This window comes from Enhydra lutris, unplaced genomic scaffold, assembly GCF_002288905.1.
Source record: "Enhydra lutris kenyoni isolate GAN:26980312 unplaced genomic scaffold, ASM228890v2 scaffoldscaffold43, whole genome shotgun sequence".
Taxonomy (NCBI): domain Eukaryota; kingdom Metazoa; phylum Chordata; class Mammalia; order Carnivora; family Mustelidae; genus Enhydra; species Enhydra lutris.
In genome coordinates this window covers 14,313,663-14,375,051 of record NW_019154127.1, presented here as the reverse complement: position 1 = coordinate 14,375,051, position 61,389 = coordinate 14,313,663, and the positions used below count along the sequence as shown (strand labels likewise).

The following is a 61,389-nucleotide window of genomic DNA, read 5'->3' as shown; positions in this document are numbered from 1 at the left end:
GGCAGGGGGAGCACCAGAGTCAGAGGGAGAAGCAGACTCCCCACGGAGCAGGGGATCCTGGGATCGTGACCTGAGCAGAAGGCAGAGGCTTGACCAGTGGCCCTGAAACTTTTCTTTTTTAAGGTTTAAGGTGTGTAAATCTTTGCACGGCAGACCACAAAATACGAAGCTTGCTTACTTTCTTAATCGTTCAGAATGGGGTTCTGAGAAGCAGGACTGGGTCAGCACATCACAGTGGGCCCACTGGGAACAGACCACCATAATATTAAGACTCATTTACCCCAGTGCACATTACACAACGGTGGGGGAGCCAGAGGGGTGGGGGGTGGGGAGGGGTGGTTGGAAGGCGCTCGTCCCTCCGGAGCCAGCAGCCGGTTGGGCAGCGGGCGGGTCACGCAGCTTTGCTCTCTCAGACCTCCCTGGCGCCCTGCCCTCCGCGTGCCCGCGGTGATGGGGAGCCCCACGCTGTCGCGGGGGAGAACCACCGCAGTCCGCGACCTCTCAGACCCACAGCCCCCGAAGCTCTCCGCTGATTGCATTTGGGCCCCAAAGTCACCCTGAAACGGCCTTTGCCACGCGTGCTTGGCCCTGCAGGTGCGGTCTTCGGTCCCCAACCGCCTCCACAGGGTCACATTTACAAGGACCCCCGCCCGATGCGATCTCCGCCAGCAGCCGCCCGCCCTGCCCCCGCCCCTGTCCCCGTCCCCGTCCGCGACCGCCGGGCTCCATGTCCGCCTTTCATCCAGGGTCCTGTCCCGGTCCCGTCCAGGCCGCCGTCCTCCGTCCCCGGTCCCGCCCCCGCGCGGTCCCCCGAGCGGACCTTCCCGAGGCCCGGCCAGTGTGATGCAACAGGCGGCCGACACACCGTCTCCGGGCGCCGCGGCTCCGGGTTTTCCGGGACACCCGGCCGACGGGAGGCGGATCGCCGCACGCGACCCGGACCCCCAGAGCGGCCGAGGCCCTGACGGTAGATGGGGACCCGGGACCCCGACGCCCGGACGTCCCCGACGCCGCACCTGCGCCGCTGCCCTCGGCAACCTCGCCACTGCGCAGGCGCCCCCCGCGCCCCGGAAGGGTTTCCGGCCCCGGCGGCGACCCGGAAGCAGCCCGCGGCGGGCGGGAGGGGACCTGCGCTTAGGAGGCGAGGCGGACGGCACGGCTGTTGCCGGGACGATGGCGGGGACGGCGCTCAAGAGGCTGATGGCCGAGTACAAACGTGAGTGAGGGGCCCGCGCGCCTTCTCCCGCCCTCACCCCTGGCCCCGCACCCCTCGTCCGTGGACCCCGCGTCCCGCGCCCCCGACTCCCGCCCTCACCCCTGACCCCGCGCCCCCTCCTCCCTCCCTCACCCCTGACCCCGCGCCCCTCCCCCCCTCCTCCCTCCCACATCCGCGGCCCTGCGTCCCCTCCTCCGGCCCCGGTTCCCGGCTGTGGCCCGACGGGCTGGGCGCGGGCGGAGCTGGGGGCGACCGGGAGGTACTGGATTGCTGAACCCCTGAGTCATGCCGCCCTTTGGCCACCGGGAGCGGGGAGTTCCGTTCCCGCAAGTCGTGGGCGGTGGCCGAGTCTCCGCGCGTCCTGTGCCGGCGCCGCCGGCTGCGCACGGTGAGCATCGCTGCAAGAGTGCAGTTGGGGGGCTGCGTCCGTGTCTGCGTCCATGTCTGTGTCCCTGTCTGCATGTGTCCGTGTCTACGTGCGTCCGTGTCTGCGTGTGTCCGTGTCTACGTGTGTCTGTGTCCCTGTCTGCATGTGTCCGTGTCCATGTCTACGTGCGTCCGTGTCTGCGTGTGTCCGTGTACGTGTGTCTGTGTCTGCGTCCGTGTCTGCATCCATGTCTGCGTCCATGTCTGTGTCCGTGTCTGCGTGTGTCTGTGTCTGCATCCGCGTCCGTGTCTGCGGGTGTCCGTGTCTGCATGTGCCCATGTCCGTGTCTGCGTCCGTGTCTCCGTCCGTGTTTGCGTGTCCGTGTCTGCGTGTATCTGTGTCTTCGTGTGTCTGTGTCCGTGTCTGTGTCCATGTCTGTGTCTGTGTCCATGTCTTCCTGTGTCTGTGTCTGCGTCCGTGTCTCTGTCTGCGTCAGTGTCTGTGTCCGTGTCTGCGTCTGTGTCTGCGTCTGGCTCCTGTCATGTGGAGCCCTGCACCCACGCCACGGGGGAGCCCGTGGGGAAGTGGGGAAACCGACGGGGCGCCCATAGGTTGAGACCAAAGCTGCAGCCGGAGGAAAAGCGCCTTGTGATGTTTTGGCAGCGGCAGGTCAGATTTGGGCTTTGTTCTGAGGGAGCGGTGTGTCGTTCTTCCGGGGGTGCTCGGAGACCCGGGCGCTTGCTGAGCCGGGGAAGTGTCTGATGTCTGGGAGAGCAAAGCGGAACCAAGAAGCGGGAACATTCCGTGTCCTGCCTCTTTCCAGCGGAGCGCTCCCGCGGAAGAGCTGGCAGAAGTCACGGCCCCAGCAGGTGTGTGGAACGTGTCCTCAGCTGCTGCTGGACACAGGCCACAGCCCGCCTGGGGCGGAGAGCAGGGCCTCCACAGCCACCGTCAGGGGGTGCACCTGCTGCTGCTTAGCAGCTCGTGGCCCAGCGTGGCCTTCACCTCTGCCTCGGCTGCTCTGGGAGGATTCGTTGGGTGGCTCTCGGTTCTCCAGGCTGTTGCTGCGATGACCCGGAGGACGCCTTCAGAAGGTTGGAAATGAGCCAGAGTAACTGGTGAATGTGCGGGGAGCCCAGTGCCCTAACCAGCTGGCCCTGCGCAGGGAGAGCCCGCGTGTGGCTGCCCCAGGCCAGCGGGGGGGGCAGAGGTGGGCTCATTAGGATACGGGTTTCCTTACTGCTGCCGGCCCTGTCCTCTGCTGTGGGAGCGTGCTCGGGGGACAGAGTGGGAACAGAGGGTTGGGTGGGAGCGGGACGCTGCTGCCTCTGCCTCCTCGTGGGCAGCCCGGCTGGGGTGGTGCGCGCAGGGACGCCTGTCGTTCTTGCCGTGCTGGTCGGTGTTTCTCAATTTGCTTTAGTCCGCTCAGTCCCAGTTCTGGGCTGCAACGAGCATCACTGTCTCCGGTCTGTAGGAAGGGATCGGTGGAGCCTGTGCGGGGGGTGAGGTTCAGGCTGCTGCTCTGACCCCGTCTCTGCACTGTTGAGCTTGTATTTGCTGAGGATAGTTGCATTAGGAAAGATTATTTTTGCTTTTACTGGGTTTACAAAAACCTCATCCGTTATTTCAACACTCCCGTCATTTGCAGTAATGAAATGCAAGTAACACTTGACTTCCAAAGTTGTACCACATGTGTTTTTCTGTGTTCATGTGACGTCTCGGGGTAGTTGTGGAAGCCGGAACCCCGCCGGCGTCTCCGTAGGCTCCCTTGCCCTGCTCCACCCGCCAGACCCAAGTCTAGCTCTGCGGGGGGCACTCTGGAGGTGTGGCTTGGAGGTTACCGAGTAGCCTACTTACAGGTCGGGAGATTAACCTGGATTATTGGGGTACAACCCAATAATCCCCCAAAACTGTAGAGGAAGGAGGAGGGGTGAGGCGGGAGGGGAGGTTCGGGAAATTCAAAGCAGGAAGAGGACTCCCCCTGCCGTGGCTGGCGTGGAAGATGCGCGGGAGGCCAGGAACCGAGGAACGGGGGTGGCCCTTAGGACCTAGGACTGATCCCTGGGGACCCTCTGTCCTACAGCCGCAGGGACCTGAGTTCTCCTAAGAACCTGAGTGTATTTGGGGTGGCACCCTGCCAGGTAGCCCTACCTTGACGCTGTCCCGTGAGACTCTAAGCAGAGAACCACCTGTCCCTTGTGACACACACAAACTGGGATGTCATCCGTAGGTGGTTTGCTGTTTTTTATTTTTTTAAGGTTTTTATTTATTTATTTGAGAGAGAGAGCAAGAGTGGGGTCGGGGCGAGGGGGGAGGGGCAGAGGGAGAGGGAGAAGCATACTCCCCCCCAGAACAGGGAGCCCGAGTGGGACTTGATCCCGGGACCCTGAGACCATGACCTGAGCCGAATTCACTGATTCAGCCACTCAGGCGCCCCGAGTGAGTGCTGTTCTAAGCCATTGAGTTTGTGGTGACATCGGAGGAAAACGAATACAGTATGTCACCGAGGGGAGTTCTGTTGTTGCTGTATCTAGAAACATCATAAAATTCCAGTTAGCCTCATCTTTTGTGGATTAGCGTCTCGTTTGTCTCACCACACTTGAGGGTGGCGCGTCCGTCGTGCGAGTGGACTTTGTAGAACCAGCCTCTCTGTGACGTGAGGTTTCAGAAGGTGATTGTGAGAGGGCTCAGGCGTACTTTTTCGTATTTGGGAATAGTCCCAGAGCTGCAGAAATCTGTGGGCTGTAGAACCTTGGATGGGGTTCTGTTCGGCCCCCAGTTTTCCCATCATGCAGGAAATTGAATCAGAGGCAGAATGCTTTGCCTCGGTGCTTACAACCAGAAAAAGGAGAGTCAGAAAAAGAACCCAGATTTTTTTCTTTTGTATTTTTAAAATTTGTTTTATTTTTATTTTTAAAGTAAGCTCCACACCCAGCCTGACGAAGACTCGAGCTGAGATCACGGGGTAGACACTCAGCTTACGGAGCCACCAGGTGCCCCAGATCCCATGTGGATCTTTTTTATGTTTTATTGTCACACTTCCAGCCTTCCTGACGAGTGTGAGAAGTGGACTCAGGTATTGTGTTTTGGGGTCTCCTTAGCAAAGTAGCGCTGGCCGAGTGCCTTCACGAAGCAGGAATTCGTTCTGCGGCTCTTCTGGAGGCCCGAAGGCCCAGACCAAGGTGTCGGCAGGGTCACGCTCTGCAGGCGTTAGGGGGTCCTTCCCGGCCTCCGGCAGCTTCTGGTGGCTGCCAGGAGCCCTTGCTGCTCCTTGCTGTGGCAGCGTAACTCCCATCTCTGCCTGTCTTCGCGTGGCTGTCTTCCCTCTTAGGGAGCTGCCAGGCATCGGCTTAGGAACCCCCTCATCCAGTGGGACCCTCCCTCAGCAGGATCACCATCACACAAGGTCGCAGTCACAGACTCTGGGGGATGTGCTTCGCCTGGGACGTACTGAATAAGAACTGCAAACTTGAACGTGGAGAACTGAACGCCTGCCCTGGCCGCACCAGTCCCCCTGTGTCGGGCCGGCAGCCCCCTTCTTCCATGTTTTTTGGGCCCAAAACCTTAGATTCACCCTTAATGACTCCTTTTGTTTTCTTTTCCCGTGGAACCTGTTGTCCGACCTTCAGGCTTTATCTGGGGTCCCACGCTGGGCCCAGCCGCTCAACTGTGGCCTGCGTTACAGCCAGGATAGTCCTGAAGGGTCTTCTCTTCTGCCCTTGCCCTGCTTTGTTCTCCACACAGCGGGAGGAGAGCCCCTTCCAGCTTGTCAGCTCACGTCCCTCTGCCCAGCGCCTTCTGTTGCTGTGAGAACCAAAGGCCTTGCAGTGAGCCCTGCCTCTCTGACCTTTTCTGACCCTGGTGTCCTTACTCCGCCGGCCGCCTCTTGGGCACCCCTCTCCCCTGGGCATCAGCACTTCCTTCCCCTGGATACCCTGCTCCCCTGCAGAAGCCTTCCCTGAACCCCCAGACTCCCATCTGTCCCTCCGGTCACTGTCCTTTCTCCCTGGCAGTATCCCTTTTGAACTTTTCAAAAACACTTCTGTGTTGTGAAGTGTATTGTACATGTGAAGGTAAATGGGTCTGTTCAGATGGAAAATGAAACGGACATCTGCACACAGGGCACCCACCCTAAGAAGCAGCGTTAGCGGCAACTGGAAATCTTTGTGCTGCCGCCCCCCCCCACCCCTGCAGGTTACTGCCGAAGTCTAGTAACGGGCTCCTTTCCTTTTCTTTGTAGTTTACTGCTTAATGGGCTTCCAGGCAACATGCTGTCCGTTTTTGCCTGCTGTTGTTTTAATAATTGAGATGGAATCGTGCAGTGTGTGTTCTAAGCACGGATTCTGAGAGTTAGGCCTGTCCTAGCCTACAGCTGTGGTTCCTTTTCACTGCCGGGTGGTGGTCTAGGTCGTGAAGAAGCCGGAATTCACGCCGTCCTTTATGGGTGCGCGTTTGGGTTGTTTCCAGTTTTCATTTATATGTGTGTGTGTGTGTGTGTATGTGTATACATGTGTCTATATGTATATGTGCGTATATGTGTATGTGTGTATATGATGCTGGTGTGGCCATGGCCGATGCGTTTGTGCAAAGTCTGTATCCGGGGCATAAGACAGCCATGGAGCTCGTAATCCACGTAATCCGCGTTCCTGGCTCGTGCCAGCCTGGTTCCCTGTGTGCTTGTCACTGTGCACATTGCCTTGAATGCTCCCTGACGCCTTGGTGAGACGTGGTCTGCGGTGGGCACGGCCGTGTCTAAGGACATGGTCCCTTGTGGTTTTGTGTGCTGTGATGAAAGTTGAGCATCCTGTCACGTTTGTAGGTGGCTTATGTGTTTTCCTTTGTGAAATGTCCATTTTGTCTTTTACCAAATTCCCACAGAGTGGTTTGTCGTTTTCTTATTGATTCGTAGGTGTTCTTCGCATGTTCTCTATTCCTTTACCTGTCCCTGGCCCGTTGTTGGTTACGTATGTTGTAAGTGTTTTATCCGTTTGTTCTTTGTCTTCATTCAGCCTTTGTGGTGTCTTTCTCCCCAGCCGTCTTTTTTTTCTTTTTAAAGCTGTTTCATTAAGGTTTAACTTACACACAACACATTAATATACTCAAAGTTTAAAGTGCGATGAGTTTTGGGGACGCACACACCGCTGAAGCCCTGGCCACAGTCAGGATGAGGGGCATGCCCACTGCCCCAGAAGTGTCGTCCTGCTTCTGGATCCAGCTCTCCTGTGCCTTCCTGTGTCCCCAGGCCCCGGACCGCGGGTAACGACCGACGCATCTGCTCTGAGTCACTGTAGATTGTCTTGTCTTTTCTTTCGTTGGGATGTTTTCATCCAGAGCAACTCTGTAGCCATCCGTCCTCCGAGTTGTGGCCTTTCCGCTGCAGGGTGACCGTCCTCTGTCTGCATGGACCAGAGCGTGTTCCTGCATTCGGTGGACCTTTGGGCGCTTTCTAGTTCTTGGTTAATATAAATAATCCTCCAGCAGCACTGGTGTCTTTCCGTGGACAGACACGTTCATCTCTTGGGCAAATGCGTGGCTCACCTGTGAGGTTAATGTTTGATTTTTAAAGAAACAGCTAAACTGTTTTCCCGAGTGCTTGTACAGTTTTACATTTCTGCCGTCAGTGTATCAAAGAGTTCTGGTGGCTCCACTGCCTTGTCCATGCTTGGTGTGATGGGGTTTTAAATGTTTAGTCATTCTGTTCAGTGTGTACTGGTCTCTCCTTGTAGTTTTACATTTTTTTAATTTTTAAGACATCTTAACGTATTCTACCACTTTCTGTGCTTGTTTTTTAAATTAAGTTTTAAATTCAATTTATTAAAAAAAAAAAAAAAAAAAGAACCCCAAACCAGAACAATTCACTCATTTCCGCCGCGCCCCCCAGCTCCTCTGCCTCTGGCAACCACCCGTCTGTACTTTGTATCTATGACCTTTTTTCTTGTACACATTGTAGCCTCCACGTGTGGGAGATGCTGGGTGTTCTTACTTCACTTAGCTTGATGTCCTCCAGGTCTGTCCGTGTTGCTGAAAATTGCAACAGTTTTTCCCCCCCTCCCCAAATACTCCATTGCATACAAGCTTACCTTGGCGATCTTGTGGGTTGAGTTTCAGACCACAGGAAAGTGAGTATTACAGGCAAGCTGGCCACGTGGATTTTTTGGTTTCCTGGTACATGTAAAAGTTGTGTTTACACTATGTGATTGCGTAACAGCATTGTGTCTGAAAAGTGTACTCACCTGTGTTTTCCCCATTGTGTATTCTTGGCTCCTTTGTTCTAAGTTAATAGACCATATGTGTGGATTTATTTCTGGGTTATTTTGTTCCACTAATCTAAGTATCTGCTTTTATGCCAGTTCTCAGTGTTTTAACTACTGTAGCTTTGTGATATAGTTTGGAATCAAAGAGCGTCATGCTTCCAGCTTTGTTCTTTCTCAAGTTTGCTTTGGCTACTCTGGGTCTTTGGTGGTTCCATACAATTTTAGGCATGCTCTATTTTTTGAAAAGTGCCATTGTAATTTTGATAGAGATTGCACTGAATCTGTATGTTGCTTTGTGTAGTATGGATATTTTAATAATTTAATTATTCCAATCCATGAGCATAGGCTATCTTTCCATTTCAGTCTTTCGTTAATGTCTTGTAGTTTTTTTTTTTTTTTTTAAAGATTTTATTTTTATTTATTTGTCACAGAGAGAGAGAGCGCACAAGCAGGGGGGAATGGCAGGCAGAGGCAGAGGGAGAGGGAGAAGTGGGCTCCCCACGGATCAAGGAGCCTGATGCGGGACTCAACCCCAGGACCCCAGGATCGTGACCTGAGCTAAAGGCAGATGCTTAACCAATTGAGCCACCCAGGTGCCCCAGTGTGTTGTAGTTTTCAATATACAGGTCTTTCACCTCCTTGGTTAAGTTTATTCCTAGGTATTTTATTCATTTTTATGCAGTTATAAATGGGATTCTTAATTCCTTTTTTTGATAGTTCACTATTAATGTATAGAAACACAACGGATTTTTGTGTTTTGATTTGTTTGTATCCTGCAAGTTTACCGAATTTGTTTATTCTAACAGTTTTTTGATGGAGTCTCTATTTTATGTATAATGTCATGTACGCTGTAGATAGTGACAGTTTTAATTCTTCCTTTCCAATTTGGATGTGTTTTCTTTCTTTTTCTTGCCTAAAGGGCAAGGATTTTGACTACTGTGTTGAATAAGAGTGGTAAGAAGAGGTATCCTTATCTTGTTCCTGATCTTAGAGGAAAACCTTCCAGTTTTTCACCATCGAGTCCGGTGTTGGCTGTGGGATTTCATATATGGCTTTCGTTATGTTGAGTTGTGTTCCATTTCCACCTGCTTTGCTGAGAGTTATACACGGATGTTGAAGTTTATCAGATGCTTTTCTGCACCTGATGAGATAATCATATAATTTTTATCCTTCATTTTGTTAATGTGGTCTGTCATATTGACTCATTTGCAGATGTTGAACCATTCTTGCCTTCCTGGAATAAATGTCATTTGATCATGCTCTATGATCCTCTTACTATATGTTGAATTTGGTTTGCTAATATTTTCTTGGGGATTTTTGCATCTGTGTTCACCAGGGATATTGGCCTATAGTTTTCTTGTGACATTCTTGTCTGGTTTTGGTATTATGGTGAAACTGGCTTTGTAAAATGTTCCCTCCACATCTATTTTTTGTTTGTTTGTTTGTTTGCTTTGTTTTTGTTTTGGAAGAGTTTGAGAGAAGAACTGGTATTAATTAATTCTTTGAATGTTGGGGTAGAATTCACCAGTGAAACCATCTGGTCCTGGACTTGGGTGTGTTGGGAGGTTTCTGATTACTGATTCAGTCTCCTGACCAGTCATCCGTGTGTTCGGATTTTCTCTTTCATCATGCTTCACTCTTGGGAGGTTGTGTATTCCTAAGAATTCATCCATCTCTTCTAGGTGCAGTTTGTTGGCCGGCAGTCGTCCGTGGTAGTCTCTTGTGATCCCTTGTATTTCTGTGGTGTCAGCTGGAAGGTTTTCCTCTAAGATCAGGAACAAGATAAGGATACCTCTTCTTACCACTCTTATTCAACACAGTAGTCAAAATCCTTGCCCTTTAGGCAAGAAAAAGAAAGAAAACACATCCAAATTGGAAAGGAAGAATTAAAACTGTCACTATCTACAGCGTACATGACATTATACATAAAATAGAGACTCCATCAAAAAACTGTTAGAATAAACAGATTCGGTAAAGTTGCAGGATACAAACAAATCAATACACAAAAATCTGTTGTGTTTCTATAGATTAATACATACATCTCTTTCATTTCTACTTTTATGGTTTGAGTCTTCTCTTCATTTAATGAGGTGAGTCTAGCTAGAGGTGTGTCGATTTTATCTTTTGAAGAACCAGCTCTTAGTTTCATCATTTCTGTTGTCTTCTTACTGTATTTCATTTATTTCTATTCTAATGTTTGTTCCTTCCTTCCTTCTGCTAACTTTGGGCTTCACTTGTTCTTTTTCTGGTTTCTTGAGGTGTAAAGTAGGTGCTTTATTTGAGATTTTTCCTGTTTCTTGACATAGGAATTTTCACTATGAACTTCTCTTTTAGAACTGCTTTTGCTGCATCTCATTAATTTTATTATATTTCATTTTCTTTGTTTTAATTTTATGTCTCCAGGTATCTTTTAAAATTTTTCTTTTGATTTCTTTATTGACTCGTTGGTTTTTCAGTAGCATGTTGTGAATATCCCAGTGTTCTTCATGTAACTAATCTCTGGTTTCACATAATTGTGATCAGAAAAGATGCTTCATATGATTTCACTCCTCTTAAATTTGTTAAGACTTATTCTGTGGCCTAACATGTAAATTGTCCTGGAGAATGTTCCCCTTGCACGTAAGAAGAATGTGTCTTCTGCTGCTTTTGAATGGAATGCTCTGTAAATACCTGTCGAGCCCATCTGATCTAATGTGTTTTTTTTTTTAATTTTATTTATTTATTTCACAGAGAGAGATCACAAGTAGGCAGAGAGGCAGGCAGAGAGAGAGATAGAGGAGGAAGCAGGTTCTCCGCCGAGCAGAGAGCCCGATGCAGGACTCGATCCCAGGACTCTGAGATCATGACCCGAGCCGAAGGCAGAGGCTTAACCCACTGAGCCACCCAGGCGCCCTTGATCTAATGTGTTATTTAAGGCCAGTGTTTTCTTACTGATTTTCTGTATGTAAGTGGGGTATTAAAATCCCCTGCTACTAGTGTATTACTGTCTGTCTCTCATTAGGTCTCTTAAAATTTGCTTTATATATTCAGGGGCTCCTGTGTTGGGTGCTTAAATATTTACAAATACTACATTTTCTTGTGGATCGACTCCTTTATCGTTATGTAATTCCTTTCTTTATCTCTTGTTACGGTCTCTGTTTTAAAGTCTGTTTTGTCTGGTAGAAGTATAGCTGCTCCAGATTTCTTTTGGTTTCCATTTGCATGGAATGTCTTTTTTTATCCCTTCACTTGTAGTGTGTGCGTCCTGACATCTCAAGCGCGTCTCTTGTAAGCAGTATAGGGATGGGTCTTGAATTTTTTTTTTTTTAAAGATTTTATTTATTTATGTGACAGAGACAGACACAGTAAGAGAGGGAACACAAGCAAGGGGAGTGGGAGAGGGAGAAGCAGGCTTCCCGTCGAGCAGAGAGCCCGATGTGGGGCTCGATCCCAGGACCCTGGGATCATAGACCCGAGCCAAAGGCAGATGCTTAAGGACTGAGCCACCCAGGAGCCCCGGCTCTTGAATTTTACCCGTTCAGCCGCTCCTGTCTTTTGATTGGAGAGTTTAGTCCACTTACATTTGAAGTAATTACTGAGAGGGCATGTGATTGTTGCCATTTTTGTTGTTTTCTGACAGGTTTTTTTTTTTTTTTTTTAATTTTATTTATTTGACGGAGAGCAAGCACAAGCAGGGAAGCAGCAGGCAGAGGGGGAAGCAGGCTCCCCACTGAGCGGGGAGCCCGATGCGGGGCTCGATCCCAGGACCCTGGGATGATGACCTGAGCCGAAGGCAGACACTTAACCCATTGAGCCACCCAGGCGCCCCTTCTCACATTTCTTGTAGCTCCTCTCTGTTCCTTTCTTCTTCTCTGCTTTCTTCTTTGTGGTTTGATGACTTTCTCAGGCGGTGTGCTGTATTTCTTTATCTTTTGTAGGTTTGCCCCAGGTTTTTGCTTTGTGGCTAGCTACCATGAGGCTTACGTATAACAACTTATGTTTGTAACAGTCTATTTTAAGTTGATAATAATTTAAGTTCCTAAAGCTCAACATTTTTACTCTCCCTCACCCCCACATTTGATGTTTTGATGTCCCACTGTACATTCTTTTATCTGTGTTCTTTAATTATTATAATCATAGTTATTTTTTACTTCCTATGTCTTTTAACCTTCATCCTAGCTTTTTAAGTGCTTAACCCACTACTTTTACTATATATTCAACTTTCCAGTGAGATTTTTTCTTTCACATGTGCTCTTGTGACACCCTTTCTTTTCAGCTTAAAGAAGAGCATTCCTTGAAGGCCGTGTTAGTGGTGATGAACTCTTTGAGCTTTTGTTTCTCTGGAAAACACTTTACATCTTCACTTCTGAATGATCGCTTTGCCAGGTAAAGTTATCTTGGTTGGAGGTTTTCCTTTCAGCACTGAGTACATCGTGCCACTCTCTCTGGCCTGCAGAGTTTCTGCTGAAAAATCCACTGACAGACTTAGGGGGTTTCCTTGTATGTAGTAAGCTGTTTTTCTCTAGCTGCTGATTTATTCTCCTTCCATGGCCTACCCTCCCCTCATCTGCTGCTTTTAAGATTCGCTCCTGGTCTTTAGTTTTTGACTTGTAATCGTAATGTGTCTTGGTGTGGGTCCCTTTGGGTTCCTCTTATTTGAAACTCTCTGGGCTTCTTGGATCTGGATGTCTGTTTCCTTCCCCAGATTAGGGAAGTTTTCAGCCATTACTTTTTTTTTTTTCCCCCAGCTGTTACTTCTTCAAGGAGATTTCTGAACTTTACTCTCTCTCTCTTTTTCCATGATCCAAATATTAGTCTGTTTGATATTGTCCTATAAGCCCCTAAGCTATCTTCACATTTTTTTCTTTTTTCTTCTTGCTGCTCTGATCACCTGAGTTCCACTCCTTGACTGAGCTGTCTGACCTTTTCTTCTGCTTCATCTGGGCTGTGTTTCAGTCGGCTTTTGTATTCCTCGCTCTGTAACTTCTTTTTTTGTTTGTTTGTTTTTAGAGAGGGAGAGAGGGAGTTGAGGGGGGCAGAAGGGGAGAGAATCCACAGAGAGACTCCGCTCCACACCCAGTGCAGGGCCCCCCTGCACGGAGAGACCCAGCTCCTGAATCTGTGGCTTCTTGCTTTCCCAGGGGTGCTAGCTGTTTAAGAACCCTTCCTTCACTGGTTAGAGTCCTCTGGAACCCACGGCGTAAGTCCCTCTGGCTGCTGGAGTCAGGTGATGTAGAGAAGTCCCCAGAAGCAGGCATAGAATTTGGGGCACCACATAAGTGTGAGCTCCTTCCTGTGTGATACTGATCATTACAGTTTCCTGGGAGCAGGTGTCCAAGTGTCCCTGGCCTGCAGAGCCAGGTGATCGAGAGCTGTCTGGTGGGTGACAGCCCCAGAAATCAGGGCACTAGGTACACGTAGAAGCTCCCTTCGGGGAGATGCTGGTGCCCAGCAAAGGGAGGGGGCGAGGGTGGCCCCCTAGTCCCCGTTCCCAGTGGAGAGTGATCCAGCAGGCTCTTGACGTGTGTGTCAGATCACATGCCTGCCCTCAGGCTGGCGCCCCAACAGACGCAGGTGAGCCTGCTTCCCTTTGGTCTAGGCACAAGCCACGGGCTCCCTCTGAGCCGGGCCCTGGGGCGGCTGGGTCCCCGCGTGCAAGCCGCTCCAGGGAGCCTTTGAGGATTGCTTCTGTCTTGCGGTCTCGGGATGCGAGTCCCCTGGGGATTTCAAAGTTAGGTGTTTTGGGGCTTGTCTGTTCGAGTGTACATTTTAGAAGTCGGGGTGCTGCCGTGGGGTTTGAACCTTTTGCTGCTCAGGGAGAAGCTCTGGGTTTTGAGTTTTCTCCTGGTTGTGAGATACCGCGAGGAAGGCTGTGACTCTGTCCCAGCCTCTCCCAGCTGCTTCATTGTGGTTTTCTCCTCATTTGCTTGATGTGTGCTTATGGCCCAGCCCGCCTTTAGGGTTTTATTTTGTTTTTCAAATTTTATTATTTTTTTTATAGATTTTTATTTGACAGAGAGAGAGAGAGATCACAAGTCTCTGTGAGGCAGAGAGCCCGATGCGGGGCTCGATCCCAGGACCCTGAGATCACGATCCAAGCCGAAGGCAGAGGCTCAACCCACTGAGCCACCCAGGCACCCCCAGACTTTATTTTATTTTAGAGAGAGAGTGTACGTGCTTGTGAATTGGGGGAAGGGCAGAGGGGGAGAGACTCTCAAGCAGGTCCCCTGCTGAGCGATGAGCCCAATGCAGGACTCGATCCCAAGACCTCAGGATCATGACCTGAGCCAAAGGCAGACGCTCATCCGACTGAACCACACAGGCGTCCCAATAGGTGCTTTCCTAATGATCAGTGACATTGAGCATTGTTCTGTGTGTTTCATACCATGCTGTGTCGTGAGTCTTCTGCTGATTTTCAAGTGTATTGTTTTCTTAGTAAGTTGTAACAGTTCTTTATATAATGTATCTACAGTCTTTCATTGGATGTTTTGTAAATATTTTCCCTTAAACTGAGGCTTGCCCCTTTTTAAAATTGTGGTTAAAAAACCCCCATAATTTCCTCTTCTTACCAGTTTTTAAGTGTACATTACAGCGTTAACCATATGCACGCTGTTGTCTAGCAGAGCCTTAGAACTCCTTGGTTTTGTGTGACCAGAGGGCACCGCCGGAGCAGCAGCTCGTGTGGCGTGCCTTTGAGTTTCCGTAGCGGAGCCTTTTGAAGAGCAGAGGATTTCTTGATTTCACTGAAGTCCAGTCTGTTTACTTCCAAAATATCTCCCGCTCTCCGTCTTTAAGAAATCCCGGCCTACCGCGAGATTGCTACGATTTTCTCCTATGCAGAAATCACGTGTCTTTTTCAGTGCGGTGTAGTTTCTCACATCTGTGGTCCGTGTCAGGGAAAGGCTTGGGTGCGCCGTGACGTAAAGGTCAGGGTTTCCCTGCAGATTACTTACAGATGACCGCGCACCTGCTCGAGGACTGTGTTCGTGTTCTAGGGCTGCAGAGACGAAATACCTGGGAGTAGGGCGTCCAACAACAGAAATATTGTCTTAGGGTCTGACATCCAGCTGTGGGCAGGCCTGGCTCTTCCGGGGCCTCTCTCCTGGGCGTGTGGATGCCATCTTCCTGGGGCTGTGTGCTGATCGTCCGAGAACACCAGGCCTGTTGGACTCAGGCCCTTAACACCCTCATTTTTTTTTTTTTTTAATTTTTATTTATTTATTTGACAGATCACAAGTAGGCAGAGAGGCAGGCAGAGAGAGAGGAGGAAGCAGGCTCCCCACTGAGCAGAGAGCCCGATGCGGGGCTTGATCCCAGGACCCTGGGATCATGACCTGAGCCGAAGGCAGAGGCTTTAACCCACTGAGCCACCCAGGCGCCCCAACACCCTCATTTTTATTTAATCACCTCTTGACAGACCCTCGGTACAAGCTTTTCTCCACTTTTTGCGTTTTTTTCATTTAGTATGTACTGGAGTTCGTTGTACACCCGTACAGAGAGGCGTGCATCTTTCCTTCCAGCAGCGAAGCACTCCGTTGGTAGATGAATCATGATTTGACTGACTGGTCCCCTATTGATAGATATTTGGGTCAAATTTCCAGTGTTTTGCTATTACAAATAATTCTGAAATGAATAGCCTAATGCCTACATCTTTTCCTGTTTTTACCAGCGTATCTTTTGCTAGGGGAGGTTCCGAGACTGGGATCGCTGGGTCGAAAGTTGAGTTTATATTGCATTTTGTGTGGTGACTGTTCTTTAAGCCACTATTAAGAAAATGTTTTGAACAAGTTAACATTCTCAAGGATTCAGTGCTATAGTTTGTGCAGACTTCTCTGATATCGTTAAGAGTTTTTCTTTTTGAATTTGCTTTTACCAGTAAACGTGAAAGCTCTGTGGGTGTGTGTGTTTTGGAAACAAAGCGGAGAAAGGAGAATGCTGTCAGGACCCCTTGCGCCGTCGGGGGAGCTCGGGCCGCGCAGTTCTCCTCTGACCAGTAGGTGCCGCTGTTGAGTCAGGATGCGGGTGGGCCGCGCTGGGTGCCGGGTGTCTGCAGCCGCCCAGAGAGCACCCTGCGCCCTCCCTCAGCGGAGGATGTGAGGTTCCAGTGGGCCACAGGTGAAGAACACAGCCTGCTCGTTTGCAGGGAAGCACCCCTTCAGGGCTCCAGGGGAACAAGTGCCGTCTCTACTGTTGTGCTCTCAGGCACCCCCCACCCCTGCCCCAGCGGTTTGTAACTCACCCGCTTTAATTTGTTGTTTTTTTTCTTGTAATAAGGTGATTTGACTTTAGACATGAAAACTAGACTGGATTTCAGATGATTGGGTGTGCAGAGCCTGGTGAGCTGGGTTCTGGGATCACCTGGGGCCGCTTCTCCTGGCCTGCTGTGGCGCAGAGACGTGACGAGGGCTGAGACAGAGTCTGTCTTGCCCCACCCGAGGGGCTCGGCCTTCCTGGTACTCCTCTTCCTCATTCGCACCTGGTGCCCCCTCCGAGGCGTCTGCTGCCCTTCCCCGGCTTCCTCTGGGCGTCCCCTCTGTCCCTTCCCTTCCCGCGGCTGGCTGGGCTGGCATGGCCACATGACACCTGTGGCTCTCAGTGGATCTGGCTGGCTCGCAGCTCATTTTCCTTGTGGAGGACTCGTTCCTGGCAGAATGTGGAGCATTCGTGGTCCCTTCTCCCTCCATGGCGGTGGCACTCCCTAGTCCTTGTGGAGACCTGGCGGTGGCACCTGAGTTTCCAGGTGTTCCCTGGGGGACTGCTCCGTCGGCTCGTCCCTTCCGCGTGCACGTAGATTTCCGCGGCTACTGTCGTCTCTCCCTGGAGCCTCACACTTGTTCCTCTAACCACCTGCCTGTTCTACTGCCTTTTTATTTTTTTAAGGTTTATTTTACGTATTTTAGAGAGAAAGAGTGGCAGAAAGGGGCAGAGGGAGAAGGAGATAGAATCCCAAGCAGACTCCTCGCTGAATGCAGAGCCGGACGTGGGGCTCGATCCCATGACCCCGAGATCATGACCTGGGCCAGAACCAAGTCAGATGTCTAACCAGCTGAGCCGCCCAGGAGCCCTTTACTTGTCTGTTTCCTAGTCTCCATTTTAATGTGTTTACATGAGAATTCCCGCTTTCCCTTCAAGCCTGTCCCTTCCTGTTTCGTTGCAGGAATAGTGCTGCCCTTTGCTTAGTTGTTTGGCCAGGAACCCGGGAACAGCCTTGTTCTTCCTCTCTGCCTGCAGAACAGACCCCCCCCCGCACCCAGTTACCCTAGTTCTCACTTACTACTATGACTCAAGCCATCACCTTCCCCGTCCAGACTGTCGTGGTAACAACTCTTAAAATCCTTTATTAATTTGAGGGGCGCCGGGGTGTTTCAGTCAGTTAAGTGTCTGCCTTCGGCTCAGGTCATGATATCAGGGTCCTGGGATCGAGCCCTGCGGGTGCATGTCACGCTCCCTACTCAGCGAGGGTTCCGCTTTTCCCTCTCCCTCTGCCCACCCCCGCTGCCGTTTGCTCATGCTTTCTTTCTTCTCTCAAATAAATACATCTTTTTTAAAAAGTTGGTTAATTTGAAATCAGCTGGTGTGAGGACAGGTGCAGGAAGGACATGTTCCCCTCAGTGAGCTCCCTGAGCATCACTACCCCGGGTAAGCAAGAAGTCTGCAGCTCCCCAGGACCCCACAGTGTGGGACCCCCCCACCCCAGAGCCGCTCTGTCTTTGCAGGAGAATCACCACCTTGCTTTGTTTTTCCACGGAAGCCTGCGTTCTTAGACGTTGGAGCTCAGCTTGCCGGGTTTTTAATGAACGTAATCAGTGTAATCTAGCGATTTGTGTAGTTCCTGTTGTGTGTTCTGTGTCGTGCGTATGTATGTAGTGTGAGTATATTGTGTCGATAGGTAGACACCTGGCTTCCTCACACAACTTCATGTTGTGTGTAGCATCATTTATTGTCACTTTGTTGCCTTGTGTGGCTCTGGCACAGTCTCTTAATCTTGTCTACTATAGATAGATATTTGGGTGTTTTCATTTTTGGGGGCTGTTATGGATAACGCTTGTACCGGGGGTGGTACTCAGCCACAACAAAGCATGAAATCTTGCCGTTGGCGACAACATCGAGAGTGTCACACTAAGTGGAGTAAGACAGAGACGAGTGTCAGGTGGTCTGTCTCGAGTAGGGAATCTTTTTTTTTTTTTTTTTTTTAAAGATTTTATTTATTTATTTGTCAGAGAGAGAGAGGGAGAGAGAGCGAGCACAGGCAGACAGAATGGCAGGCAGAGGCAGAGGGAGCAGCAGGCTCCCTGACGAGCAAGGAGCCTGATGTGGGACTCGATCCCAGGACGCTGGGATCATGACCCGAGCCGAAGGCAGCTGCTTAACCAACTGAGCCACCCAGGCGTCCCTTTTTTTTTTTTTTTTTAAGATTTTATTTATTTCACAGAGAGAGATCACAAGTAGGCAGAGAGGCAGGCAGAGAGAGAGATAGAGGAGGAAGCAGGTTCTCCGCTGAGCAGGGAGCCCGATGCGGGACTCGATCCTCGGACCCTGAGATCATGACCCGAGCCGAAGGCAGAGGCTTAACCCACTGAGCCACCCAGGTGCCCTCGAGTAGGGAATCTTAATCAGAGTGGCCGCTCCCAGACTCAGGACGGCCTCGTGGTAGCCGCGGGGGATCGGCTGTGGGCAGGAAGCGTGGAAGTGGTCGGAAGGTACAGACTTCGCTTATAAAAGGAGCGAGGCCTGGGGATGTCACGCACAGCACGGCGACTGCAGTTGATGATGCCATGTGGTACGTTTGAAAGTTGCCAGGAGAGTAGATCTTAAAGTTCTCATCGAAAGAAAAATTGATTTGTGAGCGTGTGTTGGTGGATGTTAACTACCAGACGACGTACCGCGCCCATTTCAGAATATAAATGGATACTGACTCCCTGTGTCGTACCTGAACCTAACATGGGATAAGTCAGCTATATCTCAGTTAAAAAAAAAAGGAGCCCCTCCAGTGTCACCTTCACAGCGAGGCGTCACTTGCCCCCCACGGGCGTGTCTTTCTCTCACTTTGTCACGTTGTACTCTCTGGTACCTGAAACTCTCTTTTCACGAGTGTTCCTTCTCTGCCGTTTCCTTTCACGAGCACATGAGCTCACTGAAGGCAGGGTCCTTGTCTGTCCTTTGCCCCTGCGTGTCACACTGGCCGGGGGAGTGCTGGGCAGAGACGTGTCTCGTCACGGTGGCCTCGCGGGCTGCTCAGACCGCTGCTGCCCGTGGCTCTGGGCTGCTCCTCAGAGCTCCGAGGGGACCGGGAAGCGAGGGGAAGGATAAGCAACAGCATCCGTGTTTGAATGGTCTTGTGACCAGAATTTTAACTGTATACTTTTTTTTTTAAAGGTTTTATTTATTTATTTGACAGAGATCGCAAGTAGGCAGAGAGACAGGCAGAGAGAGGAGGAAGCAGGCTCCCCGCTGAGCAGAGACCCCCGATGTGGAGGTCGATCGCAGGACCCTGAGATCATGACCTGAGCTGAAGGCAGAGGCTTTAACCCACTGAGCCCCCCAGGCGCCCCTCTTATATACTTTTAAAAAGTGTTTTGTTAAAATGCCAACCTAATACACATTGTATTTCATAATGGTTTTACTTTTTCGTTTTATAGAATTAACACTGAATCCTCCAGAAGGAATTGTGGCAGGTAAGGCACTGCAGTTAACCTCTTTATAATCTACTTCTGATCGCCAGTGTTACCTTCACAATTAATTGTGGAAATTGTTTTCCCCTGCAGGCCCCATGAATGAAGAGAACTTTTTCGAGTGGGAGGCACTGATCATGTAAGCTCGTTACACGTGTTTCTGGTTTTCAAGACTTTCCTGGACACGAGACCTTTGAATCCCTTCAGCGGCCGGTGGTGCTTCCAAGTGTCCGTTTCTTCGTGCGTTTCCCGAGTTGAGCTCTTTCTAGTCTGCTCGTCTCAGAGCAGAGAACAGCACAGATGTGCATCCTGACAAGCAGAAATGTTTCCTTAGAGCCAGTGAAAGGTTTAGTCGATGTTGTATTTCTAGAGTTTTACAGTAATTAAGATGTTTTTTTAAAAGACTGTATTTATTTGACAGAGGGCGAGCGAGCAGAGGCAGGGGGAGCGGCAGAGGGAGAAGCAGGCTCCCCACTGAGCAGGGAGCCCGATGCGGGGCTCGATCCCAGGACTCTGGGGTCACACCCTGAGTCCGAGGTGGACACTTAACCGACCGAGCCCGCAGACGCCACACACTAACACGTTTTGAATGTTGTGTGGCTGCGCTGGCGGTTCTCACCTCGGGAGTCCCCAAGAGCCCTCAGCTCTGAAAGGAGACGGGCCCCTCGGGATGTGAGTGAGCCTCTGGCCCTACACACCTGTGCACCCACACGTCCCTCTTCCTCTCGTCCCCACGGAGCCCCTCGTCTGCTGCTGCCGCTCTCTCCGGGCACCTTGTCTGGCTTTCCGTGGTCCCTGACCCCGGCACTCGGCTTCGTTCTGCGGCCAGCAGTGTGGTTCCTCGCCCTGCTGTGGAGCTCGTGCGTGGATTTCCCATTTCACTTAGTGATGTTACTTCAGGGGGTCACAAACGGACCCCCGGATCTAGAATGTTCTAGATTCCTATGACCCAGACGCTTTGTTTGCCTTCCTCCTACTTTACGTGGGCAGTTTCTGCATTACTGTCCTGAGACCTGCCGTATTTTCAGCAGAACGTGCTTCAGTAACGTTTGTGAAGTTGTGAGGTGATCCCCGGCCTCTCTGTTCTCTCTGTAGGAAGGCGAGATGCCTCAGTCAGTTGGCAGGTGCTGGGGCTGGATTTTGTTGGGTTGAGGAGTGCTCTGTGGGAGGGGCAGGGGCAGCCGGGCCTTCAGCACCGTCCCCACCCCTTGGGGGTCTGCCTAGGGCCAGCGTCACATTAGCTCTTCATGCTTCCCATGCTTGAGGAGCACTGATAGTGTCGTCCCTGGAGGTTAGAGTAACGTATGGAAATTGATGAGAAGAATGAGGGTTTTTGATAAAGCAAAATATTTTAGACTGTCCAGAGAAAACACAGCATGCGTGCCATCTGATGGCTTGGGCCTGTGATGCCCACTGTTTTTCCCGTGCTGAAATGTTCCTGGCATGAGGATGTCTTTGCAGTCTGTACTTCTGTCTCATCTTGTGTCTGTTGTCCCCTGAAGCAGTCACCATGGGATGGCGAGTGTCCGGCTCAGCAGTGCCCTGCGTCTGCTGGAACATGGCACTGGCTGCTGTGTCCGCTACAAAGCCTTTTATTTTTAAGGAAACAGCAGATTATATCATTGGAACTTGAGTCGTAGCCCTGCTTTTCCACTTGCTGTATACTGTGTGTTCTCTCCGTGTTCACGCAGGCAGCTGTGCGTGCCACCTGGCCGCGAGCCTTTGGGGAGGGACACGGGGCTTTGGAAGGCTCGAGTGCAGAGGTGAGTGGCCCCTGGCAGGTCTGACAGCTTGCAGGAGAGTGGCTCGTGCCCGTTGGCAGGCTTAGTCAGCAGCCCTCTAAGGGACATGGGAGCCTTCTGGTATGACTTCTAAAGTGTTGGGGTAACTAAACCTGATAGGGTAAGTGTTACTAATTTTAGATAAACACTATAATATTGAACCGGTATTTTGAAAACACGGTAATAACGAGATGCAACAAAAGCAGAAATCAAGAAGCAGGACAACGTCCAACTGGAAAGCTTCTGCTCAGCGCAGGAAGCCATCGACAGGACGAAAAGGCCGCCTACGGGATGGGAGAAGAGGTTTGCGATCCCGTGCCTGTGGTCTATCCAGAATACATGAAGACCTGGCAGAACTCAACTCCAAAAGTATAAATCATCTGATTTAACAATGGGCCGAGGACCTGAATAGATGCTTTCCTGAAGAAGACACACAGACGGCCGGCAGGTGCGTGGAAAGGTGCTCGCGTCACTCGGCGTCCCGGGAGTGCGCATCAGGACCCCAGGGAGGCATCACCTCCCACCAGTCAGCGCGGGCGTCACACAGAAAGACCAGAAACAACGGTGCTGGCCAGGCTGCGGAGAGAGGGGAGCCGTGTCACCCTGCTGGTGGGAATGCCAGCTGCTGCACCCGCTCCGGAAAACTGTGTGGGGCGTCCCCAAAACTGAAACAGAGTGTAGTACTGAGCCTCTGCCCAGAGACCGCGCGCACCCTGGCTCAGAAAGCCTGACGCTGGTGCCCCGTGTTCCTGGTAGCAGTATTTACAGCAGCAAAGACCTGGAAGCAGCCAGAGTCGCCTCCAGCAGTGGGCGAGCGGACAGAACGGGTGGTGCGCGTACACGCGTGTGCGCGCGCACGCACGGGTTAGCAGCCTTAAAAAGGAAGGACGTCTTGCCATTGGTGAAAATGTGGGCCGGAGCGGGGGTGGGGGGGGGGACGACAGTGAAATGGGCAACGGAGGACAAAAGCCCAAACTTGCAGCTGCAAAATAACTCTGTCCTGGCAGTGTAAGGGACAGCGTGGTGACCAGGGTTGGTGACACTGCAGTAGGTAGATGAAAGTCCTCAAGACAGTGAATCTGCAAGTTCTCATCACAAGAAGGAACAGTTTGTAACTTCGTGCGGTGATGGGTGTTCACTCGATTGATGGTGGTTGTCCTGTAGTGTCTGTAGAGCGTGGCCCCTGCTGTCCCGCTCCCGGGACGTAGACCCCATCGTGTGTCAGTTAAGCTTCAACTTCAACTTCGAAAAAAGTAAGAAGAACTTTTCAGGTTTCTTGAGCACGTTTATATCTGAATAAGGCTATTGCGTTAGCATGGAATTCCCCTGCTTCAGGATTTGGTGAGCCTGTGGGTCTTGGTCCTGTTCCAGACCCTTTTACAAACAAGAGGCCGTTTACAAATGTACTTAAAACACCTATTAGGGAATTAGCTGTCGTCCCATTGATCGGCCTCACGCTGCCGTTTTTGCAGACACCTGGCTGAGTTTTGCTCCTTAGTGATAGGTTTTCTTTTCTCTCTTTTGTTCTTTGATTGTCTCCGGAGTTTCTGTGGTGCCCCAGTGTTTCTGAAACCATGCGTGCCCCGTTTCTGGGGGGGCACGGGCTCTCACCCACAGGGTCCCCATCTCTCCTCGGCTGTGCAGTGAGGGTGCTTGGGCCACAGGTACTAAGGATACGGGGGGACCCCATGTGTGCCCCCAAGAGAAGGAGGCGGACGGTGTACTATGGGAGCGCAGCAGATCGGTGCATGGGAGGGGAACGGAGAACGAAACTGCCACAGCCTCCTCTCGGAGGATAAATAGAAGGCAGCTCTGGGACGCCCGGCTGGCCCCAGCAGAAGGGCGTGTGACTCTTGATGTTGGGGTCATGAGTTCGAGCCCCACATGGGTGCAGAGATGACTTAAATAAAACCTTTAAGAAAACAGGTGGAAGATAAGTCTGCTGGCTCCCGGCTGGGCATACGGTGGAGTCTGAGCCGCGGCCCCGAAGATGACCAGGCTTCCCAGCAGATGGGAGCTGTGGGGCCCGCGGGCTGGGGGCCGGCAGAGCTTCATGCCCTCGCGCCTGCCGCTTTGCACTTGATCGGAGCAAAACAGACCGGTGCGTAGGGAGGTGGCGTCCCATTCGGCCTCTTCTGGGTCCAGAGTCTGGCCCGTGCGGCCTCGCCGTGCTGGGCTGTCTGGGGACCCTGTCCGCCCGCACAGGGTGGGTGTGCTTCTCGGGGGAAGCCCTTGGTGAGAATGGGAAAGGCCTGTGCTGCGGGCCGGCTCTGTGTCCTCAGGGGCTAGAAGAGGGGGGAAAGGCCTTGGGGATCTCACTGCCCTGTTCTGTGCTTCCCCAGGGCTCTCGGAGCCGCGGCCGTAAGCCATCTTCCTGCCCGAGCCACGGCCTCGCTCCCCTCCAGACCAGGGGCTCCAGTAAGATAAGGCGGACTCCCTCCCTCCCAGAGGCTGGGGACCCTTCATGAGCTCCCCCAACATGTCACAGCTGCAGGTGTGAGGATCCCCGGGTGGTGCTGCTCCGCCCGCGCTCAGCCTGGGGGGCCGGGCGCAGAGGGCAGGGTCGCGGCGGCCACCCTGTACGCCGGGCCCGCGGGCGTGCGGCCACCGTGCCGGCGCGCCTCCCGACAGAAGCACGGCCGCGTGCCTCCAGGGGCCTCTCCAGCCTGGTAGCCCCTGGGTGCGGCAACTTCCTGCCGCGCTCCCCTCCATGACTCAGGAGTGGAAATGTTGTCGTCCCACGCGATGCGAGGCACACGTGCCGTCTGGCGCCAGATGCCGCGTGACACCGGGACGGCTCCAGCGCCGTCCGCTGCCGGCCTGGGAAGGTCTCCGGCGTGTCACCGAGTGGAAGAGCAAACCAGGGAGCGACGGCCTGAACCAGTGCGGTTGCTGGGATGATGTCGGGTGGGGTCCGGAGACCCTCCTTGTCGTTACCGCTGGGGAGTTGGGGGGCGCCCCACTGCCAGCATCTGGGGGCGCTGCTGAAGGCCTCCCTGCCCGGACAGTCCCTTACAGCGGCCCCGGCTCGTGGGCCCCAGGCTCAGCGCTGCGGCCGAGAACCAAGTTTCACCTGTGTCAAGTGTGGACGTCGGAGACTTCAGTCAGTTCACAGAGGTTTGAGGCCATCCCTGTGACGCTTCTGCAACGTTTCCAGAAAGGTCCTTGTGCCGCTCATCAGTCCTCATTCCCAGCCTCAGCTGGAGGCCGCCTCTCTCCTGCGTTTTGACTTACGGATTTGCTCTTCTGGACTTCCTGCGAATGGAATTCAGAATCCCCCGTCTCGTGCGTCTGGCTTCTCCCACTCCTCAGAACGCGTCTGTGCCTCCTTCACCTGCTGTGTGTGTCGCTGCCTCCTCCGTCCCCCCGAACCGGGTCCCCTGGGGGCATGGGCTGCCCCTGCCCTGTCTGCTCGCGGCGTGAGGGGCGCCGGGCTGCTGTGGCGAGAGCCGCTGCCGTCCCTGCATGGCGTGTGCATCGCGTGTGCGCCCCGCCGGGCCCGCGGTCGCCCTCCGCGGGGTGAATTCGCCGTCACCACTTGCAGCCGCCGCCTGCTCTCCTGGCAGCTCGCCCTCCTCCGCCCCTCGCCCGCGCCTGGCGCCGTCCCCGCTGCCTTGTGGGTGTGCGGGGCGCTCACCGGGGACGCGTTTGACTTCTAACTCACCGTGCGGAGGGTGTCTGGGGGCCTGCCAGCCGGCCCTGGGTCTCGGTGGCCCGCACAACTATTGCCCATTAACTGGACTCAAGACTCTTCTTGTCGAGTCTGTATATATTTTGGATACAAATCCTTTGTCCGATATGAGATTTTCAGGTGTTTCTTTCTTTTCAGCAGTTTCTTTCCTTTATGGAGCAGGCTCTTGGTGTCGCACAGCTCAAGGTCCCAGAGGTTTTCCTCTGTGTTTTTTATTTGTAGCTCTTACGTTTACATTTTATGTCCTTGGACCGTTGGGGGTTCACTTTGGAGACGGCATTCGGGAGGGCCCAGCTTCGGTCACTGGCATGGGGCTGCGCACTTGCCTTGGCAGCCCCGCCAGAAATCAGCCGACCACACGCGCTCGGGTTTCTGTCTGACTCTGAGTTAGGCTCTGTTGATCTGGGCCTGTCCTCCTCCCGCCGTCACAGTCTTGGTTCCTGTAGCTTTAGAGGAGGTTTTGGAATTGGAAAGTGCGAGTCCTGTCATTCTGTTCTCCTTCCTCCAGATTCTTTTGCCTCTTCCTGGGTCCCTCGCATTTCCCTCTGAATTTTAGGATCGGCATGTCGGTGTCCGCAGCGAAGCCAGCAGGGAGTTCCGGGGGATGGTGTGGGGTTGGTCCGAGGATGGCTGCCGCCTGCACAGCCTCAAGGGCTCTCTCGCAGGCCACTTCATTGGGTCTCTTCAAATTCTTGTCAGTCGTGCCGAGATACATTTTTAAAAATTTTTTTTATTATTTAAGGATTTTTATTTTTTATTTGACAGACAGAGATCACAAGTAGGCAGAGAGGCAGGCAGAGAGGGGCGGGGGGGAAGCAGGCTCCCTGCTGAGCAGAGAGCCCGATGCGGGGCTCGATCCCAGGACCCTGAGATCATGACCTGAGCCGAAGGCAGAGGCTTAATCCACTGAGCCACCCAGGCGCCCCACCATGATACATTTTTAATTTGAAAAAATCCAGTTTTGCGGATGAAGGTGTGTGAGTAGATGAGCAGAGACGAGCTTGGAGAGTAACAAGGCTTCCCTGTATCAGCCTTGGGGAGGCGAGTCCGGAGGGGGCGTGGAGGGGAGCATTTTGTTATTTTATACACCTCATGTATTTGAATATCTTCTAACACGTACTTTTCTAGTCAAAGTCAGTTCATGTTGTGAAGGTTGGTGTTTGTCAGAACGGACTGGAAGTTCTCGGAATGATAGGCTCATTTAGTTCAAGTATAGGTCAGATATGTTTGATTCAGTTTCCAGGGATGTCTGTATCACAGAAAACCCCAAATTAGAGGATGCCTGCAGCCTCCTTATGGACTGGTCCAGGCTGAGAAAACTATGCTGTGCCGCGCTCTCCCGAAGCAGAGGACGTCTGTCCTGTCCTCCTCCCACGGTTCTCGGCCGGGGTTCCGTACGTTGGGACGATCAGGGTGCACAGAGCACGACAAATAAGGAGAATGCAGCAAAGCTGCTGTCTGGCCTGCTGTGTCCACCCGCTCCTTGCCCCGGCGCCCCCCTCAGCCCCAGCCCCCGGGAGCCCATGCCATCTTTCCTGCCAGGCTGTGGGCTCCTGCTGCCCGGAGAGTGGCCTGGGGGCCTCGTGCAGCTGCCACCCCTGCCGTCCTGGTGGGGCCTGGAGCCCAGTGGCCAGAGGGAGTAAAGACCAGTAGCCCCAGTGGAGCCAGGCCACCCTCTGCCTGGGTGAGCTGGGGTGCTCCGCTGAGGGGCAGTGGTGGCAGGAGGGGGTGACGCCCCAGTTGACAGCAGGCCCCCCTCCCGGCCCACCCGCCAGGTGCTCTGGGGGTTTGGCAGCGCTGAGGCCGCGATGGCGATGACCGCTGTCTCAGAGTGGCCTCCTTCCTCTCCCGCTGCCAGTGGTCCTGACCCGGGAAGGCGCGTTCTCCCTCAGCAGTGCAGCCACAGTTAGGCACTTGCGGGTGGTTTACGGTCTCTGTGACCTACAGCCTTGTTGTCTGTGTGTCTGAGACGATTGTCCGTGAGCTGTGCGGGCTTAGAAAGGACCGTCGGCTTCCGCGCTGCTCAGCTGCGATGATATGCAGGCCGCGGGCCGAGAACATTCCTGGCGGCCACCGGCTCACTCCCATGCAGACACCCAGGGCACACGACAAGCGCCACGGTCTCCGCGGCCTCCGGCGCGCAGCCTGGAGGCTCCTCGTGTCATGGAGGTGCGGTTTCAGCCGGGGAAGGGAGAGCGGTTGCTCACGGGGATTTAGGGTGGAGAGACGGAGGGAGCATTTGTGCCGGTTTCAGGGACTCAGTGTGTGAGCGTGCATTTTCGGCGGCTCAGGGCGCAGGGTGGGCCGGGCAGTGGACCTTCTAGAAGGGAGAGCGTGGCTCGTCAGTGGCCATGGCTGGTCAGTGGCCAGCTTCAGGCTGCGAGTGTGGCCCTCCCAGCATCTGCTCAGCCGGTCGTTCCCCGCAGTCTGGCGGCCGGACGGAGCGGCTTGGAAGGAGGTTCCCTTCACAGTGCAGAGCACGGTGGGACATTTCCCTTGGATGCTCGTCTCAGGGACGGAGAGTCCCTGCCTCTGAGCTCTGAAACAGTGCAGACCATTGTTTTAGTGGACAGATGGACGATAATTTGCTGGCTTTGAAGACTTTGTATGTTTTAGATGAGTTTGTTTCTTTTCTTCTTAAACTTTATTTTATTCGAGTATTTTTGAGATGAGGCCTTTAGTGAGAGAGAAGTGAGGCTTTCTGGAGTGTGGCACCAAGGTTCGTCCAAAAATAACACTGGTTACGTCTCTCGGTCTCGGTTCAGGAGTTAACGCGACAGCATTTTCCAGAGTTAGCAGGCCTGCTGGGCACGGGCCCCTGCGTGCTTGTCCCAGCCTCAGGGTGTCCTGGAGGACAGGAAAACCCTCCTTTCAGACCAGTAGCGAACTAGGGTATTTGAAAACAGCTTTGATATGTAAGATGTGGGAGCCCTTAGGGAAATGTTTGCTCATGCTTCTGAGGCTACGGGGGACCCAGGGGATTTTTTTTTTTTTTAAGTGTTAAAGAAAGCCCTGTTATGAGAAACAAAGAACTTAGAGCGTTGAGCAAATACCATTTGGCTTGTTCCAAAACACTATCCAGACTTTTTTTCTCCTCTGACTCGGCTGTGTCCACGATGCAGAGGCACCGGGGAGCGTTCCTGACGGACGCTGGAGGGGTGCCTGTGTGCGCTGGCCTCCCGGGAGCCGTGCTGGGCGCCTCGCTCCGCCCCTGGACGCCTATGGCCCGCGGCCGTGCTCTGTGATCGCCGGCCTCCCCAGCTTTGCCGACCCTGGAGGGGAGCAGAGCTTGCAGACACCCCGCCGCTGGGGACCTGCGGATGGAGGGTGGGGAGCGGGGGCAGTCACCATCTGCCCACAGAGGAACAGGCATCCAGGATGGGAAGCACAGAGCAGGCCTCAGGCCGCCTTGCCCGGGCGCTGGCTGCTGCTGGTGGCTGCGCTCGCTCCCTGTGCCACTGGCAGCCCCTTCTCCAGGTCGGGCGCCCTGCCTGCCGCTTGTCCCTCTTCACGTGGCTTTCCCGGTCCTGGTTTCCCGCCAAGGCTGTGGGCGCTGTTGGGACACTCACACCTGCAACACAAAGTAGTTATTCACTGTGGTTTCCCCCCAAAGTAGCAAGGGCACAGTTCTCAAAATCAAGGTCGGTCTCTTAAAGAGGAAAAAAAATGGGCTCCCCCAAACACTTCTCGCCGTGTCTCATTTTGACTGCTTTGCTGCAGCTGGGCCCCCTTCCCCCGGGATGTGATCTGGGCATCCGCGGTGGGCACTGTCGAAAGCCCTGGGCGGCTTCACAAGTGACAGGAAAGCCCTCTGTCCCATGCCCTTTTGAATTTTTTCTTTTTCCTTTAATTGTGGACATGAACATCGTTGCTACTGCTTGCAAGTTTGTATTATTACTTTGCTGAATCAAAGTAGTCTCATTGATTTGAAACAAATTCGTACTTTGAGAAAATGATTTTTTTAAAGGATTTTATTTATTTATTTATCTTTTAAGATTTTATTTATTTATTTAACAGACTGAGAAGACAAGTAGGCAGAGAGGCAGGCAGATAGAGAGAGAGAGAGAGAGAGAGAGAGAGAGAGAGAGAGAGAGGAGGAAGCAGGCTCCCTGCCAAGCAGAGAGCCCGATGCGGGGCTTGATCCCAGGACCCTGAGATCATGACCCGAGCAGAAGGCAGAGGTTTAACCCACTGAGCCACCTGGACACCCCGAGAAAATGATTTTTAAGCAATGAACGTTGTCTCGGAATAAATGTATTTCAGCTGTTTTTTTCCTGTGCCGTGTCTGGTTTTCATCTGGAAAGGGAGCCTGTCTCCGGCGTCGAGCTGTCCCTGCAGTGGCCTGGGTCTCAGGCTCCAGGGGTGGTGTGTTCGCAGAGCTGCTGGTTCACATCCTGGCTCAGTGGGACAGGCCCTCCTAGGGGGCAGCTCTGCTCTCACGGAGGCGGTCATACGAGCGACCCTAATGCACGCCCATAAGGGACGGCTCTTACTAGCTGCTGCCGTCGTGGCCCACATGGGGGCCTGGATATTGTTAACTCACACGTGTTGTGTTGGGGTTTGACAGGACTCAGCAGTGGTTTCGTACGCCTCTGCTACTCTCCTGTGATGGGGACGGAAGCCCAGGCAGACAGGCCTGCGGGTGCCCCGTGACACTGCGCTCCGGGGAGTGCTGGCCCGGCTCTGCTGTGCGTGTGCACACCCGGCTCCCGCAGGAGCTGCATCAGTGGTCATGGGGTGCTCCTTACCTCTTTCTTGAAGGTGACAAAATCGTTTCTTGGGCACTTTAAAAAATTTCAAAATAGCCTTTGAAATAACAACTCTTAATCCTCCTTTAATACGATGGTGCTGTGGTGTGTGCCTACAGTGTACCTTTATCACGTGAGACGACAGCATGTGCACAGAAAACAGACGCCCGCAGGCCTTCCAGTGTTGCTGGCAGCTCTCCGCTCCGATCCTGTATTTTGGGGAGGCTCTGCCACCCACGCTTACCTCCATTAGTGCAGACACTGTGCCTGTAATTCGGCGTTTGCGCTTGTCCCTAAGTCTAACCAGACTGCTGTGGGACGAGGAGGCGACGCTTCCCTGCTCAGAGAGAAGTACCGGTTCACCGTTACTGTTCACGTAGTCTCTTCACGCGTGCTTGTGAAGCAGTAGAAATCTCCCAGCTCCTTACTAGTGTGGTGGGCCCTGGGAAACGTACTTGAGCGTCTCTGTCCTTTCTGTCCCCCAGGGGCCCAGAAGACACCTGCTTTGAGTTTGGGGTCTTTCCTGCCATCCTGAGCTTCCCGCTGGATTACCCGTTAAGTCCCCCAAAGATGAGGTTTACCTGCGAGATGTTTCATCCGAACAGTAAGTGCCGTGGGGCGTGGTTCTGACGGGGAGGTGCGGGGCTGTGTGCGGGGACGCCGAGCCCGGGAGGTGTAACCACGTGTTAAACCGCAGCCACCTCCTCGTGGTGGTGGTGACATCAGTTGGAAGACAGTGTGACGCAGATGGTGAATGTGGACCTGATGCTGGGCGCCCGCTGACCTGTCTGCTCCTCCTTCCGGCGGGCCGGTCAGAGAAGCAGGCTGGGTGTGCGCGCCGTGGGCTCTGACAGTGGGGACCAGTCAGAGCGGCCCCGGTTTTCAGCAGCTGAGCCACGCTGGACTGTAATCTGAGTGCGACGCAGATACTTCCAGTGATCTAGAGAAAAGTCTAACGGTCTAGAACGGTAGTTCCGTGTCGAGTGAGGAAACAGGTTATGTGTCATCATCCTTGTTACAGCTCACTTGTTTTGAAAGCAGTTCGTGTGCAAATGTACGTAACTGGAAACGTGGCTCAAAAATGTTGAAAGTGATTCTCTTTCAATAATGGCATCTTTTTTGGGTTTTGTAAATCTTTTTTCTAAAATAAACATGTATTTTAAAGGGGGGGGATTCCGTCATTAATTACATTTATGGATTTAAGTTGGGAAAGTGTCCAGTGGTAGGAATTGGATTCCTGAATAGCTCTGGTTTTTCCTTTTTCCTTTACAAGAGAAGGTCGTAGATAAGAGTGTATGGAGTATGTATAGTATAGTAAGAAAATACGTTTTTAATGATCACGTTTAGGATAATGTCCCTTTTTAAAAATTTTTTTGAAAGATTTATTTATTTATTTGATAGAGAAGGAGAAAGAGAACAAGCAGGGGGAGCAGAGAGAGGAGGGAGAAGGAGAAGCAGGGAGCCCGACGCGGGGCTCGATCGCAGGACCCTGAGATCATGACCTGAGCTGAAGGCAGATGCTTCACCCACAGAGCCATCCAGGCGCCCCTAGGATAATGTTCCTCTTTATAAATGGTTATTGCCATTAAAATCATGATCTTAATGGTTGTGGAGAATAAAAGCGAGTAAGACGCCCTGTTTTGTAGAAATGAAGTATTTTCTCATTTGAGTATTCCTTATTTTCCTGTACTTTTCTGTATATAAAATAGCTCAAGGCTCATTTAATCCACAAGAGCATTTACAGAACTTGCTGAGCCTTTGACATCCCTTGGCTTAATAACAAACAAACCCACCTCGCAGTTCTCCCCTAGCCTGCCCAGACCCCCACCCCTGCCAGAGGGGCTCAGGATCGTGTCCCCCGGTGGGACTGGCCGTCCAGACCCTCATTTGGATCGTCTCGTGTCCTGCTGATGTTACGTGTGGGTCGTTAGCTCCCTCCTCAGACAGCCTGTTTCAGATTTTTCTTTTCTCACACTGATGCAGTTCTGTGTGCACGGCAGGTGCTCAGAAGTACCGTTCTTTCGAGAAGGCTGGCTGTGAGGCGGCCACGGTCGAGGTGGGGTGGTGCATGTGTGTGGGTGGGCTTCAGGCCACTCCGGTGTCTCAGTGGTTAGGGCTTCTGCGCTCACGAGGAAGGGGAGTTACGTACATTTATCCTGAATTGTCTGTCGTTTCTGTTATTATAACCTACGGCCTTGCAGTTTACAGTGGAGTCTGTCCTGGGTACGCGTCGAACCGCCTGAGGCTCTCCCGTGTGAGAGAGAGAAGCGGCAGGTGCCGCAGGGTCCTTGGTAGCATCGGTCACACACTGGGAACAGAGACGCGTTTGTCTCGACCCAGAAGGCACGGATCTGGTTCCTGATGCTGCTGGTGGGCGTGGCTTCGACGGGACACAGCGGACCTCCGGGGCACAGATGACCGGCTGTGTGTTAGAGGGAGGCCCCGGGAGAAGTCAAGGCGCCTTCTTTCTTCTAGAAGTCTCTAATCCTGGTTGCCTTCATCCTGGCACTGGGGACGTAGATTTCCACGTCCAGTTAGTTCCAGGGTTTCTTGGGGGCATTGGAAAATCTTAGAAATCAGCTCTGACAATTACTGTGAGCAATCCCCGTTACAAGAGTTGCTTTGGTGAACTAGTTCTCTGCCAGGTTCCCCGTCATGAGTCAGTGCGTCAGATGCGCTGACAAATCCAGATCCCTGTGGCGGCGGAGCCGTGGGGGGTGCCTGGGGCCAGGCAGATGGCCCGGAGCCTGGTCGGTGAGCGCGGACCCAGCCGGCCGGGTGCGCCGGGGTGCGGCGCGCGGGGCCTCGGACTCTGCCGCAGCCGCGCGAGGCAGCTGGCTCTCTACGTCCGTGCTGCTGCCCGCCTTGCCGCGCGCTGTCCCCGTTCTCTCGGCTCACCTGCTGCGTCCTCATCCCCACAGTCTACCCCGACGGCAGAGTCTGCATTTCCATCCTGCACGCCCCGGGTGACGACCCCATGGGCTACGAGAGCAGCGCCGAGCGGTGGAGCCCCGTGCAGAGTGTGGAGAAGATCCTGCTGTCGGTGGTGAGCATGCTGGCAGGTAAGGCGGCCGCCCCGGCCCCAGGGGGAGCCAGACGGCAAGGGCTGCCCCTCTGTCCTCCTGTGTCCTGCTCCTGTGTCCTCCTCCTCTGTCCTCCTGTGTCCTGGCTCCTGTGTCCTCCTGTGTCCTGCTCCTGTGTCCTCCTCCTCTGTCCTCCCGTGTCCTGCTCCTGTGTCCTTCTGTGTCCTGCTCCTGTGTCCTCCTCCTCTGTCCTCTTCTGTCCTCCTCCTGTGTCCTCCTGTGTCCTGCTCCTGTGTCCTCCTCCTCTGTCCTCCTCTGTCCTCCTCCTGTGTCCTCCTCTGTCCTCCTCCTGTGTCCTCCTGAGTCTTCTTCTGTCCTCCTCCTCTGTCCTCCTGTGTCCTGCTCCTGTGTCCTCCTCCTCTGTCCTCCTCTGTCCTCCTCCTGTGTCCTCCTGAGTCTTCCTCTGTCCTCCTCCTCTGTCCTCCTGTGTCCTCCTCCTCTGTTCCTCTGTCAACAGTCGTGTCTGTTCGTGCTTCATCCACATACGCTGTTTCTGCTTTTTCACTGAATTACTTGTATACGCACTTCGTGATTATGAGTTTGTACGTTGGCCAGAATGAGCCGCACTCCGGTCCTCGGGGATCGTGCTCGTGGAGCCGGTGTTTCCTGGGGCACCTGCCGTGTCGCCGACACTGGGTCCTGGGGTGTTCAGCGCAGTGTGTCCTAGACCCCAGTCATAAGCCTGCTTTCTGAGGGGATTTTCCAGATCCGCCAGTGGCGGCCAGTCACCGACACATCCCGAGCTGGACACACAGGGGCTGTTGGGCCGGCCCCGAGACGGCGCTGTCCTGTGGAGGAGGTACTGAGCTAAGGGGGTGGGAGGGGTATTTGGAATGAGGCCTGTGGCTCATGTGGGGACAGTGCCAGCACTGGCTACGGCTCGAGCTCAGCAGGGACGTTAGGCCGTGCAGCTGCACCTCAGCAAGACTGTCCGTGTGGCAGGGAGCCTGTCGGGCAAGTGTTGCAGTGGGCTGGGGGACAAGGACTTCTGCAGGCTGGGGAGCACTGTGGGGCCACAAGAACGGGTTGCATTTGGGAGACAGGCTCACTGGTGTGCATGGTGACTCCTGTGTCTCTGACCTCAGCAGGGGGTAGAGGGCTGCCGTCTCCGGGACAGGAGCCCTTAGACTTGGGAGAAGGGTCTGACTTGGGGTTGTCCATCCCTGGTGGCCGCTCGGCCGAGGCCTGCTGTGCAGGTGAGGCTGAGCTCACGTCTGGATGAGACGGTGGCTGAGGGGCGGGACAGAGGGCGTGAGAAAGGGCACGAGGAAGGGGGGGGTCCTCAGGGAAAGTAGGGGGCGATAGCCTAGACGACCAGGAAGGAAAGACGTGGAGGAGTGGGAGGCGCAGGTGGGGAGGCTTGGGGGGCCTCAGTGGCCCTTTGGGCGGCGCGAAGGCGAGGACGTCCGATGTCCGTGTGTGTGCCTGTGTGAGGGCGGAGGCACTCACCTTCCCCTCACATGCTGATGGGGCACCAGAGGCGAGGCGGTGGGTCGGCGGTCTGCAAATGGCAGCTTTAAGTCTTACCGTGACAGTTTTGCTATAAGTTCTTTTCTTAAAAGGTTTTATTTACTTATTTTTAAAGATTTATCTGTTTGTTTTGGAGAGCAAGGAGGGGCGGAGGGAGGGAGAGTCCCAGGCTGATGGTTAGAAGGTTTTCACATAGGGGCACCTGGTGGCTCTGTCAGTCGTTTCGGTGCCTGATCTCATCTCAGGGCTTGATCTCAGGGTTGTGGGTCGAGCTGGGATTGGGCTCTGCACTGGGCGTGGAGCTTGCTTGAAAAAAAAAAGAGAGAACGTTTTAACGTATTTCCGACACGCTGCTGTCAGAGTACGTGCCCTGCGCTCTGAGCTACTTTCTCAGCTCGGTTCCCCCCCAGCTCGGCTGCGGCCCTACTCAGCACCCTCCGTCCTGGCCTGCTGTGAGAGAGCCTGCAGCCCCTGGTCCTCCGTGAGCCGTCCGGGCCCTGGGTTCCTGCTGTCACCGGTGCTGGGTGGGGAGCCGGCCGGCCCTGTCCGTGCTCGTGTGCTCCCTGCCGTCAGGCCTGCTCAGGGGTTCCCTGAGCACATGCCTCCTCGAGGCCTGCGGGACCCCAAGTCCTCTGCCTCCTGCTCTCCCGTCGCCCACTTTGTAGCCCCGGGTTTGAAACGATGCGTGTGAGGACGGTCCCGTCTGTAGGTGCTCTGGACGGTGTGCGCTCCGCACACACAGTCCCCTGCGCTGGACCTCACGCCCAGGACCTGCTGAGGAAGGGCTTCTTGAATAAACGGGAGGAAGAAGCCATCGTGGTTGGAGGGACAGAGACTGGGTGGCCACAGAGGGACGCAAGGCCAGGCAGGAGGGAGGGGCCAGGGTCCTGCTCACGGCTGGCCTCTTGGCTGTCTTTTCTGCTCCTATCCAGCGCTGGCTCCCTGCCCCGTGAGGCCCGCTCCCGGCCCGCTCTGGGCCTCTGGCTCCCTGCCTTGCTGCCTCTGTGTGTGTGTCCTGATCTGTTTGGGGCACCTTTTGGGGTCAGGTGTGCTCCGGGGCTGGGCATCAACCTCGCGTTGGCCTGTGGCGGGAGCTGGGCGGGCATCTACACAGAGGAGTGGGACCCAGGGTGTCCAGAGCAAGATAGAACGTTTGTCTTCAAGACACTCGGGATGTAGGGATCACGAGGGTGGGTCTTCCTGCCACACATGTATGTCCCTGACTTCACGCCGCCTCGCAGTCCCCCTCGGTGGGTCTGTCAGAGGGCCGACTTCCTCCCCTAGCGCGTGTTTCTGGGACACGGCTCCGGAAGGACGCGTGGAGGGTGTACGTGAGCTGGAAGACCTCGGCCGGCCCCTGCTTTCCAGAGCTCCTTTCCCACTGCGCATGTCTCTTCTCTTGCAGAGCCCAACGATGAGAGTGGGGCCAATGTGGACGCTTCCAAGATGTGGCGGGACGACCGGGAGCAGTTTTGCCGGGTGGCCAGGCAGCTGGCGCAGAAGTCCCTGGGGCTCTGAGGCCCGTCCTCGCGCACGCGCACACACGGCCCTTTCTCACGGCCCTTTCTCTGCTGAGCGCGTACCGACAGTGACTCTGTGCCGGCACCAGAACAGGCAAGCTTGCGGACCACGGCGCCTCGTGTTTCCCGCCTTTCCCGCTCCAAACAGGCTTCTTTTCTGAAATTATGGCGTATGTAGGATGATGACAGCCGGAGGCCGCGTTACCGTGTTGCCGGCCTGGCTCTTTGGGGAGATGGTGACAGCTGTCCCCACCCCTCTCCCGGCCGGGTGCACGCCGCACAGGCCGTGGCTTCCCTTCTGTTGCGGTCGGTGGGGGCGTGTGTGCCACACTCCTGGGGGCTAGAACCAGTAATGCTCCTTCGAGGAAACGGGGCCTCGCAGCTCGAGTGGTGGCTGGCAGGATGGCTCTGTGGGCCCGGCCGGGGATGTCACTTGGTTTCAGTGCTTCATAGTACTTCCTGCCTGTTCCTTATAATCTCGTTACATCATTTTGTTTGTCGTGTGTTACAAACTATCACACTTAGAGATACTTTCAGGAAATAAATACTTTTTAAAAACACAGATTGATGAGAAATGGGGTGGGTCAGAGAGGTTTACTGCTGGTTGTGAGGACGGACCCTGACTTCCTGGTCATACTTAGATCTGTGTCCTCGCTGACTTGCGCATCACTAGGGCAGGAACACGCCGTCCCGTGTAGACGCAGGAGTTCTGAGCTTCTGTATCTGCGGCCGCAGCGGGAGCCTAACACTGAGACGGACTTGTCCTTTGCAGCGTGGTGTGGGAAGGGAACGCTCACCCTCGTGAGTTCCGGGCGCAGAGGTGTGCCTTATCCCCGACCTTGGGCGCTGCCCGTTGGGCAGCATGGCATGTGGGGGATGGGGTGTCCCCTCCCCCGGGCCCCAGCGTGGGGGCAGGGCACTTAGCGGTGGTCTGTGATCTCGCTGCAGCCCCGGAGCCCGCCAGCCTGGGTGGCCCAGCAGCACCATGCCAGGGGCTCCGTGAACAAGCCGTAACAGATGTGTCGCAGGATCGGACGCCTGGCTGGTTTCAGACACGTTAAATTTAAGTAGGAATCTCTACTTTTGAAATAAGGGACTGTCTTTAAGACATAGAGTAGGGGGGCGCCTGGGTGGCTCAGTGGGTTAAGCCGCTGCCTTCGGCTCAGGTCATGATCCCAGGTCCTGGGTTCAAGCCCCACATCGGGCTCTCTGCTCAGCAGGGCTCCTGTGTCCTCCTGTGTCCTGCTCCTGTGTCCTCCTCCTCTGTCCTCCCGTGTCCTGCTCCTGTGTCCTTCTGTGTCCTGCTCCTGTGTCCTCCTCCTCTGTCCTCTTCTGTCCTCCTCCTGTGTCCTCCTGTGTCCTGCTCCTGTGTCCTCCTCCTCTGTCCTCCTCTGTCCTCCTCCTGTGTCCTCCTCTGTCCTCCTCCTGTGTCCTCCTGAGTCTTCTTCTGTCCTCCTCCTCTGTCCTCCTGTGTCCTGCTCCTGTGTCCTCCTCCTCTGTCCTCCTCTGTCCTCCTCCTGTGTCCTCCTGAGTCTTCCTCTGTCCTCCTCCTCTGTCCTCCTGTGTCCTCCTCCTCTGTTCCTCTGTCAACAGTCGTGTCTGTTCGTGCTTCATCCACATACGCTGTTTCTGCTTTTTCACTGAATTACTTGTATACGCACTTCGTGATTATGAGTTTGTACGTTGGCCAGAATGAGCCGCACTCCGGTCCTCGGGGATCGTGCTCGTGGAGCCGGTGTTTCCTGGGGCACCTGCCGTGTCGCCGACACTGGGTCCTGGGGTGTTCAGCGCAGTGTGTCCTAGACCCCAGTCATAAGCCTGCTTTCTGAGGGGATTTTCCAGATCCGCCAGTGGCGGCCAGTCACCGACACATCCCGAGCTGGACACACAGGGGCTGTTGGGCCGGCCCCGAGACGGCGCTGTCCTGTGGAGGAGGTACTGAGCTAAGGGGGTGGGAGGGGTATTTGGAATGAGGCCTGTGGCTCATGTGGGGACAGTGCCAGCACTGGCTACGGCTCGAGCTCAGCAGGGACGTTAGGCCGTGCAGCTGCACCTCAGCAAGACTGTCCGTGTGGCAGGGAGCCTGTCGGGCAAGTGTTGCAGTGGGCTGGGGGACAAGGACTTCTGCAGGCTGGGGAGCACTGTGGGGCCACAAGAACGGGTTGCATTTGGGAGACAGGCTCACTGGTGTGCATGGTGACTCCTGTGTCTCTGACCTCAGCAGGGGGTAGAGGGCTGCCGTCTCCGGGACAGGAGCCCTTAGACTTGGGAGAAGGGTCTGACTTGGGGTTGTCCATCCCTGGTGGCCGCTCGGCCGAGGCCTGCTGTGCAGGTGAGGCTGAGCTCACGTCTGGATGAGACGGTGGCTGAGGGGCGGGACAGAGGGCGTGAGAAAGGGCACGAGGAAGGGGGGGGTCCTCAGGGAAAGTAGGGGGCGATAGCCTAGACGACCAGGAAGGAAAGACGTGGAGGAGTGGGAGGCGCAGGTGGGGAGGCTTGGGGGGCCTCAGTGGCCCTTTGGGCGGCGCGAAGGCGAGGACGTCCGATGTCCGTGTGTGTGCCTGTGTGAGGGCGGAGGCACTCACCTTCCCCTCACATGCTGATGGGGCACCAGAGGCGAGGCGGTGGGTCGGCGGTCTGCAAATGGCAGCTTTAAGTCTTACCGTGACAGTTTTGCTATAAGTTCTTTTCTTAAAAGGTTTTATTTACTTATTTTTAAAGATTTATCTGTTTGTTTTGGAGAGCAAGGAGGGGCGGAGGGAGGGAGAGTCCCAGGCTGATGGTTAGAAGGTTTTCACATAGGGGCACCTGGTGGCTCTGTCAGTCGTTTCGGTGCCTGATCTCATCTCAGGGCTTGATCTCAGGGTTGTGGGTCGAGCTGGGATTGGGCTCTGCACTGGGCGTGGAGCTTGCTTGAAAAAAAAAAGAGAGAACGTTTTAACGTATTTCCGACACGCTGCTGTCAGAGTACGTGCCCTGCGCTCTGAGCTACTTTCTCAGCTCGGTTCCCCCCCAGCTCGGCTGCGGCCCTACTCAGCACCCTCCGTCCTGGCCTGCTGTGAGAGAGCCTGCAGCCCCTGGTCCTCCGTGAGCCGTCCGGGCCCTGGGTTCCTGCTGTCACCGGTGCTGGGTGGGGAGCCGGCCGGCCCTGTCCGTGCTCGTGTGCTCCCTGCCGTCAGGCCTGCTCAGGGGTTCCCTGAGCACATGCCTCCTCGAGGCCTGCGGGACCCCAAGTCCTCTGCCTCCTGCTCTCCCGTCGCCCACTTTGTAGCCCCGGGTTTGAAACGATGCGTGTGAGGACGGTCCCGTCTGTAGGTGCTCTGGACGGTGTGCGCTCCGCACACACAGTCCCCTGCGCTGGACCTCACGCCCAGGACCTGCTGAGGAAGGGCTTCTTGAATAAACGGGAGGAAGAAGCCATCGTGGTTGGAGGGACAGAGACTGGGTGGCCACAGAGGGACGCAAGGCCAGGCAGGAGGGAGGGGCCAGGGTCCTGCTCACGGCTGGCCTCTTGGCTGTCTTTTCTGCTCCTATCCAGCGCTGGCTCCCTGCCCCGTGAGGCCCGCTCCCGGCCCGCTCTGGGCCTCTGGCTCCCTGCCTTGCTGCCTCTGTGTGTGTGTCCTGATCTGTTTGGGGCACCTTTTGGGGTCAGGTGTGCTCCGGGGCTGGGCATCAACCTCGCGTTGGCCTGTGGCGGGAGCTGGGCGGGCATCTACACAGAGGAGTGGGACCCAGGGTGTCCAGAGCAAGATAGAACGTTTGTCTTCAAGACACTCGGGATGTAGGGATCACGAGGGTGGGTCTTCCTGCCACACATGTATGTCCCTGACTTCACGCCGCCTCGCAGTCCCCCTCGGTGGGTCTGTCAGAGGGCCGACTTCCTCCCCTAGCGCGTGTTTCTGGGACACGGCTCCGGAAGGACGCGTGGAGGGTGTACGTGAGCTGGAAGACCTCGGCCGGCCCCTGCTTTCCAGAGCTCCTTTCCCACTGCGCATGTCTCTTCTCTTGCAGAGCCCAACGATGAGAGTGGGGCCAATGTGGACGCTTCCAAGATGTGGCGGGACGACCGGGAGCAGTTTTGCCGGGTGGCCAGGCAGCTGGCGCAGAAGTCCCTGGGGCTCTGAGGCCCGTCCTCGCGCACGCGCACACACGGCCCTTTCTCACGGCCCTTTCTCTGCTGAGCGCGTACCGACAGTGACTCTGTGCCGGCACCAGAACAGGCAAGCTTGCGGACCACGGCGCCTCGTGTTTCCCGCCTTTCCCGCTCCAAACAGGCTTCTTTTCTGAAATTATGGCGTATGTAGGATGATGACAGCCGGAGGCCGCGTTACCGTGTTGCCGGCCTGGCTCTTTGGGGAGATGGTGACAGCTGTCCCCACCCCTCTCCCGGCCGGGTGCACGCCGCACAGGCCGTGGCTTCCCTTCTGTTGCGGTCGGTGGGGGCGTGTGTGCCACACTCCTGGGGGCTAGAACCAGTAATGCTCCTTCGAGGAAACGGGGCCTCGCAGCTCGAGTGGTGGCTGGCAGGATGGCTCTGTGGGCCCGGCCGGGGATGTCACTTGGTTTCAGTGCTTCATAGTACTTCCTGCCTGTTCCTTATAATCTCGTTACATCATTTTGTTTGTCGTGTGTTACAAACTATCACACTTAGAGATACTTTCAGGAAATAAATACTTTTTAAAAACACAGATTGATGAGAAATGGGGTGGGTCAGAGAGGTTTACTGCTGGTTGTGAGGACGGACCCTGACTTCCTGGTCATACTTAGATCTGTGTCCTCGCTGACTTGCGCATCACTAGGGCAGGAACACGCCGTCCCGTGTAGACGCAGGAGTTCTGAGCTTCTGTATCTGCGGCCGCAGCGGGAGCCTAACACTGAGACGGACTTGTCCTTTGCAGCGTGGTGTGGGAAGGGAACGCTCACCCTCGTGAGTTCCGGGCGCAGAGGTGTGCCTTATCCCCGACCTTGGGCGCTGCCCGTTGGGCAGCATGGCATGTGGGGGATGGGGTGTCCCCTCCCCCGGGCCCCAGCGTGGGGGCAGGGCACTTAGCGGTGGTCTGTGATCTCGCTGCAGCCCCGGAGCCCGCCAGCCTGGGTGGCCCAGCAGCACCATGCCAGGGGCTCCGTGAACAAGCCGTAACAGATGTGTCGCAGGATCGGACGCCTGGCTGGTTTCAGACACGTTAAATTTAAGTAGGAATCTCTACTTTTGAAATAAGGGACTGTCTTTAAGACATAGAGTAGGGGGGCGCCTGGGTGGCTCAGTGGGTTAAGCCGCTGCCTTCGGCTCAGGTCATGATCCCAGGTCCTGGGTTCAAGCCCCACATCGGGCTCTCTGCTCAGCAGGGAGCCTGCTTCCTCCTCTCTCTCTGCCTGCCTCTCTGCCTACTTGTGATTTCTCTCTGTCAAATAAATAAATAAAAAAATCTTAAAAAAAAAAAAAAAAAGACATAGAGTAGGTCACACTTTCCATTTTCCTTCTCCCCCCTTCCGGGCACTGAGCGGACGTGTCCTTTCTTGGTGTCGCTGGGTGCTGGTGGGAAGGGCTCCATCCACGCGGGGCTTCTGTAAGGAAACCCGATTCTTTCTCTCTCGGGGGAACCGTCATCACGTTGATGTTCGGTACGAGCACTTGTACCTGGAAGGGCACCAGAAAGGAGAGGTGCTGTCCCCAAATGGGACTTGCTGAGGGAAGGAGGGGTTTGTGCCCGCGGGACTCCGAGGAGTCTGGAGAAGGAAGACAGATGGGCGGTCTCTTTGCAAACGAAGTATTTTTACTCACTTGTATTTATTAAGTGGAAACAAAGAGTCTCATGTCCTTGCTCTGTGGTGCAGTTTAATTACTATGTTAAAAATAAAGTTCTCTGTTTTCCCCCAGCCCACATAGCATTTGTCCTTGCTGAATTTTATGTAATCCTGCAAAACCCAGGGCCCGTTGCATCCAGGGCTCGCGGTGGAGGCCCCCAGCCAAGGGTTGCACGGCAGGAGCCGTCTGGGGGGTCCCTTTACCCCCAGGCCCAAGTGTACTTCAGCAGGCTGCTCTCTCCTCTCTCCTCGCTCCTGTGCTCTGCCCGCTGCGCCCTCTCCCTGCGGGGCCCTCTCCCCATAGGGGCCCTGCGCTCAGCAGCCCTGCCGTGGCCGGCCTCTCCTTGGAGCGCGGGGAGCACGGCGCCCCCACCACCGTTTGGGGCTGTGGGGAGCGGCCGGCCCATGTGGAGGCCACGCGGTTCTGCAGATGTCGGAAGGCGGGCGACTCTGGTGGGACTCAGAGGCGATGGTGCCGTTGGGCGGCCTCGGCCTCAGCTGCTCGCTCTTTCCCATGAGCTCGAGGCAGCACCCGTGCCTGCTCGGGGACATGGGATGGGCTTGGTTCTGCGCTAGGGCTTTTCTGGGAGCTGCCGCCTCACTGGTGGTTGGAGGACGGGCCATGCCCTTCACAGGTTGAGGAGTCGGGGTTGCACCCCCCCCCCCCCCGGTGCAGCCCAGCACAGCCAGGCTCGTCTCATGGACCCTCGTCTCATGGTACCAGCCACGTACCCCACGTCCTCAGTTCCTGTGGCGACATGAGCCCCGCTCTGGTGCTAGCAGAGCTGACCTATGGGCCCGCCCTGTCCCTCCCCTCCCCTTGGAGGTTCTCTGCACCCACCCCCCAGGGCGGGCCTGCCCCTCTCACTCTGCTCTCACTTCGCCTGCTTCCAGGGGCGGGGCCCTGCAGGTCACCACCACCTCCCCACCTGCCTTCCCCTGAGAGGTTGATACTCCTGCTGGGGGGGGGCGGTCAGTGCCGCCTCCCCATAGATGGGGTGTGTATGCATGCGCGTGTGCAGGGGGCAGTGACGCTGCTGGCCGAGGCCGGCCCGCCAGCCTGGGGACACGGGGTACTCACAGTGGTCTTCTGCCCTTACTTGTATCCCTTCACGGAGGGCAGCTGCAGGGGAAAGGAACCCGTGTGTAGAAGAGTGTAGAATGCATAGACTTGCTGGGAAGGGTCTCGTGGCATGGGGAGGTGTGGCTGGCCCTCCTGGCCCCCCCCACTCTTCCCTCAGTGGACGCACAGGCCACGGAAGCCCTGGTCTAGCTGCAGACATGGGGGCTTTCCGTAGCTCTCAGCTCCTCCCCGGAGCCCCAGGCTGTCCCGGTGCTGGTCCTCTGGGGGAGGGGGCAGGGGGCTCCGCATCTCCACGGGAGCCCCACCAGGCCAGGGCATCAGGACCCCGTTCAGAAGGGAGCTCAGCACTTGGGGCTGAGGGGGTCCTGAGGGGCACTGGGTGTCTGTTGGGGGGGGCTCATAGCTGGGGGGAGGCCGTGGGACTGCGCTGTCCGTCTCTACGCTGCTGCTGCCCTAACCGCTGACCCGTGCCCCGCAGGCCTGTGTGCTCCCTGTGGCAGGTGCCAAACCCCTGCGTCGAGCCAGCCTGGGGTGGCTCCCAGGGGCCCCAGGTGTGAGGTTGCTGTTCCCCCAGTGCAGGGGGCCGTGCTTCAGGGCTGTGGGACCAGCCTGCCTCCTCCAGGGACAGGAGCAGGGCCCGTGGGCCTCAGAGGGGCTGTGCTCCACTGGGTGGGGGTCACAGACCCAGAAGCCACCGGGGTGGTGGGACGGGCTTGTCTACATGGTCAGTGGGGCAGGCCTGCCCCTTGGGCTCCCCAGCGAGCTCTGCTTGTGAGCGTGTGGACGGCAGCGACCTCGTAGGCCTGCCTGGGTCTCCGGCCTCCCGGTTGGTGCCACCGGGAAGCCGTGCTGACAGGTCCCTTCCGTGTGTGTGTGTGTGTGTGTGTGTGTGTTTGCACGCGCGTGTGTGCGTATGCGTGCGGGCCCACCCTTCTGGCAGAGGACCTGACGTTGGAACCCGTTCAGATGGAAACGAGAGGGACTGTCTTGCGCTAACGGCTCTTTGAAATCCTGGGAAATGCACTCCGGGAGCTGGAACCACATGAAAGAGCCACGGCTTCGGGGCAGAGCCGGTGCGGGGTTCTCACGGGGTTCCCCCACCTGGACTGGCTCCCACCCGATGCAGCAGCCACGTGGGGCGCTGGGTGCCCCGTCCCCCCCGCCCCCCCCCAGGCGCTGCCCTGCCCAGCATGTCCCCCGTCTTCACTAAGACCGCTCCTCTGCGCACGTGCCTCAGCAGGCTTCCCTGCGTGTGTGGACCCGTGCAGCTGCACGTGCGTGTGCGTGCGCCGCTCCTGCCGGGTGCGAGGCCCCGTGGCTTCGGGGCCTGCCTGAGCAGCGGGCACCTGACCCCCCCAATACTTTGCAGGAAGCGCCGGGTCTGCAGGGATGGTAGATACAGGGCCCCGGGCGGAGCGGGAGCCGGCCCCCTGCCAGGTGCCCACGCAGCGGGGACCCCAGAGCAGCAGAGCCGGCTGGGCTGCTGTCGGAGCACGTCACTCTCCTCCCATGGTGGCAGCTGGGACACGTGTGACAAGAACACAACCCCTGACACCAGTGTCCTTGGCACATCCCTCGGGAGCCTGCCCATGGAGACCGTGGGCCAGGGGAGATGCTGCCGCCCCCGAAGGCTTGGGGAGCTGGGTTCCTGACTGCGCGGTGGGGGCAGGGCTGAGGGGTGCTTAGGGGCTGTGCCTCTGCGGTACGCAGGCCACTCACCCAGCAGCGCCCTCCCTGTACCCTCCCTGCACCCTCCAGTCTGCCCTATGCCTGCCGTGCTCCGCCCCGGGGGCCCAGCTCTGTGCTGCCATGGACACTGCCCCTGGGAAGGGATCCATGGCACCTGTGGCCTCACGTTCCCATCCCTGGGGCTCACAGTCCTTGTCCCCCGCCCAGAGACATGTGCCTGCTCTCCGCCCCCTGTGCTTGCCATCAGCGCCGCGGTGGGGCCCGCACACTCGCCGTCCTGCTCTGTGCTGTTACAGCAGACAGGCGTTATTGGCAGAATTCCACAAACGTAAGGCGAAGACCCAAACCCTGGTCCTGCCGTGGCCTCGCCGGTGCAGGTGTCTCTGGCTGTGTGGCGGGCTGTTGGGCAGCTCACTCGCAGGCACTCGGGGGTAGGTCGCGTTCTGCTGTTCTTCCTCTGGTGGGTCGGGTCTGGGGAGGGACACGGAAGTCAGTGCCGTCCCATTTCACGCCAGGTCTTCCCCCTTTAGAGATGATCTTTAAAGGGTGTTTCCCAGTAGTGTTTGGCTTTAGACCATCCTCTATGAACCCACACCGTTTGGGGGTCTCATCCAGACCTGGAGGTCAGGCCTATCTGAAGAGGCAGAGAGCCCGTGGCGGACGCGTCGCCGTGGCCGTGCGCGCCCCTCGGAGCTGCTCTGTGGGGCAGGCAGGCCTCACCTCTGTGCTCCGCCAGGGAGCCCACGGAGGGTGCGCCGGTGAGCGCTGGGGGAAGGCTCGAGTCTCTGTGACAGGGCAGGTGAGGGAGCCACTGAGGGCCGTGGCAGTGCAGCAGGGGTGTGCCCTGTCTCCGTGTTCCCAGATTCACTATTTGGAATGCTCAGTTGTGCCGCAGAGTGTAAGGGTGGGTGCGAGGAGACCAGGGAGAGGGAGCTGGGGGGTCCGTGTCCAGGCTCACCAAGCAGGGCGGCGGGCGGGACAGGCCACGTTGCCGTGTGTGCACATTCATGTCTGCGTGTCTGGAAACCCGTGCAGGGGCCGCCCCTCCACGTGCTGGACCAGGGACGCGGCAGGCTGCCTGCAGCTGGCCCGCCGGCCGCCCCGTGCCCACCGCCCCCGCACCCGGGCTGGCATCCAGTCCACAGATGGGACCTGCTTACCGCGCCGAGCTTGGCGCTTGTGGACCGCCTTCAAGTGCTTTCCTGCACCATCGGGAGAATGATTAAAAAGCCATTAACCTGAATTTAGCCTGATTGTCCCAATAAATGGGCCCCATGAATCATGTACAGTGCACCAGCCCACACACGCTTGAGCTCCGGGCGAGTGCCACCACAGGGGAGAACATGCCCCCCGCCAGTGGGCTTGCAGGGGGCCCAAGGGCGCCTGCACTCTGGAGAGGGGGATCCTCTGGGGCAAGACCTGGGGGGTTTGCAGGATTTGGCCTTGGTAGCCATGCGTGCTGCCGTGCACGTCTCCAAACCGCATGTGACTTTGTGGTGAGCCAGGGTGGGCCTGGGGCCATGCGGAGGCTCCCCCAAACCTCGGAGCTCTTCTTGCCAATGCGGGCGGTGTGTGGGGTCCCTGCCCCATGGGGCCGCACGGACCCGCTGGTGGAGCCCCCTCCCCTCCGTGCGGCTCTCCCGGGAGACAGCAGCAGGCTGGAGCAAGCCCACAAGGGAGGCCACTACCGGGGCCACGCACAGAAACCACAAAAGCCATGCTAAGTAGGTCAGACTTTCTGCCCCCGTCTTGGGCATGAGGCTCCGCGTTCCTGTGCCTGACGGCTCCGAGCGACAAGGCTCGCGGTTTGCCCGAGGTTGAGGGTTCTGTGTGGCGGCCAAGGCTGCGCGTGGTGAGACGGACGCCGGTGGTTCGCGCCTCGTTATGGTCTGTGTCCTTGTGATTTCCTTTCCTTACCTTACTTCAGCCGAGTCATTAATTCCGTCACACGAGACTTTCGTTAATGTCTGTTAACAGCGTTGATCTAAAATATCTTTGAAAACCGTATGTTCAAAGTGTATAGAATGTGAACGCATTACCATAAAATACGGAAATTAAAGTTAAATATAAAAATTAGGAAGTTATCTTTTGGTGTTTACAAAAAATGATCTGCTAAGGTATTTAAGTGTATATATGGAAATGAAAAATGCAGGTTATAGTTAATTTGTAAAATACAAATGAACATAGAATCTAAAAATTACGAAAATCAAGCTTTTTTTTTTTTTTTTTTTTTTAAGATTTTACTTATTTATTTGACAGGGAGAGATCACAAGCAGGCAGAGAGGCAGGTAGAGAGAGAGAGGAGGAAGCAGGCTCCCCACTGAGCAGAGAGCCCGATGCGGGGCTCGATCCCAGGACCCTGGGACAATGACCCGAGCCGAAGGCAGAGGCTTAATCCACTGAGCCCCCCCAGGCACCCCTAAAATCAAGCTTTTGGAAGCTTTTGCAGCTCAGCCTTATCGCGGGTGCCGTAAAGGAACATTTGTGATCTGAACAGTCCCGTGTGCAGACGCCACCAGCTGCCGTGAGCTGGTCTGCGCCCACATCCGCAGGGCGTTTCGGGGGTGAGATGCCCCTGCCCCGGACCACCAGAGGCCCACGGCAGGTCCCGCACCAGCTCCCTCCAGCTAGAGCACTGGGCAGGGCCCAAACATAGCGGCCCGGCACTGCCTCGTCCCCTGCGTGCGTCCCTCCACCAGGCGGCTCGGACAAGGGCCGGTGGCCCCAGGACCTGGATGGACGGTGGAGAACACGGTAGAGAGCTGCGCCGGGTGGGAGCAGATCCCGTGACGGGGTCGCGTCACTCACAGCCTGTGGACAGCAGCGGTCACCTGGGGCCTGGCACTAGGGACATGGCCTCTCTGGGCTGGAAGGATTGGGGAACAGTGGTGCCCACACCTGAGGCTTAGGCCACGGCTCCCCTCCTGAGCCCGCCCTCACCGGGCCCCTCCCCTACGCCAGAGCTGTGGGCACACTTGGGAATTGGGGTGCCTTCAGGCAGGAATCTACCAGCCAAGGTTCTGCTTAGCTGTATTTTTTTTAAACTCTTAATAGTTTCCTTTCAAATTTTTAAGATGCATGTAACAAATATACCTCTTTGGAACCCCCTTCCTGCCCCCGGTCCCCTTTTGCGCATGAGGTCAGATGTACGCGTCAGGCAGACTAGCTCTTCCTGAAAGCTGTGGGGCGGGGTCCCCGTGGCCGGGACCCAGCGCCCTGCATCCGCGGGCCCTCTGTAGGGATGGGGCGGGGTCCCTGTGGCTGGGACCCCAGTGCCCTGCATCCCTGAGGCCTCCGTGGGGACGGGTCGGGGCTGCGGCTGGGGGCCGTCAGCAGGTGCGTGATCTCCCGCCTCTTTCCAAACACAGCAAGGCTGTTGGCTCTCCAGGTGTGGGACGGTTCTGTGTGAGGTCTGGGCTGGCCTCATGGCCTCTGCCCTGTTGTCTCTGCTGGTTCTCATGTGGGACCCCTCCCCACGGGCACAGGTTTTTCTCCAGTGAGTGTTTGCCTTTGCTTCCCTGGGTGGGGGGACGCCACCCGCCCTGTTCCCGCTCAGCCAGCCTGTTGTGCCAGTGTTGGTGTGTTTGGGTTTGGATCCGTTTGGTACCAATCACCCAGAGGACAGGGCCACACGCCTGCCATGCTCGCGGACCCCCGACATGGGCTCAGCCGCCCCGCGCAGCCCTGGGCTCCCCTGCCCCGGGGCTGGGATCACCCAGAGGGGGCGGCCCTGTGGTTGCCAGCTTCCAGGACATAGGACCCAGGAGATGCCATCATGGTGGCTCTGGGACCGGCCTTCTGTCCTGAGCCCTCGGGGGCAGGCAGGGGTCCTCCTGTCGGGGTTCTTGCCTTCTCCTCCCGCTGGCCTCAGGCGCCACAGGGAGGCTTCTCCAGTCCTGTGTGCATCGCAGCTCTGCTGGGCGTCAGGCCTGGTCAGCCTCTCCCAGCCCCCCGCCTGCATGGCTCCTGGGGCGCTGACCCCGGGACCCCTCTCCTTCCAGGTGTCCTGCTGCTCCTCTGTCCCCCTGCTGGAGCCCGTCCTCCCGCTGCCCCCTCATGTGGGCTTCCTCGGGGTTCTGCTGTGGTGCCCCTCGTGCTCAGCCTCCCCCAAATATGAGGAGGGAGCGGCCCCCGTGGGCTCCCAGCCGCCTTGCCCCCCACGCGCCCCACATGCTCCAACCACCACACGCTCCCTGCTCTGCTGTCCGTCGTCAGGACCACGGCCACAGACTCCAATTTAAACAGTGAGAAGAGTTTTAAAGTTCTAAATGCAAAGTCCATTTCTGATCGTTCTGGAAAATCCGTTTGAAAACCGAGGAAAGGTGAAGGTGAGCGGCACAAAGGCCCCCTGGGGTCGTGCGGCCCGGGCTCAGCTCACGACCCACACCTCCCGGCGATTGCACCTACTCCGAGTGCACAGACGTCGTGTGCTGACACGTGGCCCGTGCCTCTCCCAGGGGCCTGTCCCCAGCACACGGGGGGCTGCCTGGCCGGCTTCCCCGCTGTCCTCAGGGCACCCGCTGTGCCCATCCTGGAGTGACGTGCGCTCCTTCAGCCCCCACGTGGGATTCGGGCCTGTGTGCCCACAGAACCGTGGCCAACAATGCCTCATGTGTGTTCTGGATGACTTTCACGGCCAGCAGACAGCTGCTGGAGATGGTGGAGTGGCCGAGGTCCCCGCGCAGGCCACGTCCACACACCCTCGTGGGAAGTGCTGGTCTGCTGAGGGCGCAGTGGGCTCCGGAGGCCCCGCAGAGGGCATCTGGGGTACATGGGCCTTGCCGGGCACCCGGGATGTCCCTGCTTCTCCAGTTGCTTGGGGACTCCAGCCGCCGGTCTTCTGGAACTTTTCTGCGCTCCTGGGCTCTCGTAGGAGTGCCCACCCCCCTTCTCCATCACTCTAGTCCTGCTCATTTAAACATGCCTTTTAAAAATTAAGACGGTAATTTGAGTTTCGGGGCCCCTGGGTGGCTCAGTGGGTCGAGCGTCTGACTCTTGGATTTGGCTCAGGTCATGATCTCACGGTTGTGGGGATCAAGGCCCCTGTCGGGCTCCACACTCAGCAGCGAGTCCGAGTGTCTCTCCCTCTGACCCTCCTTCTGCTTATGCTCTTTTTGTCTGCCAAAGAATAAATGAATCTTAAAAAAAAAAATTTGAATCTTGATTAAGAAATCTCAAGGAAATGACGAAGAAAAATGATATGTCTAATTCATTGCAAAATACCGACAAATATTCCCCTACACTCCTACCATCCTTAGGAGCCTGCCCATCATTCTTCAAGACCTGTGTGCCCAGGGCCTTTGTTGGTGCCCAGCTGGCCGTCTGCTCTGCACGCCCTCACCTCCTGGGGCCTTTCCTCAGGTGTGTACTGTCTCTCCGACCTCGCCGCTTCTAAAGCAGACCCTCCCCAGCACGCCCACCCCCATGTGTCTTGTTTCTTGTTGGACTCAACCACACGAAGAGGACATGTATGGTCGCTCAGGCTGCCGTAGGGATCACACTGGCAGGGCCGCATGGCGGGGCTCTGGGGGCACGTCTCCCTGGCTTGCAGACAGCCTCGCATGGCAGAGAACCAGCTCTGGGGTCTCTTCCTCTTCTAGAGGGACCCCAGTCCCTCCTTCAGGAGCCCCTCTGAGCCCGGATACTTCCCCGATTCCCACCTCCAGACACCACCGTGCTGGGGTTCAGGCGTCGGTGTGCGAATTCAGGGGGCGAAGTTCAGGCCAGAGGGTGCCCAACCCACTTTTCAGACAGGTGCTCCGCTCCGACGTGCTGCTCCGTGCGTGTTGATGGCGGTGCCCTGGGGGCGTGGGCAGCACGTCAGGGTCCCCGTGTTCCCACCCCGCCCCTGTGCAGGGGAGGGAGACATGTCCAGGGCGCCTGCGGCAGGGGCGAGCTCCGTCCTGGAAAGGCCGGCCCACTGCCTGCGCCCAGCTCCTTCCAGGGACATCTGCCGTCTGACCCGGACAGCTCTCACGTGCTCTCCTGCGCTTGGGTTTTCCGTGGTTCCCCACAGACGTGTCCCTTTGTATATTTCTGGGGCTTCGGGATCAACACATTCAGCCGGTCCCAGAAAACCCTCGTCGGTCACGTCTCCAAGTGCTGCTTTCTCCTGCTCCCCCTCTTTGCTCCTGGACGCTGAGAAAACGTTGGGCTTTCCGCTGTGCCTGCTGCGTCTCCCTCTGCCCACCGTCTCCCATCCCTTCTCTGTCCCCGCGTCTTTCTGGACCTGTGTTCTGTTCTGACCTATTGGCTACTTCACTGTTTCCCTTCTCAGTTGTGATTGAAACTTGCTGTCCCACCGGCCGTCAGGTTTGATTTGTAACAGTGAGGGCGGAGTCGTGGCTCGGACACCTGCGGGCCCCAGCCGGCCGCTAGCGAGCTTGCCATCCACGGAGGGCCCCCGCCCCGGCCGGTGCGACTCGGTTACGGGTCTCCAGCTGGGAGGTGACCTGCATTATCCACGTGGTCCGATGGCACCATGGGGCCCTCCTAGGAGGAGGCGGGGGCTCCGAGTCAGAGGAGGAGCCGTGACGAGGGGCTCTAAGCCACGGGATGTGGCCCCTCCAGAAGCTGGGGCAGCCACGAGCTGAGCCCCTGAGCTGCTGGGCTTTAGCCGCAGGAGAGCCATGGGACATCTGAGGAGCCCGGGGGTGCGCCCAGCTGTGGGCCGCCCGGGGCAGCTCGCCAGTGCTTCTGGAGGGAACGGAGAGTCCCTGTCTTTCAGGTGGTGTGGTTCCTACGTGGGTGTTTTGTTCACATGCATTTCACTTTCCCCGGCGTCTCATTCTGGTCCACACGCTCACACGTGCTGGCTGCTCCCACAGGGGTCTCTGAGGGCCCGTCTCCACCTTGGGTCGATTCGGCCAGTTTCTGTCCACGCAGCTGTGCCCCCGTGTGCCGCTGTTGCACATCAGGCGTTTTATTGGAAAGTGTGTCTGTAACCACGGTCTGAGCCCCGATGCTGCCTGGCAGACAGTCGCGCGAGTCGCTGGCCGCTGCTGGGCGTGCCGGCCTCTGGGTGGCGGCCAGACTGCAGGGGTGCTCCTCGGGGGCTCCCAGTGCTGGGCCCGGTCTTGGCCCCATCATGCCTTGCGATCTCCTTGGGGACATCAGGGATGTCAGATGCTCTGCCCCATCTTCCGCGTGAGAACAGGCCTCCTGGCTGTGGCGCGGACAGGCGTCTCATCCCAGGGCCGCTCCCGTGCAGAGTTCATGCCAGCAGCGGCCACCACTCCCATCCTGCCCTGGGGACCACCCTGAAGCCTTCGGGCCACTGGGGGAGGGTGGCATTCGGAGGGCTGAGTGACCAGAGCAGGGCATGACCAAAGCCGACCCACGGCGCCCTCCTGCGGTCAGACCCCGGCATCCCGTCAAGGGTTTTGCAGAGCGGCCAAGGCGGTAGTTAGGGACTTGGCTGGGGAGATAGGAGGACCGGGGTTTGGTTCTGGATGCCCCGTGCAAGTGTGGTAAACAGAACCTGTTCCTACTGTGGCCGCTGTGGCCACAGCGCAGGACCGTCCTGAGTCCTCGAGGGCCCGGGGCTGTGACAGGAGGAGATGCTTCCTACAGTGTCTTCTGAGTGCCCCCGCCCACCCCGATGACCAGCACTGGAGCAGCCCGCCGGTTGGGGACGCTGGGACAGGCCTGGGCCTCCGAGCCGCTCTGAGGTGACGTGTGAGCCCCTGCGGCTCCTCTCTCATCCTGCTGGGGAGACGCGAGTCCGGACGAGTCGTGAGCGGCCTCATTAGTGACGGCCCACGGCGACGTCGCTCCCAGTGCTTTACTGTCGGAACCAGAGTCACACTCGGAACGCGTCCAGCTTCCTCCCCTTCAGCCACCTGGAGATGCAATCACTCCCTCCGTCTGCCGAGATCCTATCTTCCCGCTCGGAGCCACTGGCCTGGCCCAGCTTTCACTCCCTGCGGCGGGCGGCGGGGGTGACTCACACCGCCGAGTCGAGCGCGGCCAGATGGCCACACACACGGGCACACACGCACGCACACCCCCCCGCATGGGCGTGGGCGCACGGCCCCGCGCACACACATGTACACATACATGCACACGCGTACACGCACGCACGTATACACACCCACGCATCCCACATGGGCGTGGGCGCACGGCCCCTTGCACATATACACGTGCACACACATGGTGCACGCTCGGACGCAGCATGTTTGCACACAGACACATCCGTGAGTGGCGGCTTCCCCAGGTGCAGCTGGGCAGGGACAGGCCAGCATGCTGAGCTCTGCTCTGCAGGCAGTGGAGCTGCGGGACGTTTAAGGAGCCACGTGTTTGGAGTAGTGGGCGGCTGGGCGGGAGGCGGAGGCCAGGGTCAGCTGGAAGCTGCCGTGGGAGCGTGCGGGCGTGGCGCGTCGGAGAGATCTGCAGAGCAGAAGCCATGGGATTGGCCAGCGGCTCAGAGGAGCAGAGGCAAGGGGACACGGTGGCCAGCTGGAGCCGCGGGGCAGGCGGGCTGAACGGAGATGGGGGATGGCGGGTGGGGACGAGCTGGGGGCCGCGGGCCCTGTAAGGAGACATGGGAGCGGGATGTGGCAGTCGGTGACCAGCCTCAGGGGCGAGGGCTGTACCTCCTGGGGTGTCAGCCCTGAGCTGGGGTCTTGGGACAGGCTGCCTGGAGCATGGTCCCCCCTCGGGGTGCGGTCGTGGCAGCTCTGTGACCCGCAGCCCTCCACCTGCCTCAGCCTGGCAGGGAAGCTTTGTCCCCTCCGGCCGGGGAGCCTGCCGCTGGCCCTCTGCAGCACCCGCCCGCGAGGTCGGAAACAGGCGTCCTGACTTCAAGGGACGATGCCACTAAGAGCCGCAGGTCCTGTCAAGTAAGACTGCCTGGGACGTGTTCTGAGTTGCTGCCGGAGGGGCCTGGGTTTCGCCTGGACCTTCTTCCTCCTGCTCCCATTGTTGGTCCCCGGATGTTCCGGTGGGTTCCATGGGATCTCTGCCTGCCAGGCTCTGTTCTCTTGGGGACATTGTCTGCCCCATGTCTCTGTCCAGGGGTCAGAGGGCACATCAGGGCTGGCACGGGCGGGAAGAACAGCGCCAACACGTGCGGGTGCACTCCTGGGACTCCTCCTGGGCGCACTCATCACTGTTGCTCCAGGCTGTCCCCCTTGGTGCCCGTGCCCCAGCTGTGCTCTGTGAATGCGGCCCGACTGGTGTTCAAGCTTCCCTCCCACGACCCCTCCAGCTGTGGTGGAGCTCACGCCGCTTCAGGGACAAGCCATTCTGGGAGCGAGATGGGGAGCCAGCAGGGCTGTGTTGCCTGCGGTCAGGGTGTCTGGGCGCACGCACATTCCTTGGACAGACTGTGCAGAGTGTGGAGAGAGCCTGCTCAGTCACAGCTGCATTCGCGGTCACAGACATTCATGGGACACCATGGGCCACGGCTGTGTCCCGTGGTTTGGCCTAGGAGCCACACAGGCGCTTAGTGAGGCCTTCGGGAAGCCTTGCTCCTGGCCCCTGAGGTGCTCAGAACCAGTGAGAGCCGGCGCTCCTGCACCAGACCGGGGTCTGGGTGCTGGGAGAGGCACGGGGTGGGGAGCTTCTGGGGAGCCCAGAGCCAGAGCAGGTGGGCTGTGCTGCTCAGGCATCAGCCGCTTGTCCGTGGGGCAGGGACACATGTGATCCATCTGTCCCACACAAACGTGTTCTGCTCAGCCTGGTGATGCAGGGGGAGTGAGCTGGCAGACTGCACAAGATTTTGGGAAGATTGGACCAAACGCTTTAAATCTCTCGGACAGGGCAGCCTGTGCCACTGCTAGACACCAGCTCCCAAGACCCAGCCACCAGGCTTAAGGACTGTTTTCTCAAGGGTCAGGTGCCTCTGGGTGCTGGGAAGGCTGCTGAAGCACAGCCATTGCAGAGTGGCTCACAGCGTGACAGACAGTGGGTGGCGGAGTCGGGTGGCAGTGTTTCACTGGAGGGCACCTGGGGGGGCAGTGGTGTAGGCTGCCCTGGCCAGGTGGGAGCTCCTGGGACCGGCCTGGGAGGCATCGGGGTCGTCTGGGTCAGCAGCGAGTGTCCTGTGTCTGGAGACTCCTGGCCTGGTGGGGCGAGGGAGCCCGAGCACCATGGCACTGCCTTTCCTGCTCCTGGCCTTCCTGTTCAGTAGCTGTGGGGAGGGCTCTGGGACAGAGCCATGGGGTGATGGATCCCAGCGGGTGAGGGCACCTGAGGTACTGCTGTTCTGGAAAGAAGTCTCCTGGGCCCAGAGCCAGGAGTACAAGCATGGCCCTTAGTCTCAGAGTAACATCAGTGGCTCAGGGTGGGAGCTGGGGTGCCCCCATCACAGTCAGGCCAGGCCCCGCCCAGCGCCCGGTGTCTTCCATCCCAGGACCCCCCAGCAGCCACAGCGCCCCAGCACCCCACAGCTGGAGGCCCAGGGAGGGTGGCCTGCTGACCACGGATGGCCATACCCTGGCCCTGGCCTTTGAATGGCTGTGCTGACTGGAGGGCCCACTATGTCGCTAGTAAGGGTGTGGGTGGGTGGTGGGATGGAATCATGCTGTGGTACCAGTAGTTTGTTTTTGAGATAAAATGTATATAAAATCAACCACTTTAACATGAACAGCTTGGTGGCATTTTGGACATTCACACTGCTGTGCCGCTGTGCTCTGTTCCGGGAATTCTCATCACTCGGAAGCCCTGAGCCCGCCAGCAGTCACCCCGTCCCCGTCCCTGGCACCCACCGATCTGTGCTCTCCCACCATGGCCTCACCCATTCTGGATGTTTCACAGAAATGGAGTTCCATGCTCTCTGCTCTTGGGGTCTGACTTCTCACTGGCATGGCTTCCAGGCACGTCCTCGCACCAAGCACGGGTTTACAACTGACTGCCTCAGGGGAAATGCAAGCTCAGTGTGGCCTCCTGGCAGAGGCTGGGCATTGGGGACATGGTTCTTGACCTTCTGTGGCATCCAGCTCCCTGACCTCTTCTGGAGTGTGGCATTGTCCCGTCCACGGCTCTGTGTGCCTGTAGGTCTGGGGGACTCAGATTCTCTCTTGAAGTTGTTCCCTCTGGCTCCTGGGACCCTGCTCACCCATGGTCTCCCCTTCCCAGCCCCCAGCACTGCTGAGAGCTCCCCTGAACCCACAGCTGTTACCAGTCCTTCCCCAGCATCAGAAGACCTCCCAGAGTCTGGGTAGAGCCCGAGACTTTACCTTGCTAGTGAGCTCCCAGGTGATGCCCCCAGCACAGGGAGGACCACCTGCACAGGGAGGGGGCCACTGGTGCGGGGACACAATAGGCACTTTTCTCTGAGAAATGCATCTCCTGCTGAGACAGGGGTTTGGATTTTCCTGTAGTTGGCATGTTCTTGACTGAGTGATATTCCAGTCACATTGGTAATCATGGCCTCGGACATGGGAGCGCTGTGACAGCGGGTGACATGCCTCGTTGGAACTGGAACTAACGTTGTCAGCTGTTAATGTGAGCTTAGTCAAGTCAGTGCCTGGTAGGACCAGACGGGCAGGTCACGGTGGTGGAAGGCTGATAAGGAGAAGGGCTCATGTGTGGAAGGGCCGAGGGTTACAGCATCCGTGCTGGTTGTTTGCTGCCCTGTGATGTGTTACCCCACACTCAGTGATCTAAGACACCCACCATGTGTCCTCTCCTCTCTGAGGACTGGGGACCCTGGAGTGGCTCAGCTGGGTGGTCGTGGCTCAGGGCGTCTCAAGGTTGTTGTGAAGACATCGGCCAGGCGGTCTCATCTGAAGGCTCAACCAGGGCTACAGGGTCCGTGCCCATGAAGGCTCCCTGGCAGGCTGGCTGTCGCGGTGCTGGTTGTCAGCTGGGTGTGCAGCACTCCGCCGCCTGGCCTCTTCAGCGGGAGAGGCTGGGCTCCTTTACTGGCAGCTGGGCTCTGAGAGGGAGAGGCGGGGAGACAGGGAGGCAGGGAGTTCCGATGTGTGTCTTTGTCCCTGTGCATCACGGGTCCATCAGAAGTACAATGTGAGCCTCCAACCTCCTCCTCCTGGAAGTTGTGCAGAAGTGCAGCAGACGGGACACTGTGTGGAGACACGGGGCAGAGAGGTATGGGTGTGGGGATGAGGGACAGGGAGGACACGAGAGGCATTCTGCCAAGTGCCATTTGGATGTGTGAATCTCCTAGTGCTGACATACCTGGAAGGGCAAGGGCCAGGGCACAGAGGGACCCCCATGGCCATCTGGGAGTTCTGCCCAGCACTGTCCTCACTCACACAGGACTGTCCCTGGAGCAGTACATCCTCAGGGAGGTGCTGGGGCAGAAAAGGTCGGAACTGCCTGTGTGCTGCCTGTACAGCCTCCCACTGAGGCCCCAGCACCCCCTTTATCACACCACATGCTGCCCCACTGCTCCAGGGATGTTCCTGTCCCTGAAGCTCCAGGAGACTTGAGGACCATCACTCCAAGGTTGCGTCGCATGTCTGGCTGTGGGCATTCCCATTCCCTGTGCTGCTCTCTTGCTGAGGTCACTGCTGCTGTCTCTGCAGGACCGTGTATGGCCTCAGCCCTACCAGCTGCTGTGTACTGGCCCCCCCTGTGCCAATCAGGGGAATCGGGTCCAGCCTCCTGGCTCCAGGACAAGAGAAGGCTAGCTGCAGGATGGGTCTTCCTGACTTTGTGTGGGCTGGGTGGGAAGGTGACACTGGCCAGGGGCTTCCAGGTGACAGGTGGCCCTTGTGGAGGGGCACTGGGCAGCGGCACTCAGCAGTCTCTGCCTGAGAGCCACCCCTTCTGCCCACTCAGTGCTCTCAGGCTTGAGGCTGGACTTTGAAGCTTAAACTAGATTATTCTGAGTAGGCGATGCGTTTGCACGGCTTGAAGCTGTCTAGAGGGACACTGAGCTCCTCCCAGGCGTGTCTGCCAGGTGTCCGCTCTGTGCGCATGCTGCAGCCGGCTGGCCGAGACGTCCTTGTCCCTGTTCCTCTTGATCAGCTGTCTGGGCTCTCGTGCAGTGGACAATTTGCACCTGTGCCTCCGTCCTCTTAGTGGCTGCAGCATGTCCCTCACACGGACATCCCTGCCTTTGTCAAGACCCTTCCTGACTGACAGTCGCCTTGTGTTCCTCTGCTCTTAGACACAGCGCTGCCCTCATAGCCTTGCTCACATGTCTCTGTGCAGATGCGGGAGTAAATCTGCGAAAATGTCCTAAATGGGATCTGCCAGGTCAGAAGGGATTGCTGTTCTGCATCCTGATGGCCTCACCAGCGGAGCCACACTCCCTCCCAGAGAGTATCGCGGCAAGACGGGCCTGCTCCGGTCCCAGCTTCCCCGCCATGGGTGATGAGCTCATAAGGCCTCTTCTGGACTTCGGGTGCATGTCAGGATGAGACGGTCCTGCATGTTCTTCTCTGCCTAGAGCTTCTCCCTTCCTCTCTCCACCAGACACGCTTTCTCATCCTTCAAGGCCTGGCTCATGCACCTTCTCTTCCAGAAAGCCTCCCCAGTGCACTGTGAGGCCTCCCCTCCTCCTCTCCTCCCCTCCTCCTTTGTGCCCAGACTCCTCCGGTTCCAGTGGGCCATCCAGCAGAAGAGGGCTGCCTCTGCTTCCCACGTGGGGGGACCTGTGCTGGGCTGGGGGGGGTCATTTATTTCCCATGTCCTTCTGGAAACATTCCTTATTGTTCAAAATGCTTTGTCTGGAACGTGACACCTTTTCAACTTATTTCCCCCCAAATCACTCTTGACACTGTTTTTGACCAAAGTGAGGAAGCCACAGAGCTGTGAGACGGCTGTGTGCCGTCTGCAGTCCGAGAGTGTGAGGGGCGCACTGTGCAGGGGCGGTCCCCTCTTGCTGGCCTCCCACACACCTGCAGCTCGGCCTGCCTGGCCTTCAAAGGGTGTCCATGCTGTGCAGCCCATGCCCAGGACGTCCCAAATCCTCTTCTGCCCCCAAATCTCCGATCATGTGCCCCAGCTGGCTCCCAGCCTCCCTGGCTCCCTGGTCCACTGGAGTAAGAGCTCAATCCCTTCCCTGGCCCCTAAGGATGAAGGCCCTACAGACGCCTTCCCTGCTTCCTCCTCTGCGGCCCCTCCCGCCTCCCTGGCCCCTTCCCCTCTCATCCTGTCCCTCTCCCTCCCCAACCCCTCTCCTCACCTCTCCCTCTTCCTGACCCCTCCCCTACCACCTGCCTCTCCCCCTCCCACCCCCTCCCAACTGTTTTCTGTAAACTCCAGCCTTCTCCCCTAGTTTCACTGCCTCCCTATCAAGTCACTTCTGTGGGTGTCTTGCTCCAGTCCTGGCCCTCCACCACTCTCTGCTCCCTGTGCAGCCCTCCGCTCCCCTTCCCTTTGAGGGACACTGGTTTCCACCATCCACTGGGACTGGGCTGGGGCTCCACACAAGCACAGGGGGCACAGCCCAGAGAAGACTTGTGGGGTGGAGGTGTGGGTTCCCGCCGGCCCCCTAGGTGTGCGGTGCACAGGCCTTCCTGTGGCCGCAGTGGCCCCGACCTCGCCAGCTCCCTCCTGTCCCTGCCCCCTGTCACCCCGGGTGCTCGGAGATGCGGGTTCCTGCATCTTGTCCCTCCGGTTCACCCCTGTGCAGGGACCTTGGCGAGTGATGAGACGAGGGGTTTGCTCTCCACGAGGGTCGGGGGCTCTGGGCTCGCACTTGGTGGGGTGCCCTGCAGGGAGGGCGTGGCTCCGGAGGATGGAGCTGGGACATGGACGTTGGTGGGCCCGGGGACCCAGAGATGTGGCAACAGGGCGTGACCACAGCCCCACAGCGAGGCTTTCCTGGGGACCCCCGGCGGCTCAGGGGTGAAGCCCACAGCGGGAACAAGGCCCCGCTCCCCCGGAGAAGCCCCGGACGCTTTCTGCTTCCACTGCCCCGGCTGGTCACTCTGACCACTGAGGTCGATCAGCAGAAGTGCCCACGGCTCCTGCTGGTGACTTACCGCTGCTTGAGTTGTGGCCCCAAATATGTCGGAGCCCCGACCCCCCAGTTCCCACAAATGGGACCTTGTTTGGAGACTGGGTCATCGCAGATGTAATGAGTTAAGACAATCTCAGGCCTGAGCGGGGCGGGTCCTAACCTAGCGGCTGCGTCCCTATGGGAAGCCCGAGCGGAGACACAGAGAGGAGCCACGTGATAATGGAGACACAGCGTGGTCTGTTGTGACACAAGCCAGGGACCCTGGATCCCCAGAGCTGGACGAGGCAGGACGGGTCTCCCCCAGAGCCGTCAGAACAGGCAGGGCCCTGTGCGGCCTTGATCTGGGACGTCCGGCCTCGGGAATGCGTTCATTCGTCCAGCGGCCCCAGAAAGCGAATACCCTGTTACCTCAAGTCGTCCAGACCCACATGGCCCTCACGGGGAGACAGCTCACACCGTGGTCCCCTGTGGTGCCTGCCTGTGGGTTGTACCCCCCAGGACCCCGTCGGGGGGTGGAGGCCCCGAGAATTCCAGGAGTGCACGACATGCCTGGTGGGGACACCCCATTCCCCCGCTGCGGATGAGCTCTGCTTCACTCTAGGGCTTTGGGGTTTGGCTGACAGTCTCGGGAGGGAGGGTCCTCTGCGGGTTCTGCCCACCGTCTGACTTGGGCTGGAGCCAGAAAACACAGTGTATTTTTCTTGCCTTTCCACGTTCAGTTGCTGTCAGAAGGCAGGGCCCCTCTGGGTAAACATACCCGGGGAGCACTGGGTGTGCCCAGAGGGATGCGTGCTCCCTTCAGGCTGGTTGGAGGGCCTCGGGCAGCCGGACGGGAGCGCTGCAGCCCCTGACCATCCCCAGAGCAGGCCTGGGCCGAGCAGCTCTGAGGCCATCACGTGCTCTCCAGTCCAGACTACTCCCCCACGTTGCCCGTCTTCTGGATCGTGTCAGCGACACCATCCAGCCAGACTCCTGCCTTCCACACAGAGTTCCTGGGCCCCCAATTTCATTCTGCTTCCTGGAACATTAACTTTCCCCCGCTGAGAAGACAGGAGAAACACAGCTCTGGCCTGTCCAGGACCAAGGGGCCCTTGTCAGGAGGTGCATGGGCCGGCACACAGGTGGCCGCGGGGACCCCTCTTCCACCTGCCCCACGTGCTGCACGGCTGCTGGGCCTGACAGCAGGAGAGGGAGGCCCTGGGAGCAGGGAACGACCTGGCCAACCTGGCTTTGCTTGGAGCGAGAGGCTGGGAAAGGGTCAGCTCCGCACGGCCACAGGGAGGAGGAGCCGTTCGTGCACACTGGGGCCGTTCCCCTCCTAGTACCAAACCCAAGGTCAGTAGCCCATCGCTTGAAAGGGACTCAAGAGAAGAGTTTGGATTGGGAAGGACCTGGAGCATTATTGAGGAGGCTGGCTCCCAGGGAGAAGAGGGTCTCTTGGCCCACACAAGTGCACCGTGGCTGCAGCGCTCGGGCACGAGCGGACCGAGGGTACGGTTGCAGAGTTGTCCCAGTGCTGGGGGGCTGGGCCAGGGGGTCTGGTTCTTGTTCCATGACATGCAAGAGGACCCTGTTCTTTCTGCAAAGGGGGGGCAGGGTCTGCAGAGGCAGATGCACGGGGCGGGGTCCCTAAGTCATTTGTGTGCCCCGAACAACATTTTGCTGAAAGATGGCCAGACTAATCAGAAAGCCGAGGCGGCATCCAACAGATTTGCTGGCCTCTGTGGCCGAGAACATTCTGGTCCTTCTGGCCTTGGAGCCGTGGTCTGCAAATCTCAGGGAGTCCGTTAGTTCTGTTACAGTTCAAGGGCCTTAGGTCAGCAAGCAAGGGGTGGGTCATCGTGAAGCAACGGAACCCTTGTGGGGGTGCTGGCAGGCTGCCGCACCCACACATCTCAGGAGAGGGCTGGGGCATCTCCCTCACGGGGGGGGCAGGCGGGTTGGCTCTGTGCTTTTGGAGGCTCATGCGGTCCACTGTAGCCCCAGCTGTGATGAGAGGGTGTGTCTGCACGTGTTCTGGCTCACATGTGTGTGTGTGTGCGTGTGCATGCGTGTGTAGACGTGTGTGTGCGTGTGTAGATGTGTGTGTAGACAGGTGCGCGTGCGTGTGTAGACGTGTGCATGCGTGTGTAGGTGTGTGTGTGTAGACGTG

The 61,389-nt window shown here is 57.0% G+C and overlaps 1 protein-coding gene across 3 annotated transcripts; it reads left to right on the top strand.

Annotated features, from left to right (window-relative positions):
• The first annotated feature begins 1,110 nt into the window (after positions 1-1,110).
• On the top strand, positions 1,111-36,341 carry LOC111155706 (ubiquitin conjugating enzyme E2 G2). Of its 3 annotated transcripts, none has more exons than XM_022516022.1 (6): positions 1,111-1,216; positions 19,456-19,491; positions 19,582-19,627; positions 30,194-30,312; positions 32,630-32,770; positions 35,667-36,341. In XM_022516022.1, exons 1-6 carry the CDS (start codon positions 1,174-1,176, stop codon positions 35,777-35,779), a joined length of 498 nt encoding a protein of 165 aa, XP_022371730.1. In that variant the 5' UTR covers positions 1,111-1,173; the 3' UTR covers positions 35,780-36,341. The 3 variants fall into 3 exon arrangements, with proteins under 3 accessions (XP_022371730.1, XP_022371729.1, XP_022371731.1); XM_022516021.1 differs by lacking the exon at positions 1,111-1,216 and adding an exon at positions 1,385-1,604; XM_022516023.1 differs by lacking the exon at positions 1,111-1,216 and adding an exon at positions 12,157-12,202.
• The last annotated feature ends 25,048 nt before the right edge of the window (positions 36,342-61,389 follow it).

Excerpts from the sequence above, each read along its gene's own strand:
- LOC111155706 (XM_022516021.1), top strand. The coding sequence starts at position 1,502 with ATGCCGCCCTTTGGCCACCGGGAGCGGGGAGTTCCGTTCCCGCAAGTC. Across the intron at positions 30,313-32,629 it reads CGAGATGTTTCATCCGAACA|TCTACCCCGACGGCAGAGTC; the intron begins GTAAGTGCCGTG and ends TCATCCCCACAG. Across the intron at positions 32,771-35,666 it reads GGTGGTGAGCATGCTGGCAG|AGCCCAACGATGAGAGTGGG; the intron begins GTAAGGCGGCCG and ends CTTCTCTTGCAG.